The sequence below is a fragment of the Mobula birostris genome, chromosome 3 (assembly GCF_030028105.1).
Source record: "Mobula birostris isolate sMobBir1 chromosome 3, sMobBir1.hap1, whole genome shotgun sequence".
Taxonomy (NCBI): domain Eukaryota; kingdom Metazoa; phylum Chordata; class Chondrichthyes; order Myliobatiformes; family Myliobatidae; genus Mobula; species Mobula birostris.
Genome location: NC_092372.1, coordinates 200,703 through 272,791, shown reverse-complemented (window position 1 = coordinate 272,791; position 72,089 = coordinate 200,703). Strand labels below are relative to the sequence as shown.

The 72,089-nt window shown below is 45.8% G+C and overlaps 1 pseudogene; it reads right to left on the bottom strand.

Annotated features, from left to right (window-relative positions):
• Nucleotides 1-16,397: 16,397 nt before the first annotated feature.
• LOC140194831 (probable G-protein coupled receptor 139) lies at nucleotides 16,398-67,864 on the bottom strand (annotated as a pseudogene).
• Nucleotides 67,865-72,089: the final 4,225 nt, after the last annotated feature.

Here is a 72,089-nt window from a genome sequence, read left to right as displayed (position 1 = left end):
AGAGTAAATGTGAGTCGGCTCTTTCCACTTAGATTAGGAGAGATAAATATGAGAGGACATGGCTTTAGGGTGAAAGGGGAAAGGTTTAGTGGGAATATTAGGGGGAACTTCTTCACTCAGAGAGTGGAGGGTTATGGACTGGGTGCAGCTCAATGGGACTAGCGGAATAAAGTTTCGGCACAGGCTAGAAGGGCCGAATGGTCTGCTTTCTGTGCTGTAGTGTTCCATGGCTCTATGGTTCTAACATCCACCAATACCTTCCCTTCACACAAAACGGAAAAGGAACGGGTGATGAAAAACAAAGAAAATTAAAACCTTAAGTCTAAAGAGGTCGACAGTCCATAAATGCAACAGTCCAATCCATAACATGCTATGATACCATTGACATTCATCAAAACAGAGGGACACAACATAAGAGAGGCCTACCCAACTGCTACATGGCGATAGGCTGCTCGCAGATTCCTTCACTGTTGGGGAATAAAATGAAGGCAGTCGGTGCTCAACACTTTTGCTCATCCTCCACATCTGCCATTATCTCAATCTCCGTTGCTTTAATTGGTAAATACTGGATGTTTCAACGACCAAAATTGAGTACAACATCAACCCATCTCAAAGTTGTTTTTATTTTTTTTTACCTATTACGCATTCGCTTCCTGGAATCTTCTCAAGAGTCAGAAAATTACTGTATCGCTCAAAACAATTTCCAAGCTGTAAATCTAACAACGCCAGGAACATATTGGAGGTGAAAAACTGATGTAACGGAAGTAAAAAAAGAAACATTTTTGTGAGCTATCTAGAAGATGTCAACTGAGGAAGCATTGTACATTGGCCCCATCTTGATCAAACTGTTCCAAACTCCTCCAAGATCTTGAAATGTTGAACCTAATACTTAGTCTAAAGACAAACTTCAACCGATCCCACTGACTGCAATTTTGACCATTGATCTTCCTAAATTCCACACCCTGTTGATTTTGCTACCAGATGTGAAAATACCCCAGATCTGGTTTATTCTATCATAGCAGTTGCAGATTGAGTAGTTCCTTTGCCCACATTGGGCAGATCACTGACCTGTTATGCTAATTCCAGCATACAAACCACTGATCAGACTGGCCAAACCAGGTCTGAGGGAGCGATCTCAGCATTGCAGGACGGCTTTGTAAACATGACCTGGAGAATGTTTGAAAAGGCTGCTACCTTTGGCAGCCACGTTAACATCAAGGAATATTTGGATTCTGTGAGCAGCTGCACAAAGATATTTGCTAAGAATGTTACCATCACAAAGCACATCCACGTGAGGGCAAATCAGAAGCGATGGCTCACTGCAGAGGTCGGTGCACGGCCGAGTGATTGCGTTGCTGCGTTTAGACGGCGGCGGAGGGCGTCACAGCTTTCAGAGAAACAGGAACTGTGCTTTCCACCCCGTCAGGAAGTTAAAATGGGAGCATTCTCAGAGAGTATGGAACGACGTCTGTGATACCAAAGGAAAGCAGCTCATGTTGCAGGGAATCCGGAGGATTACAGACAAATCTACCCTGCGCGTCAGTGACCAGGACGACTCACTCCCCGACAGGCTGATTGTCTTTTATGTCCAGTTTGATGCACAGAACATAGTGCTGGTGAGAAAGACACAGCAGGGAGCAAATACTCTGTCTGGCTGAAGCTGAGGTGAGGAAGATCCCGGCCAGCGCCAACCCACGCAAAGCTGCAGGGCCCGATAATACTGCATAGCAGGATGGATTCTGAGATACTGTGCAGCCCAACTAACGGCGGTGCTGATGGATATATTCAGCATCTCTCTGGAGGTATTCCCTCGGTTTTCAAGATGCAACCATCATTCCAGTGTCACAGAAAGAGACATGAGCCTGTTTAAATTACTATCGTCAGGTGACAGCAACATCAACCATTATGAAATGCTTTAAGCGGCTGTTCATTAAAGCCTTTCTCCCGGCAACATTAAGTCCTTTGTAGTTTGCTTATCGCTCGAACCAATCCGTTGATTCACTGACCTCTATCTTCCACTCTGACCTGTCCCACAGGAAAATGAGGTCTCACATGCAGACTGCTGTTAAATTGTTAACAGAAAGGCCAGAGTTAGTCCGTGTGGGCAGCAACACCTCTAGTCCCATTACCGGGAGTACTGATGCTCCTCAGGGCGATGTGCGCAGGTCACCGCCGATACATTTGTGTGTCTCAGGATTCAGCTCCATCCACGTCACCCAGTTTGTGGATGACACAATAGTGGTTGTGTCCTCATCAGCAACAATGAAGTGTCTGAGTATCGAGAGGCAGTGGAGCGAGTGGTGGACTGGTGTGAAAACAACGAGCTAGGTCTGAACGTGAAGAAGACCAGAAAAATAAGTGGCCACTGATTCCTCTGAGGTGTGTGCTACTGGTGCAGAAAGGAATTGCACAAAGAATTTCCTTTATAGCGATGGACTTTTGCACCGGAGGGTGTCGGGGAGTTCAGTAACAGCCACCCGCGGCTGCTGCCGAATTCACAGTATTTCTGTTCCATTCACGGGTGCTGTTAATACCAAGTTGTTCTCTGCCTGATCTCTTTTGCCTTTCAATGAGATGTTGCCAGTGGCTGTTCTCAGACTTATCCAAAAAGACTGCTGGCTCTAATCGACGTAAGACGTGGGAAAAGTAAACAATGAGCAAAAGGGGATGAATACTTTCGCACTGCTGACATTTCAATTTTTGAATTTTAGTTTTTCATGCATTAAAATTTTCCTGTTTTGTTTTGAGTATTACTGTGAAAATAGGAGCTTGCCATTCACAAATAAAAATACTCATTTGAATTGATCTAAATCCATGTTGTAATATTTAGGTGAACCAGAGGCTGGAGCTGAATACTCCACAAGGCACTGTAGGTCGAGAAATAAATATAAAATCTGAGAACTTGAGCCGTAGGGTACTTGAAAGTGAGTCCATAGGTTGTGGAATGAGATTAGTATTGAGGTGAGTGAAGTTATCCGTGCTGCTTCAGCTACCTGGTGGTTTCAGGGTAATAACTATCCTTGATCTGATGCTATGAAACCCAAGCGCCCTTTAACTCCTTCTCAATGGCAGCAAGAGGAGAGCATGATCTGAATGCTGGCGTCCTTGATGACGGGTGCTGATTTATTCAATCAATGTTCCTTCGAGATGTTCTTAGTGCTGGGAAGGCTTTTCCTGTGATGGGCAGGGCTGGATCCACCACTCTTTCTGGGCTTGGGAATTGGTGTGGGATTGGGACAGGTGAACCACTGAGTAGCGGCCCAGGCTCGATGGGCCGGCGATGCTCAGTTCCCAGTGTGTTGTCTTCTTGCATAATGAGTAGAGGGGCCTCCGGCGATGAATCCAGACAGGATTCATTCTGGTTTCATTCTGTTTCTGTGTTGTATGACTCTGTGACACACACTCTTTCTCTCTCTCTTGTCTATCACGTCTTCCCCATTTCCCCCAACTCCCCGACACGTCACACTGTCCCGAAGCCTCATGTTTTGAATCGAGACACAGGTAACATTTAGTGAAAGGTCAATGTTGTGAAAACCACTCTGTTCTCAGTCTGTTCACATCCAGTGGCAAACAGAAGAACGAAACAGGGCAGAATTAACCAGGGGAATGTTCCTTTTAGATCTGCAATGGCCACAGAAGCAAGAGAGAATCACTTGGAAGGTTTTGCTGAGAAACAGAATATTCAGCCCCACAAATTGCATGGCATCCTTCTGACCTGCATCCTTCAAATTGCATCCCATCACCTCTCTTTCTGTGTAGCAATCTCTCTCTCTTCCTCTCAGCACCATACTCCAGGAAATCCAATCATTTACATCTGTAGTTGAATTTGAATCTGTGGCTTTCTACACGTGATACGTGCATGAATGAAATGAATCTACCTGTCTGTGTGTTTCCTGTTGTGAACAGGGTGGCAGAATGAGATGGGATGAAAACAAGCCTCAGCATGTTATCCCTGCTTTTGTATTCTAGTCCTCTGGGAATGAATGCTAACATTACATTTGACCTACTTACCACCAACTCAACTTGTAGGTTAACCTTAAGGAAATCCTGCATGAGGACTCCTCTGTCCCTTTGTACATCTCATTTCTGATCTTTCTGTCTGTTTAGAAAATAGTCTGTAACGTTAATCCTTCTACTTAAGTTTTTCGCATAAACTCCAGCCACTGCTGCTCTGCTGTCTTTCCCGCCAGTGTCCCTTACCATTTAAATTTGGCCAGTTACTCTTTCGTTGCACTGTAATTTCCTTTACTCCACTGAAATACTGACACATCAGATTTCGGGTTCTCTTTTTCTAATTTCACAGTGAACTCAAACATGTTATGATCACTGCCTCCTAAGGGTTCCTTCACCTCTAGTTCCTTCACCTCATCTAGTTCCTTCACCTCATCTCTCTAATCACCTCCGATTCATTACACAATACCCAATCCAGTACAGCCGATCCCCTAGTGGGCTCAACAACAAGCTGTTCTAAAAAGCCATCTCACGGACATTCTACAAATTCTCTCTCTTGAGATCCAGTGCTGACCTAATTTTCCCAATCTACTCGCACGTTAAAATCCCGCACAATTATCATAACACTGCCCTTCTGACAAGCCTTTTCTATTTTCTGTTGCAATTTGTACTCCACATCCCGGCAGCCTATAAATAACTGCCATCAGGGTCCTTTTACCCCTGCTATTTCTTAGCTCAACCTATTAAGATTCTGCACCTTCCGATCCTATATCACCTCTTTCTAATGGTTTAATATCATTCCCTACCAATAAAGCCACGCCTCCCCCTCTGCCTACCTTCCTATCCTTCCGATACACCGTGTATCCTTGGACGTTCATCTCCCAGAGACATGCATCCTTTAGCCAGGTCTCAGTGATGGCTACAATATCATACCAGCCAACCTGTAGCTGTACGACAAGATCATCCACCTCATTCCTTATGCTGCGTGCATTTAGGTACAACACCTTAAGACCAGTATTTCATACTTTTTGCTTTGATTTCACTGCTACTTTATTGCACTGCAACTCAACTCAATGGCTACAAATTTGCCCCATCACCTGCCTGTCTTTCCTGACATCTTTACTGCTCACTATCTTAGATTTATTTCTGTTTTCCCCTTCCTCCGCTCTATCATTCCGGTTTCCATCTCCCTGCCAAATTAGTTTAAACCCTCCCTAACAGCTGTATTAAACTTTCACGCCAGGATATTGGTCCCCTTCGCGTTCAGGTGTAACCTGTCCTTTTTGAACAGGTCAGAAATCCCCCCGAAAACATCCCAATTATCCAAGAATCTGAAGCCCTGCCCGCTGCAACAGTTTCTCAGCCACGCATTCATCTGCCTGATCCGACTAGTCTTGCCCTCGCTAGCACGTGGCACAGGTAGCAATCCCGAGATTACTACCCTGGAGGTCCTGCTTCTCAGCTTCCTTCCTAACTCCCGGAAATCTCTCTTCAGAACCTCCTCCTTTATCGTATCTATGTCATTGGTACCAACATGTACCAAGACAACTGGCTGCTCACCCTCTCCCTTTAGAATATTCAGGACCCGATCCGAGACATCCCGTACCCTGGCACCTGGGAGGCAACACACCATGCGGGTATCTCTATCAGGCTCACAGAATCTCCTATCTGTTCCCCTGATTATGGAATCCCCTACGACTACTGCATTTCTCTTCTCCCTCCTTCTCTCCTGCACAACAGTGCCAGGCTCAGTGCCAGAGACCCGGTCACATATAATCCCACACACTCACGTCGGCACACTTCCCACCACACATTTCCAGCCCGAATGTTCGAAACTAAAGTTAAATCAGTTTCAGATTTTTTCATGAATATTAAACTCAGAGTAACAACTAAGCTTCCTGAATGCATATATAGTGGCATTCAAACGTTTCGGCACCCCGGTAAAGAAATTATGTCACTCTAAATAGCTAAGCGAGTAGAAGATGACATGATTTCCAACCGGCATAAAGTTAAAGATGATAAACATACAGTTTCAAAATAACAAAAAAAAAAAGGAAAAGAACTCGAAGCAAACGTTTGGGCACCCTGCATAGTCAGTACTTAGTAGCTCCCACATTGGCACGTATCACAGCCTGTAAATGCTTTCTCTAGCAAGCTAAGAGTCTTTCAATTCTTGTTTGGGGGATTTTCGCCCATTCATCCTGGAAAAAGGTTTCAACCTCCATGAGATTCTTGGGCCGTCTTACATGCACTGCTCTTTTGAGGTCTATCCACAGATATTCGATGATATACATTCAAACTAATTCATGTTCCAGAAGGGCTGGGTCAAAGGCAGGCAGATGTGACTAATTTAAGTGGACAGCAGTACGGTATGGAACGGTTGGCCGAAGAGCCTGAGTCAACGCTGTAGGGGGTCAGGGGGAAGGGAAGGGGTTTCATCCGAACCGTGAACTTATTCCTCTCAATAGATCCTGGTTGACCTGCCAAGTTTCTTGAACAGTTGCAGTAAAACATAGAAAACATAGAAAATAGGTGCAGGAGTAGGCCATTCGGCCCTTCGAGCCTGCACCGCCATTTATTATGATCACGGCTGATCATCCAACTCAGAACCCTGCACCAGCCTTCCCTCCATATCCCCTGATCCCCCTAGCCACAAGGGCCATATCTAACTCCCTCTTAAATATAGACAATGAACAGGCCTCAACTGTTTCCTGTGGCAGAGAATTCCACAGATTCACCACTCTCTGTGTGAAGAACTTTTTCCTAATCTCAGTCTTAAAAGGCTTCGCCTTTATCCTCAAACCGTGACCCCGCGTTCTGGACTTCCCCAACATCGGGAATAATCTTCCTCCATCTAGCCTGTCAAATCTCTTTAGGATTTTATACGTTTCAATCAGATCCCCCCTCAATCTTCTAAATTCCAATGAGTACAAGCCTAGTTCATCCAGTCTTTCTTCATATGAAAGTCCTGCCATCCATCTCAGGAATCAATCTGGTGAACCTTCTTTGTACTCCCTCTATGGCAAGGATGTCTTTCCTCAGATTAGGGGACCAGAACTGCACACAATAGTCCAGGTGTGGTCTCACCAAGGCCTTGTACAAATGCAGTAGTACCTCCTTGCTCCTGTACTCGAATCCTCTTGCTATGAATGCCAGCTTACCATTCGTCTTTTTCACCGCCTGCTGTACCTGCATGCCCACTTTCAATGACTGGTGTACAATGACACCCAGGTCTCGTTCCACCTCCCCTTTTCCTAATCGGCCACCATTCAGATAATAAACTGTTTTCCTATTTTTGCCACCAAAGTGGATAACCTCACGTTTATCCACATAAAATTGTATCTGCCATGAATTTGCCCACTCACTTACCCTATCCAAGTCACCCTGCATCCTCTTAGCATCCTCCTCACAGCTAACACTGCCGCCTAGCTTCGTGTCATCCACAAACTTGGAGATGCTGCATTTAATTCCCTCATCCAAGTCATTAATATATATTGTAAACAGCTGGGGTCCCAGCACTGAGCCTTGTGGTACACCACTAGTCACCGCCTGCCATTCTGAAAAGGTCTCGTTTATTCCCACTCTTTGCTTCCTGTCTGCCAACCAGTTCTCTATCCAGATCAGTACCTTACCCCCAATACCGTGTGCTTTAAGTTTGCACACTAATCTCCTGTGTGGGACCTTGTAAAAAGCCTTCTGAAAATCCAAATATACCACATCCACTGGTTCTCCCCTATCCACTCTACAAGTTACATTCTCAAAAAATTCTATGAGATTCGTCAGACATGATTTTCCTTTCACAAGTCCATGCTGGCTTTGTCCGATGATTTCACCGCTTTCCAAATGTGTGTTATCACATCTCTGATAACTGACTCCAGCAGTTTCCCCACCACCGACGTTAGGCTAACCGGCCTATAATTCCCCAGTTTCTCTCTCCCTCCTTTTTTAAAAAGTGGGGTTACATTAGCCACCCTCCAATCCTCAGGAACTAGTCCTGAATCTAACGAGTTTTGAAAAATTATCACTAATGCATCCACTATTTCTTGGGCTACTTCCTTAAGCACTCTGGGATGCAGACCATCTGGCCCTGGGGATTTATCTGCCTTTAATCCCTTCAATTTACCTAACACCACTTCCCTACTAACATGTACTTCGTTCAGTTCCTCCATCTCAGTGGACCCTCTGTCCGCTACTATTTCTGGAAGATTATTTATGTCCTCCTTAGTGAAGACAGAACCAAAGTAATTATTCAATTGGTCTGTCATGTCTTTGCTGCCCAGTATCAATTCACCTGTTTCTGTCTGTAGGGGACCTACATTTGTCTTTACCAGTCTTTTCCTTTTTACATATCTATAAAAGATTTTACAGTCAGTTTTTATGTTCCCTACCAGTTTTCTCTCATAATCTTTTTTCCCCTTCCTAATTAAGCCCTTTGTCCTACTCTGCTGAACTCTGAATTTCTCCCAGTCCTCAGGTGATCCACTTTTTCTGGCTAATTTGTATGTTTCTTCCTTGGAATTGATACTATCTCTAATTTCTCTTGTCAGCCACGGGTGCACTACCTTCCTTGATTTATTCTTTTGCCAAACTGGGATGAACAATTGTTGTAGTTCATCCATGCAATCTTTAAATGCTTGCCATTGCATATCCACCGTCAATCCTTTAAGTATCATTTGCCAGTCTATCTTAGCTAATTCACGTCTCATACCTTCAAAGTTACCCCTCTTTAAGTTCAGAACCTTTGTTTCTGAATTAACTATCTCACTCTCCATCTTAATGAAGAATTCCACCACATTATGTTCACTCTTACCCAAGGGGCCTCTCACGACAAGATTCCTAATTAACCCTTCATCATTGCTCAAAACCCAGTCTAGAATAGCCTGCTGTCTAGTTGGTTCCTCGACATGTTGGTTCAAAAAACCATCCCGCATACATTCCAAGAAATCCTCTTCCTCAGCACCTTTACCAATTTGGTTCACCCAATCTACATGTAGGTTGAAGTCACCCATTATAACTGCTGTTCCTATATTGCTCACATTTCTAATTTCCTGTTTAATACCATCCCCGACCTCACTACTACTGTTAGGTGGCCTGTACACAACTCCCACCAGCGTTTTCTGCCCCTTAGTGTTATGCAGCTCTTCCTGGCTTATGTCCTTCCTTTCTATTGCGTTAATCTCCTCTTTAACCAGCAACGCCGCCCCACCTCCTTTTCTTTCATGTCTATCCCTCCAGAATATTGAATATCCCTGAACGTTGAGCTCCCATCCTTGCTCACCTTGGAGCCATGTCTCTGTGATCCCAACTATATCATAATCATTAATAACAATCTGCACTTTCAATTCATCCACCTTGTTACGAATGCTCCTTGCATTGACACACAAAGCCTTCAGGCGCTCTTTTACAACTCTCTTAGCCCTTATACAATTATGTTGAAAAGTGGCCCTTTTTGATGCTTGCCCTGGATTATGCTACATACTTAAGTGCTGCTTACTATTGTATACAAAGGATCTTTTGTGCTGGAAGGCTGCAGAGTAGATTCATCATGAATGTGGGGGCTTGTTCTATAATACGATAAGACAAGAAGACTTGGGAGCAAAATTATTCCATTAAGCCCATATACTATGCTCCGCTGATCCCAGATCCCACACTGAATCCCTTATACCTCGCCATATCTTTTGATGTCCTGACCGGTCATGTAATGATCAGCTTCTTGAAAATACACAGAAATATAGACAGAAACATTGCCTCCGACGAAGTCAATGGCAGAGCATTTCACAGGTACACTACCCTCCTACTAACAAAATTCCTCCTTCCCTCTCACAAACAAGAGACGATGGAAATCCAAGCAACCAATTCTGGTCGATCTCAGCATTGGAAAAAAGAACTGTCGACGTCTTGGGACGAGATCAGTCGGCAGGAATGGAGAGGAAGGATGAGGTGTAGATTTAAAAGGAGAAACACAAGGTGATAGGTGACACCGGGAGGGGAAGGGATGAAATAAGTAGCTGCTGAAGCTGATTGGTGAATGAGATACAGAACTGCAGAAGTGCGAGTCTGATAGGTGAGGATAGAAGACCAGGGAAGAAAGCAAAACAGGTAGAAGCCACAAAGGGAAGCGATTGGCGGGCAAGGAGATAAGGAAAGAGACGGAAAAGAGGATGGGGCTTGGTGAAGGAGGGCGGGACAGCCATTACCGGAACTTTGAGAAATCGACTCATGCAATCAGTTTGGAGGCTACTCCGACGGAATATAAGGTGTCGTTCGTCCAACCTGAGTGTGGTCTCGACGCGGCAGTCGAGGAAGCCATGGTTTGACATATTGGAATGAGAATGGGAAGAGTCGTTAAACTGGGTGACCACTGGCAGATATCTCTTCTTTTAGTTGCTGGGTGAAATGGTCTCCCAACCTACGTCGTGTCTCACCGATATACGGGAAGCCACCCCGGGAGCGCCGGTCACTGTTGATGACTGTGTTGGTCTGCAGAGGGATCTTGGAATCTGAATTTATAATGCGCAGGTACTGGTTCCAGTGTCAGGCAGTTATGCCAGTTGTATAAATCTCGGTTTTAAAGCAGGGGATTCGGATGGTGGGGAGAAAAGTCTTACCAGGATACTGCCTGGATAACGTGAGTCTGGACAATGCAGGGAAATTTTCCCCGGAGCGGCTAAGACTGGGGCATGTCTGACACAGTTTATAGGAACTTGAGGGGCACAAACAGAGTGGATAGTCGGCATTATTTTCTCTAAGGAGTAACTTTTTAAGGCTAGAGGGCACGTATTTCATCAGAAAGGATGAACACTCCCTCAATAGTTCCTTCTTGTACTCTTGCTATAGTTTGTAATTCAGTGGATGTTCTGTATCTTTTCCCGACACTGCTGCTGTAAAGACACACTTTAGTCAGATATTAATGTTAAACTCAGAATATTTAAAGAAAATGCGTGTGGCAAGTTTTGATTTTATTACTCATTGTGGTGGGCGGAGTGAGTGAATACCAGGGGCGGTGGAAGAGGTAGATGTGATAGAGGCTATTAGACACCAGATGAATGTGCGGAAAATGGGGGGATGCAGATCCAGCTAAGGTTGAAAGGATTGAGTTGGTAAGGCATAAAATGACCAGGTCAATTGGTTCAGAAAAACACAGTGAGCAGAAGGCCCGGATCCCCTGCTGTATTGCTCTACGTTGTTCAGACCACATCTGCAATACTGGGTGCATCCCTGGACGGACTTGATTAACCTGAAAAGGTGCAGTAACAGTTCACGTCTTTCGTTGCCGGGAGTGGAGTACTCGAGTCAGAGGCGATGCAGAACCAATTCTTCCCTCCGCCACCATAGACAGCGCTGTAGCAATGTAATCGTTGGATAATGAGAAGGGTGTCAAACATAGCACATATAACATAGAAATCTACACAACATTAAAGACCCTTCGGCCCACAATGCTGTGCCGTCCACGTAGCCTATTCTAGAATCCCCCTAAACTTCCCTACCGCATATCGGTCAGTTTTTCTAAACTCCACGTAAGTATCGAATAATACCTTAAAAGACCCTATTGTATCCGCCTCCACCGCCGCCGCCGGCAGTGTATTATACGCACGCACCACTCTCCGTCTCAAAAACTTACCTCTGACATCCCCCCTGTACCTACTGCCAAGCACCTTAAAATTATGCCCCCCGTGTTAGTCATTTCAGACCAGGGACAAAGCCTCTGGCCACGCAAACGATGAATATCTCTCATCATCGTATAGCCCTCTATCATCAACCGTCGGTCCAAGGAGAAAAGGTCGTATTCACTTAATATATTTCAGAAGGACTACGTTTCAATCCTTATAAATCTCCTTTACACTCTCTCTAGTTTATTCACATTCTTCCTGTAGTGAAATGACGAGAAAGGGGGTCTAACTAAAGTCCTATCTAGCCTTCACGGTACCTCAACGCTCTTGAACTCAATCTCACGGCTGATGGAAGCTATCCCACCATACTCCTTCTTTATCACAGTCTACCTCCACAGCATCTTTGAGTGTCTTATGGATGGACACGGACCCCAATTTTTCGCTGATCCTCCATACTGCCAAGTCCTATCATTAATATTATATTATGTATTCAAATTTGACGTACCGAAATGAACCACTTTATATATACCTGAGTTGAACTCCATCTGCCACTTCTCAGCCGGGTTCTGCATCCTATCGATGCCTCGCTGTAATTTCTAACAACCCTACAGACTATCCACAGCAATCCAAATTATTGTGTCAGAAGTAAACGTACTAACTCACTCCTCTACTTCCTCCTCCAGGGCATTTATTTTTAAAAAAAATCACACAGAGGAGGGGTCTCAGAACAGATACCTGTGGAACACCACTGGTCATTGTACTTCATGCAGAAGACAAGCCATCTATAACTACCTTTTACTTTCTGTGGGCAAGCTAATTCAGGATAAACATAGCACTGTGTAATTGGATCCCATGCTTCCTTATTTTCTGAATGAGCCTTGAATCGGGAACATTATCAAAAGCCATACTGAAAACCATATGTACTACATCCACTGTCCTAACTTCATCAATGAGTTGTGTTTCATTGTCAAATAATTCTGTCAGGTTCGTAATCAGGCCAAGACATTGGGTGTATTTAAGGCAGAGATTGATAGGTATCCGAGTAGCCAGGGCATCAAAGGTTATGGTCAGAAGGCGGGGGAGTGGGACTAAATGGGAGAATGGATCAACTCGTGACAAAATGGCGGAGCAGACTCGATGGGCCGAATGGCCGACCTCTGCTCCTTTGTCTTATGGTCTCATGGTAATGCCCGACTTGTCCTTGACAAAGCCATACTGACTACCGCTAACTGGATTATTTCTCACTAAATGCTCACGAATCCTGCCTCTCGGGATCTTCTCCAACAACTTGCCACGTCACTAGTCAATCATTTCAGGGGTTAGTCTACTCCCTTTCTTAAACAAGGAAACAACATTTGCATCTTTCCTTCCTGTTGGTACTTCTCTCCACCCTAGTGATGATGCAAAGATCATCACCAGAGTCTCAGCAATCACCTCCCTCGCTTCCAACAGTAGGCGAGGTTATATATCATCCGGTTTTGGTGATTTATCTCACTTAATACCTTTCAAAAGGCTCAACGCACCCTTTTTCTTCATTTATCTAAGTACCTCTGCTACCTCCTCCGACTCCATGCACACGTTTCCACCACTGCATCTGAGCGCCCCTATTCTGACACGGCTCATCCTCTTGCTCTTCACATCGGGGTTTCCTTAATTCTGCACACCAAAGCCTTCACATGCCCCTTCTAGCTTTCCTAATTTTATTCTTCAGCTCCTTCGCGGCATGCTTGTAATTACCTGGAACTCTGCAAGTATCTAGGCTTTTTATTTTTTCAACCTGTCGCAAGTTTTCTTATTTTGAATCTAGATTCTTCACGTCCTTTGCACACCATGGTTCCTTTACTTTTCCATTCATTCCCTGCCTCGGTGGAACATGTATATGCAGAAGGCCATGCAAATGTTCCCTGCCACATTTCTGCAGTGCATTTCCCTGAGAACGTCTGCTCCCAATCTGTGCTTCCAACTTCCTGCCTATTACAATTGTAAATGCCACAAATTGTTCGTAATAGTAACGCTACCCTGCTTTTTCCCATGAGTTTCGCTGATTTTAGGTTACACACTTTGATAAATTCTAAGGTTTCTTCTGGCCTGAGCGTCTGGTGGTTCATCAATATATTAAGCAAAATTAGTTCGATATATGATATATGATATGATATATGATGCAGCTCTATAAAACTCTGGTTAGGCCACACTTGGAGTACTGTGTCCAGTTCTGGTCACCTCACTATAGGAAGGATGTGGAAGCATTGGAAAGAGTACACAGGAGATTTACCAGGATGCTGCCTGGTTTAGAAAGTATGCATTATTATCAGAGGTTAATGGAGCTAGGGCTTTACTCTTTGGAGAGATAGAGTTCATAGCCAGCGCCTCTTCCCCATGGCACCACTGCTCAATACAAGAGGACGTGGCTTTAAGGTAAGGGGTGGGAAGTTCAAGTGGGATATTAGAGGAAGGTTTTTCACTCAGAGAGTGTTGGTGCGTGGGATGCACTGCCTGAGTCAGTAGTGGAGGCAGATACACTAGTCACGTTTAAGAAACTACTAGACAGGTATAAGGAGGAAAATTAAGGTGGGGGCTTCTATGGGAGGCAGGGTTTGAGGGTCGGCACAACATTGTGGGCCGAAGGGCCTGTACTGTGCTGTACTATTCTATGTTCTATGTTCTATATTAACCACGTTTTACAAAGGGGTCAAACGATAAAGTAACTGGTATTGTCGGTGCGAAATTGTGCCTGAATTACAGGTATGACACAGAAACATCTTCCAACCATTTATCAGTATGCACAGCAGAATTGGTCTCCGTCATATTAGGCTGACAGTAGATGGAGGAAATTTGTACGTGTGAAGCTGTAATTTGTTCAGATTAGTTTTCGGATTTATGAGTCTTAAAACAGCTCATTCTTGCTGTAGGTCAGATTTACTGCTATAAAATCATCAAATGTAATTTCATATACAACGTATTGATTTACATGTCATCTTCTTAAGGATCCTTGCTTACAGAGATGTTGCGGGGAAGGAGCGAGTTGACTGTTCAGCCGCAAAAGATGGTAAAGTTCAACTCTGGATATAGAACTTCCACTAAGAAATTAGAAGCTGAGGGATTGGTGGGCTTAACAATTATGGGCTTTTGCCATGACTTTTGGCATAATGGGTGCAAATGGTTAACATATCATACTAATTTTAGTTAATGTGTTACAGAATACGTTTATGGGAAAAGGTGGTAAAACAAGAAGGGAAGGAATTATATAGACACGCTTAGAATTGGCCATAATCTGCGTAACTATTCCTTATGTTGTGTTGGAAAACATCATTCTGGGTCGTGTAGATTTTGTCATTATGAAAAATTTGCACACATACTATTTCAGTGTGAAGCATATCAGATAGAAAGAAATCAAATTCACGATGCAATATAATTTTTAAGGTTAATAGTTTTAATTTTTAAAACTTCTTAGGTTATGGGAGTGATTTAAATATAATTCACAGCATTTTGTTCCATTGAGTATAATCAATAGAGTTTCTGTTTTTCTTATTTTTTTAATTTCAAAATGTACTTCAATTATTTACAATAAACCATAATTTACCATTCATCAGTGAAGAAAATAAGCACTGAAGGTTTCATTTACAAACTCCCAGTGCAGTATGACAGTCCAGTTGGTGGCGGGAATGCGCCTTCAGGTTGGAGTGTCTACCGCCGTTTATTCAAATCCTGCCCTGTTTTTGTTACGTTAACCGTCATTCAAACGGAAGGCCGAGCCTAGTAGGGTTGATATTCGATTTGCCAAGCAGGCCCGAAACGTCGACCGTACCTCTTCCTAGAGATGCCGCCTGGCCTGCTGCGTTCACCAGCAACTATTATGGGTGTTGCTTGAAATTCCAGCATCTGCAGATTTCTTCGTGTTTGCGCTTTTAAATTCACTACTGCGAAGCTTCTTCTGGTGATGCCTACACTGAAGAAGTGTAAGTCTTCTCTTCGACAGGAGCTCAGTGAAACCATCTCTCACTGCTCCCCATCTGTAATTTCTTCGGCCCTTCGACATTTCGACCACATTTTCACTCAGACTCGCTATCACAGCCATATATCCTTTCTTGAAACGTGTCTCCGCCGCCAACTTACTCCAGTTGGCTTTAGGATTCGTTTTCGAGCCTCTCAATTTGGACCTTCTGAGGCTCGCAGGAACTCCCTCTGTCCCTCTGACTATACCCCTTGCCCATCCTCTGGGTTTTCCCCCCTCCCCCTTTTCCTTCTCCCTGGAGCTCCTGTCCCATGATCCTCTCATATCCCTTTTGCCAATCACCTGTCCGCTCTTGGCTCCATCCCTCCCCTTCCTGTCTTCTCCTAACAGTTTGGATCTCCCCCTCCCCCTCCCACTTTCAAATCTCTTACTTGCTCTTCCTTCAGTTAGTCCTGACGAAGGGTCTCGGCCTGAAACGTCAACCGTACCTCTTCCTAGAGATGCTGCCTGGCCTGCTGCGTTCACCAGTGTATTGCCTGAACAGCTCGACGAGGTCAGACAGAAGTTGATGGGGGTGACTGGGAAAAGATTGGCATATTCACAGACCAGTGGGTGGTCGGCATTCCGGTGTAGTTCTTTGACTGACTTCTGGTTGGGCCACAGGGATACAGGGTCGTCAGGACGATGGTTTGTTGCCAAAACCTAACCAGCCCCCTAAACGCATTCACACACACACACACACACACACACACACACACACACACACACACACACTACCTTAAAGTCATCGGTCGATGAGACAACCCGCCCGGGAATTATAACTGAGGGTGAAGTTGATATGCTGGAACTCGGAATGGAGACATTTCGCCGCCTCTGGCTTGTTCTCAGGACGTGTATTTATTAATGAACTGAAACAACGAGGTGACCGGATATTTCACGGCATTGATCACGTGCTCCCTGAATTTCGACTGTGTAACCGCGTAAATAAAGGTGTTCGTGCAGCAGCTGAAACTCCTCAGCAAATACCCAACGTAGTAAAGGATCCATTCAGAATCATTGAAATCTAATCCTTTTCCCGAGACCTGATAATATACAAAATTTATAACGTAAGTCATCCACAGGAGGATGAAGCTGCCGGAGAGGCTGAAGAGTAAAACCATAGACCTCCTCCTGCTCTCCATCTCCGGGTCACTGCGGTTCTCCCCCTTGCTCTGACCCCTCAGCCCCTTACGGACCCGACTGGCCACTAAAATGTGCCTGACTGTCAGAGCGTTGAGCAGCAGGATCCCAGCGAAAGGGAGGAACGGAGTTAAAACCGTATCGAGCCAGTCATATCCCACCCACCCGGGGTCAGTGAAAACATTGTCCCTCAATTTACAGAACCACGGTACATTATCAATTATGAACAGAGATTCCCATATGAAGTATCGGGGCATGTTTTTCAGAAAGAACAGAACGCAGGTTGTTGTTAGAACCACGGCCGCAGTTTTCGCGGTGCAATATTTTGTGTTCAGCTTCTGGCAGCAAATGGCGACAAACCGATCGAAGGTGAACGTGACGGTGAACCAGACAGAACAGTCTGTGACTGTGCACATCAGTACAGCAGTAACACTGCACACTGGGGTGATCTCCAGAAAACTCCACGGGAAGTAAAGATTCTTGACATGAGTCAAAATGACCTCGGTGAGAATGGATAGTAGATCCCCCATTGCCATGGCAACCAGGTAGCGAGTGGTGCAGGTAGAGAGGCCGCACTTTCCCCGGGACAGGATCACAATCACCATTAAATTCACTGGAGAGAGAGTGAGTGTATGAGTGAGAGAAGGAAGAGAACATTACCCTGAGCATATTCTCCGGAAGTAACACGGGATCGAGATTCAGCTAAAGATCAGTGACTAGAGTCTTTAAAAGGTGGAAATCAGACACGGGTTACAATGTCTGAGAGCTGTCTGTCGGAGAGCTACCTGTACCCAGCATTGTGGCAAATTTGGACAGAGTCCCATCAAAAGGCGCCCAGTCTCACCCTCCCGGAGAGCAGCACTGGAACGGCTCTGGATATGGTGTCATTAAAAGCAAGAGCAACGTCCGAACCCCTTCCCTGTCACCATGAGTCAGAGAAGAGACAGAGTTTCAGTCTGGTCTGTCACTTACTCTGAAAAATCAGAAAGTTGAATTGACAGGATCGATATCACTGATGGATATTTGTGCAATGATCAGAAAGATGTCAGCGTGTAAAATGGTAATAAACAGATTCACAGCGGTTCAGACAGAAATAACAAGCGTGAACTGCTCTGCTCACTCACCAGGAACTCCAATGACGGCAATGGACACGTACAATATTTTCTCCACAGTCCTGTACCTATCCCACATTGCAGGCATTTTCTCTGTACAGTGATTTGTCCCCCTGTGCTACAGACGATCTCTCGGAATGAAATGTTGAGGCAGCACATGCCTGGGGATTTTAATATCCTTTATCGACTCCAGAGGGACAGCTTTCAACAGATTTAAAAATAGAGAGTTGTAAATTATTTACGCACTAATTACGTCAGTCAAGTGCAATCCCCACGGCAACAGATTGTAAGTAATTGCGTGAATTACTTTTAGAACATTTGTGAGACTTAAATTGTCCAAACAAAGGTGACTGAACCTTCAAGGCGACCCACCGATTAAATGTGCTTCCAATGTAAATATGCACTTCAAAGGAACCATTCGCCGACACAGAATATTGAAGTAAATTAGGTCATTTACGGAGAGCTGCCGAGGCGGATTAGAAAGTTTAGTTGTGTGTGTGTGTGTGTGTGTGTGTGTGTGTGTGTGTGTGTTTGCGTATGGGCGCGTGTGTTTTCTTTTATCTGTCTCTGTGATTATTTGTGTGTTACAGTGTCATGACCATCTAGCAGACAGCTGTCGTTTTATTTTTATCTGCAGGACGAGACTTACACAAACGCACAACTGTCTGCATTTGCCCTACCTGTATAACACTCATCACTCTGTATAACTCAATGAAATGCCCTATCACTTTTCGAACCTCAAGGCCCAGCAAACTTACTGTAAAATTTTCTCTGTACTCATTCAAATTTATTTCGCTACTATTGCCATTTTCCATTTTTTCACGAGGAAGGAGGATTGTCTAACATCGAAATATTAATAACAAATATTAATATTAGCTCAAGATTGTTGGCATTCTGATGTCTAGTCATATGTTTACATTTCCTGGAGACTTCCCACCTGAATTAATAAGTGCGTGTGGCCTCCGACGGTCGTGGTCGACCATGGGCACTGCGTCCCTGGCAGTCACTCAAGAGTGGCCTCCCCAGGGTGCAAGCCAGGATAGAGTTGATATGGAGATCCGTCTGTTACCCATGCAGTGGAACCCCCTCTCCAGGCTGATGGCAGGTCGAAAGAAACGACGAAAGTCGATACACATTTGGTGCCAGCAGCATCGCAGGAGTTGCCGTTCCGGTTGCTGGGTACAGCAGTCAGCCGGCTTCCGGACTCCGACTCTGGGTGTTTCCTCGGGGTTTACTCTCAAAGCCTTTCCCGTGAGCGGGTATAGCCGCAAGGCAGCGGACGTTTGAAATTGGAGTTTTCCCTCTGGTAGCTGAGCTACCATCCGTGGTCAACGAGCCCCATCTGCGCGGAGCAACTGGTTTTAAGGCGCCAGTGGCCCGCCTTCGGCCCTTCTCCTGTCAGTGAGAACAGCTCCACCGGGCATAAGAACTCTGCCACACGTGAAGGCCAGGAGTTGGACTTGGTTGTCAGAGGCTGATTGAGATGGACGCCATGAAAAGCTTTTGTTTGGCAGTGGGAGCTCGTCCCCACTACCAGCCTTCGGCTATGACTACCTTTGGAGCAATTAATAATAGCCCTCTTCAATTCACACATAGATAACTCAACATCCCTGATACTATCATTGCTACACCTGACTTCCAACACATCAGTGTTCTCACTGAGAACCTTATCCCTACATTTTAATATCTTCACTTAAATTATCTTCTTTATGAATCGCAACAAATGACCCAGGCTGTAACTCACCCTGCACTGTTTGAGTAGCAATCATTTTACCCTCATCAATCAACACTGAAATATCAGGATCATTACTAATCCCACCTCATATTTCCTTTAATCATTCCCCAAACATCTCTAAGTTTAATATCCCTTCCAAAATAATATCCAGTAAAGGCATTTCGCAATCTTCAACTCTTTCCTCACCACAACCTGCAGCCTTTTTATTTTTGATAAGGTCACTCGGAGGCAGATACTTCCTAACTTGCCTAAACTCTTCATTTCCCTCCCTAATTGATTCCGTGCACTCTTCAGTCGACCATGCTGCAGTCCTTCTCCCATGAATGCACTTTTAATTGCAATCACCTCCAATACAGTGGGATTTAAAATGCGACATTACATTTCTTGGCAAAAATCGACATCAGACTCATAATTCAGCCCGGACCGACGTTCATCACATAAAACTTTAAAATGCTCCCAATTTGCTTCAACAAAAAAAAATCACGTCCTCAAAGTGGCCTCTTGTCCCTAATATAAATCTAAACAACAGTTATGAAGACAGGAAAATGTCACTCCCCAATATCTCATCACTCATAACGTCCAACATACTCACGACAGCCAATATGTTCGAAACTAAGGCTAATTCTCTAGCTGTATCAGAATTATTATGAATATTGAATTTCTTGGTGAGAACCAGGATTCCTGAATACATATGACATCGGGAGGATGTCACAACTCAGATATAATTTTTTTAGGGTAAGGACCATTGGAAATCAGGCTTCACTCATATTAATCGCATAATGTCGACTGGGATACAGACAGAGCACGCATCAGAGCTTCATTTAAAGCTTCCCACATAGCATCAGTTATACCAAGATACTTTTCTGCAGGTTTCAAAATGCGAATGGACAAGGGAGTCGCGTAGGGAGAGATCCCTGCGGAAAGCAGAGAGCGGGTGGAAGGGAAAGATGTGCTTAGTGGTGGGATCCAGTTGGAGGATGCTTTCCGCAGCGATTGCTCCCGACGCGACTCCCTTGTCCATTCGTCGTCGTCCCCATCCCTCCCCACTGATCTCCCTCCAGGCTTGTTAGACACAATCTGCCCTTCACAAAGCCATGCTGACTGTCCCTGATCTGACCATGATTTTCTAAATGTCCATAGATACTATCTCTAAGAACCTTTTCCAACAGTTTTCCCACACAGACGTAAGGGTCACTGGTCTATAATTACACGGACTATCCCTACTACCTTTTTTGAACAAGGAGACAACATTCGCCTCCCTCCAATCCTCCGGTACCATTCCCGTGGACAACGAGGACATACAGATCCTAGCCAGAGGCTCAGCAATCTCTTCCCTCGCCTCGTGGAGCAGCCTGGGGTATATTCCGTCAGGCCCCGGGGACTTATCCGTCCTAATGTATTTTAACAACTCCAACACCTCCTCTCCCTTAATATCAACATGCTCCAGAACATCAACCTCACTCATATTGTCCTCACCATCATCAAGTTCCCTCTCATTGGTGAATACCGAAGAGAAGTATTCATTGAGGACCTCGCTCACTTCCACAGCCTCCAGGCACAGCTTCCCACCTTTATCTCTAATCGGTCCTACCTTCACTCCTGTCATCCTTTTTTTCTTCACATAATTGAAGAATGAAGTTAGGTTGAGCTAATTATGCCTTTTCTCTTCATACCAACTGAAAACAGGTTTAGAAATGGAATGAAGCAGGCTTGAGTGGTTAGCAATAGACGTCTACGCAGAGCTGAAATGGCTACTGTAAGATGTCTAATTTAAAGGTGTGGAGGAACGTTTAGGGGTATGACAGACACCTTCCTTTTTTATATGGAGTGGTGAGTGAGTTGTAGTCACTGACAAGGTGTTGGTAGTGGCAGATATATTAATGACATTTGAGAAATTCTTACATAGGCACTTGGGAGGCGGAAAATGGATAGCTATGTAAGGGAAATCGTAGTCTGATTCGAGTAAGTCAAAGTGTCAATAAAACATCTTCGGTGAAGGCTCTGTACTGTTGCAATTTTCTCTGTTCTCTGTTCTATGTAAGGAATACGTCAGCGAGGTTGTATTTGAAGTGATACTGATACTTATACTTTATACTTTACTTTATTGTCGCCAAACAATTGATACTAGAGCATACAATCATCACGGCGATATTTGATTCTGCGCCCCTCCCTGGAGTACAAATTATAGTAAATATTAAAAATTCAAATTATAAATCATAAATAGAAAATAGAAAAGGGAAAGTAAGGTAGTGCAAAGAAACCGAGAGGCAGGTCCCGAAATTTGGAGGGTACGGCCCAGATCCGGGTCAGGATCCGTTCAGCAGTCTTATCACAGTTGGAAAGTTGTTCCCAAATCTGGCCGCACGAGTCTTCAAGCTCCTGAACCTTCTCCCGGAGGGAAGAGGGACGAAAAGTATGTTGGCTGGGTGGATCGTGTCCTTGATTATCCGGGCAACACTGTTCCGACAGCGTGCGTTGTAAAGTGAGTCCAAGGACGGAAGATTGGTTTGTCTGATGTACTGGGCAGAACGTGGAGTTTCACAACACTTCGGGTGAAGTGCCATCTTTAGATGAGAGGATGGAGAGGGTCCACGTCTGAAGAACACTTACCGTGAGTATGATGTGTTTAATAATAAATAGTTTGTTGAGGGTGAATGCACTGGCAATCGAATACAAACTGTACCCAAGGGCGTCGGTTCAGTTGTGTGAGGAATATTTCGCAGGGAGAGCAATAGAAAGCAATCGACAAACCTCGCAATGACGGTGGGTCTCTTAAGCAGGAGTCGATGATGCCCACAACTTCATATCTGCCACCTCTGAGTTCGCTACAAGATCGTTAAAGTATTTTGCAATCTACGCGCATTCAAATATATCGCCTTTAGTTTCGTATTTGTCACCCTTTTCGGTTTTATCCTGCTGTTGCTCTGCAAATCATCGCACTGACGGCAATTTTGCCCTGTCATTTGCCCGTGCTTCCTCACAGTCTCACTACAGCCTGCCGCTGCCTGTGTCCCATCTGCCACATCCACTGCCTTAACACGGAGTTTCCGATTTCCCTGTCAAATCAGATTAATTCCTCCCTTCTAACAATGGAGGGAGGCAAGGTGCCTGACTTCAGTGGTTAGCCTGACTTCAGTGGTTGGGAAGATGCTGGATTCCATTGTTAATAGGGAACTTTCGGTCTACTTGGAATCACGTGATAAAACATGCCAAAGACAGCATGGTTTCCAAAAGGGGAAGTTTCACCTGAAAATCCTGCAAGATTTTTTGAGGAAATCAGATGTAGGATGGACGGTGGATAGTCCATAGTTGTTTTCCTGGATTTTCGGAAGGCCCTTCACCAGGTGCTTCACTGACGTTGCTTTAAGAGAAAAGACTCCCTGGCATTGCCGCAGCGCTCCCGACAGCACGCACACTCACGCAATACAGCAGGGCCTCTGATTCATTTATCATTTCGTTCGCAGACACAACGATCCACTTCCACTTACCCTTGCTTTCCAGCAACGAGCCCACTTCCTGCATTGCGTCTTTGCGGGAAACTATGGAGAAAATTACATTCCCGTCAGCACGAGCCCGGCTTGTCCGCCCCGAGGCCAAGTACGTTACAGGCACCATCAGCCCAGACAGAAAGCGCAAGATCGATCACCACATCGGGCAACGAATCAAGCAAGTTGTAAGAGAGAAGGAAATGAAATACGTGCTCAAAGAAAGCCATAATATCAATGAAGATTTCAAATGCTTTTCTGGATTCAAAATGGATAAGAGAGAGGCGAAAGCGGACCGCAGACTATTCCAAGTGATGCTGGAGAAATAGTAATGGGGAGAAGTAGTAGGTATAGTGTGTATGGATTTCAACAAGGCATTTGGCAAGGCACTTCATGCAAGGCTTATTGAGATAGTAAGGAGGCATGGGGTCCAATGGGACATTGCTTTGTGGATCCAGACTGGCTTGCCCACAGAAGGCAGAGAATGGCTGTACACGGGTTACATTCTGAATGGAGGTCGATCACCAGTGGTGTGTCTCAGGGATCTGTTCTGGGACCCCTACCCCTCGTGATTTTTGTAAATGGACTGGATGAAGAAGTGGAGGGGTGGGTTCGTAAATTTGCTAATGACACAAAGGTTGGGGTGTGGTGGAAAGTTTGGAGGGCTGTCAGATGTTAAAATGGAGCATTGATAGGATGCAAAACTGGGCTGAGAAGTGGCAGATGGAGATTAACCGAGATAAGTATGAGGTAGTTCATTCTGGTAGGTCAAATATAATGGCAGAGTATAGTATTAATGGTAAGACTCAATGCAGTGTGGAGGACCAGAGAGGTGTGTGGGTCTGAGTCAACAGGACACTCAAAGTTGCTGCGAAGGTTGACTGCCGTTCAGAAAACATACATAGAACATAGAACATAGAACATAGAACGTATAACAGTACAGCACAGCACAAGCCCTTCGTCGACAATGTTGTGCCGACCCTCAAACCCAGCCTCCTATTTAACCCCCCAACTTAAATTCCTCCATATACCTGTCTAGTAGTCTCATAGGTTTCAGTAGTATATCTGCCTCCACCACTGACTCAGGCAGTGCATTCCACGCACCAAACACTCTCTGAGTAAAAAACCTTCCTCTAATATCCCCCTTGAACTTCACACCCCTTACCTTAAAGCCATCTCCTCTTGTATTGAGCAGTGGTGCCCTGGGGAAGAGGTGATGGCGATCCACTCTATCTACTCTTCTTCTTATCTTGAACACCTCTATCATGTCTCATCTCATCCTCCTTCTCTCCAAAGAGTAAAGCCCAAGCTCCCTTAATCTCTGATCATAATGCATACTCTCTAAACCAGGCAGCATCCTGGTAAATCTCCTCTGTACCCTTTCCAATGCTTCCACATCCTTCCCATAGTGAGGCGACCAGAACTGGACACAGTACTCCAAGTGTGGCCTAACCAGAGTTTTATAGAGCTGCATCATTACATCGCGACACTTAAACACTATCCCTCGACTTATGAAAGCTAACACCCCATAAGCTTTATTAACTACTCTATCTACCTGTGAGGCAACTTCCAGGGATCTGTGCACATGGAACCCGAGATCCCTCTGCTCCTCCACACTACCAAGTATCCTGCCATTTACTTTGTACTCTGCCTTAGAGTTTGTCCCTCCAAAGTGTACCACCTCACACTTCTCCGGTTTGAACTCCATCTGCCACTTCTCAGCCCACTTCTGCATCTATTCAATATCTCTCTGCAATCTTCGACAATCCTCTACACTATCTACAACACCACCAAACCTTTGTGTCGTCTACAAACTTGCCAACTCACCCTTCTACCCCCACATCCAGGTAGTTAATAAAAATCACGAAAAGTAGAGGTCCCAGAACAGATCCTTGTGAGACACCACTAGTCACAATCCTCCAATCTGAACATACTCCCTCTACCAGGACCCTCTGCTTTCTACAGGCAAGCCAATTCTGAATCCACCCATATAACCATATAACCATGTAACAATTACAGCACGGAAACAGGCCATCTGGGCCCTTCTAGTCCGTGTCGAACTCTTACCCTATCCTATTCCCACCGACCTGCACGCAGCCCATAACCTTCCATTCCTTTCCTGTCCATATATCTATCCAATTTAACTTTAAACGACAACATAGAACCTGTCTCAACCACTTCTGCTGGAAGCTCATACGACGCAGCTACCACTCTCCGAGTAAAGAAGTTCCCCCTCATGTAACCCCTAAACTTTTGTCCTCTAATTCTCAACCCATGCCCTCTTGTATGAATCTTCCCCACTCTCAATGGAAAATGTCTAACCACGTCAACTCTATCAATCCCCCTCATAATTTTAAACACCTCTATCAAGTCTCCCCTCAACCTTCTACGCTCCACAGAATAAAGACCTAACTTGTTCAACCTTTCTCTGTAGTTTAGGAGATGAAACGCAGGCAACATTTTAGTAAACCTCCTCTGTACTCTCTCAATTTAATTGACATCCTTCCGATAATTTTGTGACCAGAACTGTACACAATACTCCAGATTTGGCCTTACCAATGCCTTATACAAATTCATTCATTACATACAACTCCTATACTCAATGCTCTGATTAATAAAGGCCAGCAAAGCAAAAGCTTTCTTCACCACCCAATCCACATGAGATTCCATCTTCAGGGAACTATGCACCACTATTCCTAGATCTCTCTGTTCTAAAGCATTCTATAATGCCCTACCATTTACCATGTATGTCCTATTTTGATTAGTTCTACCAAAATGTAACACCTCACATTTTTAGCATTAAACTCTATCTGCCATCTTTCAGCCCACACTTCTAACTGTCCTAAATCTCTCTGCAAGTTTTGAAAACCTACCTCATCATCCACAACACCACCTATCTTAGTATCATCTGCATACTTACTAATCCAATTTACCACCACATCATCCAGATCATTAATATATATGACAAACAACATTAGACCCAATACAGATCCCTGAGGCACACCACTGCACACCGTCCTCCAATCTGACACACAGTTATCCACTACTACTCTCTGGCATCTCCCATCCAGCCACTGCTGAATCCATTTTACTACTTCAATATTAATGACTAACAATTGAACCTTCCTAACTAACCTTCCGTGTGGAACCTTGTCAAAGGTCTTACTGAAGTCCATATAGACAACATCTACCGTTTTACCCTCGCCAACTTTCTTAGTACCATCATCAAAAAATTCAGTAAGATTTGTCAAACATGACCTTCCACGCACAAATCCATGTTGACTGTTCCTAATCAGACCCTGTCTATCCAGATAATTATATATACCATCTGTAAGAATACTTTCCATTAATTTACCCACCACTGACGTCAAACTCACAGGCCGATATTTGCCAGGTTTACTCTTAGAACCCTTTTTAAACAATGGAGCCACATGAGCAATACGTCAATCTCCGGCACCATCCCCGTTTCTAATGACATTTGAAATATTTCTGTGAGAGCCCCTGTTGTTTATACACTAACTTCCCTCAAAGTCATATGTAATATCTGGACAAACTTCCCTGTATCCCATGCCTTCTGACTTTCTGGATAAGCCTACGTGTGCAACCTTGTCAAAAGTCTTACTAAAATCCATATAGATCACATCCACTGCACTACGCTCATCTATATGCCTGGTCACCTCCTCAAAGAACTCTATCAGGCCTGTTAGACACGATCTTCCCTTCACAAAGCCATGCTGACTGTCCCTGATCAGCCCATGATTTTCTAAATGCCCATAGATCCTATCTCTAAGAATCTTTTCCAACAGCTTTCCCACCACAGACGTAAGGCTCACTGGTCTATAATTATCCGGACTATCCTTACTAACTTTTTTGAACAAGGGGACAGTATTCGCCTCCCTCCAATCCTCCGGTACAATTCCCGTGGACAACGAGGAGATAAAGATCCTAGCCAGAGGCTCGGCAATCTCTTCCCTCACCTTGTGGAGCAGCCTGGGGAATATTCCTTTGGACCCCGGGGACTTATCCGTCCTAATGTATTTTAACAACTCCAACACCTCCTCTCCCTTAACATCAACATGCTCCAGAGCATCAACCTCACTCATATCGTCCTCACCATCATCAAGTTCCCTATCGTTGGTGAATACCGAAGAGAAGTATTCATTGAGGATCTCGCTCACTTCCACAGCCTCCAGGCACATATTCCCACCTTTATCTTTAATCTGTCCTACCTTCACTCCTGTCATCCTTTTTTTCTTCAAATAATTGAAGAATACCTTGGGGTTTTCCTTTACCCTACTCGCCAAGGCCTTCTCATGCCCCTTTCTTGCTCTTCTCAGCCCCTTCTTAAGCTCCTTTCTTGCTTCCCTATATTCCTCAATAGACCCATCTGATCCTTGCTTCCTAAACCTCATGTATGCTGCCTTCTTCCACCTGACTAGGTTTTCCACACTTGTCACCCATGATTCCTTCACCCTGCCATTCTTTATCTTCCTCACCGGGACAAATTTATCCCTAACATCCTGCAGGAGATCTCTAAACATCTACCATATATCCATAGTACATTTCCCTGCAAAAACATCATCCTATTTCACACCTGCATATTCTAACCTTATAGCCTCATAATTTGCCCTTCCCCAATTTAAAATTTTCCTGTCCTCTCTGATTCTATCCTTTTCCATGATAATACTAAAGGTCAGGGAGCGGTGGTCACTGTTCCCCAGATACTCACCCACTGAGAGATCTGTGGCCTGACCCGGTTCATTACCTAGTACTAGATCTAGTATGGCATTCCCCCTAGTCGGCCTGTCCACATACTGTGACAGGAATCCGTCCTGGACATACTTAACAAACTCTGCCCCATCTAAACCCTTAGAACTAATCAGTGCCAATCAATGTTAGGGAAGTTAAAGTCACCCATGATAACAACTCAGTTATTTTTCCACCTTTCCAAAATCTGCCTCCCAATCTGCTCCTCTGTATCTCTGCTGCTCCCAGGGGGCCTATCGAATACCCCCAGTAGAGTAACTGCTCCCTTCCTGTTCCTGACATCCACCCTTACTGACTCAAAAGAGGATCCTGCTACATTATCTACCCTTTCTGTAGCTGTAATAGTATCCCTGACCAGTAATGCCACCCCTCCTCCCCCTTTCCCCCCTCTCTATCCTTTTAAAGCACTGAAATCCCGGAATATTGAGAATCCATTCCATACGGCGCATTGGCCTTCATCAACCGTGGGATTGAGTTTAGGAGCCGAGAGGTAATGTTGCAGCTATATAGGACCCTGGTCAGACCCCACTTGGAGTACTGTGCTCAGTTCTAGTCGCCTCACTACAGGAAGAATCTGGAAACCATAGAAAGGATGCAGAGGAGATTTGCAAGGATGTTGCCTGGATTGGGGAGCATGCCTTATGAGAATAGGTTGAGAGAATTCGGCCTTTTCTCCTTGGAGCGACGGAGGACGAGAGGTGAACTGATAGAGGTAACAACATAATGAGAGGCATTGATCATGTGGATAGTCAGAAGCTTTTTCCCAGGACTGGAATAGCTAGCACGAGAGCGCATAGTTTTAAGGTGCTCGGAAGTAGGTACAGAGGGGATGTCAGGGGTAAGATTTTTACGCAGGGAGTGTTGAGTGCGTGGAATGGGCTGCCGGCGACGGTGGTGATGCAGATACGATAGGGTCTTTTAAGAGACTCCTGGACAGGTACACGGAGCTCAGAGAAACTGAGAGCTATGGGTAACCCTAGGTAATTTCCAAGTTAGGACATGTTCGGCACAGCTTTGTGGGCCGGAGCGCCTATATTGTGTTATAGGATGTTATGTTTCTATGTATCTAAGCTACATGACGGAGGAAGTAAGTAAGATCGCCGTATCAGTCTTCAAACGTGAAGAATCCAGGACATTGCCCGACATTCAAGAAATTCAGTGGGCACAGATGAGGGCCTATGTCAGTAAATAAGAAGACGTTGTTGGGGATGCCGGATTTCCCCAACGGGAATAAATCACCTGGAGCTGCGGGGCTACTGTCCAGAGTTCTGAAGGAGGAGAATAATAGTATGAGCTTTTCAGAAACACTGCAGTCATGGAGACCCTGAAGGGATTGGAAATTGGGAAATGTTATCCCTTGCCTTAGAAGCGGGGGAACTAATGAGCATTTAACGTGACTGAGGTGATTGATAACATCATCGAGTCATTATTCAGGATAAAATTCTGGTGTCAGTAATGATGGGCGAGCACAGGTCGGAACCCAGTGCACCGTTAACATACGTTGTCCATTAGAACCTACGGCAGCCGTTCACAACAGTCCTTCCCGTTGTTGGAGCAGCCTGAAGAGAATGAATGTCTTCTCTCTGTCACCTCTTCGTCACTCAGAGGAACGACATTTACTGCAGCCCATTTGGTTCTTTTGTCGCCCGGCTCACAGTCACAGTGATGTACGACTGTTTACCCTGCCGCCGTCTCACCAAGGTGATCTGACACCCCGTTCGGGATAGCGGAGAGAATAATGAACTCGGACTCCGTATCCTCCAGTTACCTGTCACTGTTGCACCCCATCTCACTCAGACCTAATTCCTGAACCTTCCTAGAGGTGTTGAGAGTCACCAGCGGGACGCCAGCCCGCCCTCCGTCTGCGCACGCTGCAGCTTGTAGGACTTAACGTCAATTTCAACACTTCCAACAAACTCCTTTCTTCTATTTCTGTCAGCATCGGACAGAGTCTCGGTAGAGTTCCCAGAACACATCTTCTTTCTCCCTACACGACCTACTGGACGAGCTGGTTATTCACAACGCCGTCCATCTGCTGTCGGGACTTTGCCACATTCTGAACTGCATTTCTCATCTTTCCTGCGACTCCGGTATTTCTGCAACAGTCTCCCCGTATACCTGCCCTCGTTCAGCCATCAAGCGGATCCTTCTTCTGCAGGACTGCCCTTTTATCCCATCACCCCGTCCGGTCTCAGACACAGCGTCCCACTTCACTTACTGGCTGTAGGAACGATTAATCAGCTCAGTTAGGAATGGGATTAGACTGAAGAACGTGAATGAAATAAAGAATCAGAGGGCCTGTGTGGAAGGAGCGATGCTGAGCGGCAAGGGAAGTGTCACCAATAGAGGGCAGAGAGTTGGAAAACAGACATGGATCGGATCTCCGGTGAGTTATTAAACAGGGCGAAAGGCTGAGCACATGAACTGGGCTGAAGATTTGGTTTTGGATGATCAAGTGAGATCTCTGCAGAGCACTTTGTGCGATTCAGGCTGACAACAGAAGACCAGGACGAACAGGATTTAAATGTAAAAGGATAAGCGAGAGCTTAGAATGTATCAATTGGAAATGATGCTGGAGAGGTTGGAATGAGGACCAGCGAATTGGCGAATGAGTGCGTGCATCTAACCCTAACCCTAATGTGAAGGACAACTTGACAAAAATTCAAGCCAAGTGTGCCGGTCAGACTACCAAGTAGCCTCCATTCAGGAAAACGGCTGGCAGAGAAGGCCCTCCGTTCCATTTTCACTGACCGCACAAAAGAACCAAATTCACCCCTAGGCGTGTCACCTACCCCATGCAAAGAGTCCCGAAGAAGATGTAACACACATCAAAGTTGCTGGTGAATGCAGCAGGCCAGGCAGCATCTCTAGGAAGAGGTACAGTCGACGTTTCAGCCGAGACCCTTCGTCAGAACTAACTGAAGGAAGAGTTAGTAAGAGATTTGAAAGTCGGAGGGGGAGGGGGAGATCCAAATTGATAGGAGAAGACAGGAGGGGGAGGGATGCAGCCAAAAGCTGGACAGGTGATTGGCAAAAGGGATATGAGAGGATCATGGGACAGGAGGTCCGGGAAGAAAGACAAAGGGGAGGGGGGGAACCAGAGGATGGGCAAGGAGTATAGTCAGAGGGACAGAGGCAGAAAAAGGAGAGTGAGAGAAAGAATGTGTGTATAAAAATAAATAACGGATGGGGTACGAGGGGGAGGTGCGGCACTAGCGGAAGTTAGAGAAGTCGATGCCATCAGGTTGGAGGCTACACAGACGGAATATAAGGTGTTGTTCCTCAAACCTGCGTGTGGCTTCATCTTTACAGTAGAGGAGGCCGTGGATCGACATTTCAGAATGGGAATGGGATGTGGAATTAAAATGTGTGGCCACTGAGTGATCCTGCTTTCTCTGGCGGACAGAGCGTCGGGTTTCGCCAATATATAGAAGGCCACATAGAACCATAGAACCATAGAAACTACAGCACAGAAACAGGCTTTTGGCCCTTCTTGGCTATGCCGAACCATTTTCTGCCTAGTCCCACTGACCTGAACACGGACCATATCCCTCCATACACTTTTCATCCATGTATCTGTCCAATTTATTCTTAAATGTTAATAAAGAACCCACATTTCCCACCTCGTCTGGCAGCTCATTCCATACTCCCACCACTCTCTGTGTGAACAAGCCCCCACCTAATGTTCCCTTTAAACTTTTCCCCCCTCACCCTTAACCCATATCCTCTGTTTTATTTCTCCCCTTGCCTCAGTGGAAAAAGCCTGCTTGCATTCACTCTATCTATACCCATCATAATTTTATACACCTCTATCAAATCTCCTCTCATTCTTCTACGCTCCAGGGAATAAAGTCCTAACCTATTCAACCTTTCTCTGTAACTCAGTTTCTCAAGTCCCGGCAACATCCTTGTAAACCTTCTCTGCACTCTTTAAGCCTTATTTATATCCTTCCTGTAATTTGGTGACTAAAACGGAACACAATACTCCAGATTCGGCCTCACCAATCCCTTATACAACCTCATCATAACATTCCAGCTCTTATACTCAATACTTCGATTAATAAAGGCCAATGTACCAAAAGCTCTCTTTACGACATTATCTACCTGTGACAACACTTTTAGGGAATTTTGTATCTGTATTCCCAGATCCCTCTGTTCCACTGCACTCCTCAGTGTCTTACCATTAACCCTGTATGTTCTACGTTGGTTTGTCCTTCCAACGTGCAATACCTCACACTTGTCAGTATTAAAGTCCATCTGCCATTTTTCAGCCCATTTTTCCAGCTGGTCGAAGTTCCTCTGCAGGCTCTGAAAACCTTCCTCACTGTCTACTACACTTCCAACCTTTGTATCATCAGCAAGCTTGCTGATCCAATTTACCACCTCTCCATGTATACCTAGCGACTGAATTCTCCTAACTAACCTCCCATGCGGGACCTTGTCAAAGGCCTTGCTGAAGTCCATGTAGACAATATCCACTGCCTTCCCTTCAGCCACTTTCCTGGTAACCTCCTCGAAAAACTCCGACAGATTGGTCAAACATGACTTACCATGCACAAAGCCATGTTGACTCTCCCTAATAAGCCCCTGTCTATCCAAATGCTTGTAGATTCTGTCTCTTAGTACTCCCTCCAATAACTTACCTACTACTGACGTTAAACTCACTGGCCTATAATTTCCCGGATTACTTTTCGATCCTTTTTTCAACAATGGAACAACATGAGCCACTCTCCAATCATCCGGCACTTCACCCGTAGACAGCGACATTTTAAATATTTCTGCCAGGGCCCCCGCAATTTCAACACTAGTCTCCTTCAAAATCCGAGGGAAAACTCTGTCAGGTCCCGGAGATTTATCCACTTTAATTTTCCTCAAGACAGCAAGGATCTCCTCCTTTTCAATCTGTACAGTTTCCATGGTCTCACTACTTGATTCCCTCAATTCCATAGATTTCATGCCAGCTTCCTAATGTAAATACAGACGCAAAAAACCTATTTAAGATCTCCCACATTTCATTTGGTTCTGCACAAAGCCGACCACTCGGATCTTCAAGAGGACTAATTTTATCCCTTACAATCCTTTTGCTCTTAATATACTTGTAAAAGCTCTTTGGATTATTCTTCACTTAGACTGCCAAGGCCACCTCATGTCTTCTTTTAGCCCTCCTGATTTCTTTCTTAAGTATTTTTTTGCACTTCTTATACTTCTCAAGCACTTGATTTACCCCGTTTCCTATACAATTCATACAACTCCCTCTTCTTCTTTATCAGAGTTGCAATATCCCTTGAGAACCAAGGTACCTTATTCCTATTCAATTTGCCTTTAATCCTGACAGGAACATACAAACACTGCACTCTCAAAATTTCCCCTTTGTAGGCTTCCCACCAACTAATCACATCTTTGCCAGAGAACAACCTGTCCCAATCCATGCTTTTTTGATCCTTTCTCATTTCTTCAAATTTGGCCTTCTTCCAGTTCAGAACCTCAACCCTAGGACCAGATCTATCCTTGTCCATGATCAAATTGAAACTAATGGTGTTATGATCACTGGAACCAAAGTGCTCCCCTACACAGACTTCCGTCACTTGCCCTAATTCGTTTCCTAACAGGAGATCCAATATTGCATCCCCTCTAGTTGGTCTCTCTATATACTGATTTAGAAAACTTTCCTGAACACATTTTACAAACTCTAAACCATCTAGACCCCTAACAGTATGGGAGTCCCAATCAATGTATGGAAAATTAAAATCCCCTACCACCACAACTTTATGTTTCCTGCATTTGCCTGCTATCTCTCTGCAGATTTGCTCTTCTAAGTCTCGTTGACTATTGGGTGGTCTGTAATACAATCCCACTAATATGGCCATACCTTTCCTGTTTCTCAGCTCCACCCATAAGGACTCAGTAGACAAGCCCTCTAATCTGTCCTGCCTGAGCACTGCTGTAATATTTTTCCTAACAAACAATGCTATTCCCCCACCTTTCATTCCTCTGCCTCGATCACATCTGAAACATCGGAACCCTGGAATATTAAGCTGCCAGTCCTGCCCCTCCTGTAGCCAAGTTTCACTAATTGCTACAACATCATAATTCACGTGTCAATCCGCGCCCTCAACTCATCCGCCTTCCCCGCAATACTCCTAGCATTGAAATATATACACCTCAGAAGATTTTTTACCACCACTCACAACCTTTCTATCAGCGGATTTGCTTTAACGTTCAACATCATTTATTTTCACCCCAGCCACACTGTCAGCTCTGGCACTCTGGTTCCCATCCTCCTGCAAATCTAGTTTAAAGTCTCCCCAATAGCACTAAGAAACCTCCCTGAAAGGATAGTGGTCCCCCTTTGGTTCAAGTGTAACCCGTCTCTCTTGTACAGGTCCCACCTGCCCCAGAAGAGGTCCCAATGATCCTGAAATCTGAAACCCTGCCCTAAACATCGGGAGCACCGGACGCAGTATATCACCCCGGCCGACTCACAGGTGAAGTGTCGCCTCACCTGGTAGGACCGTTTGGGGCCCTGAATGGTGGTAAGGGAGGAAGTGTAAGGGTATGTATAGCACTGGCTCCGCTTACAAGGATAAGTGCCAGGAGGGAGATCAGTGGGGAGCGATGGGGGGGCGAATGGACAAGGGAGTCGCGTAGGGAGCGATCCCTGCGGAAAGCAGGGGGCGGGGGAAGGAAAAAGTGCTTAGTGGTGGGATCCCGTTGGAGGTGGCGGAAGTTAGGGAGAATAATATGTTGGACCCGGAGGCTGGTGGGGTGGTAGGTGAGGACCAGGGGAACCTTAATCCTAGTGGGATGGCGGGAGGATGGAGTGAGAGCAGCTGTACGTGAAATGGGGGAGATGCGTTTGAGAGCAGAGTTGATAGTGGAGGAAGGGAATCCCCTTTCTTTAAAAAAGGAAGACATTTCCCTTGTCCTGGAATGAAAAGCCTCATCCTGAGAGCAGATGCGGCGGAGACGGAGGAATTGCGAGAAGGGAATGGCATTTTTGCAAGAGACAGGGTGAGAAGAGGAATAGTCCAGATACCTGTGAGAGTCAATAGGCTTATAGTAGACATCAGTGGATAAGCTGTCTCCAGAGACAGAGACAGAAAGATCTGGAAAGGGGAGGGAGGTGGGAAATGGACCAGGTAAACTTGAGGGCAGGGTGAAAGTTGGAGGCAAAGTTAATAAAGTCAACGAGCTCACATGCGTGCAGGAAGCAGCGCCAATGCAGTCGTCGATGTAGCGAAGGAAAAGTGGGGGACAGATACCGGAATAGGCACGGAACATAGATTGTTCCACAAAACCAACAAAAAGGCAGGCACAGCTAGGACCCATACGGGTGCCCATAGCTACACCTTTAGTTTGGACGAAGAAGATGTATTTGTTGAAGGGAGAATTCTGCTTCATGAGCGTGCATTTGAAGTCATTTGCCTGGCTTATGATATCCCTACGAAGCTTCCTGGCGAACATGTCCACACTCGGGAAACGAGGTATAAATGCCTGAAAGATGAAAATACCGTCCAAATGGGAACAGGGAAGTTCTGATACACTATTCCCCCTCTCTTAACACTGCTCTGCCATTCCATCACGTATCAGCTTGTATCTGAGATCCCTTTCCGGTTCCCATCACTCGTACCCCACCCTCGAGATCAGCGACACATTCTCCCTTTTGTCAATCCTGCCTCATGTTTCCGCAAAGAATTCGAATCTACTTGTCAGGCATGATTTCCCCTGAAATCTGAGTTCATCCTATTTAGTGGTGTGTCATTCAGTACCCGCAAAACTGGTCCTTATTAGCTGATACCAAAAGCGTACTGATGTGCAGGATTCCCCAACCTCATGGAAAACATTACTCTGTGCTGAGAGATCTCCGGACCTTAACATCCCACGCCAGGGCCGCTGCCAGTTCTTCCTCCTGTCATGGTCCGGTCCATGAAGTACGTGTTCTGGTTCACAGTCTGTTCCATGGACTCCAGACTCCGGCTCTTCCGGCTGTCCCTTGTTTCGGTTGGGATTAATCATAGGCACCTGATGTTCGTCTTGGGGCTGGGAATAAAAGTGGCCCTGGGTTCGAGTGTGGTTGCTGGTTCGGCTTGTCAATATCCCGTCTTCGCCTCCGTGGGGTAATCAGGCCGCCTTTGCCATTACCCTGCGGTTGGATCTGTCCCTTCCTAACCTTGCATCTGTTGAGTAGGCCATGCCGTCTTTGCCGTTACCCTGAGGCTAGACTGTTCCCTTCCCTTCTCCTTCCTTCTGGAGCCTTGCCCTGCAACCTTGTCAAGTTCTACCACCGGAGCAAGACCGGAATCTCGCTGTGTCAAGATAACGAACTGTCTATCGTTGAGTTGGAACTGTCTCTGTGTCCACGCCTTCGCTGGTAGGTCCGGCCGTTTGCCGCTACCTAGTGTTAGGAACAGTCGCGTCGTGTTCACCATTCTGTGTAGAACCCCTGTCCCAAGTACTGTTCCCAAGGAGGGGTCCTGGCTCTGTGTTCCGTTTACGAGTCCCGACCCTAAGTCCTCTTCCCAAGGAGCCGTCCCGGCTCTATGTTCCATGTCCCTGTGTTCCTGTCTCTCAAGTCCAAGGCTCCGTGTTCCTGTGCTCTAGACCGTGGCTCTGTGTTCCTGACTTCCCCAAGGCCAAGGCTCTGTGTTCTGCGTTCCTGTCGTCCCAAGTCCAAGGTTCCGAGGTTCCTGTCGTTACAAGCCCAAGGCTCGACTGTTCCTGAGTACCAAGTTAAGGCTTCGTATTCTCGTCCTGTCAATGTGCTCGTCCTGTGCTGGAGTTCCCTCGTCCTGTACTGGAGTTCCCTCGTCTTGCCCAGGTGTCTCTCGTTCTGTCCTGTAGCCTCGCCTAGTCCTGTCTCCCAAGACCACGTCATGTCTTCGCCTACATCCGGGGTAGGATCCCAAGTCAAGATCCAGGTTTGGTGTCCTTGTCCGGTCTATGACTCGGAGTCCAAGCCCAGGCTCCTAGTTCCCAGTTCCTTGGCCTGGTCCTGCTTGCCTTGCCAATGTCTGTGTTCTTGTCCCCGCTCTCTAGTCAAGTCCTGTTCCTAATATTTTATTGTCTCTGTCTTGCATTTGGGTCCACTTTCAACGTCCCCCAGATGACACCTCCCGCACTAGAACTCGTAACTGGTTTCGATAGCTGAGACGCTGATGAAATAATCATCAACGCGTACAGCAGGCCTGGGCATTCTCACTTCTCACCCACCTGTCTGGTCGAAGATAACAAAAAAAAACAGAAAACATGCAGCCAGTCTGAAGGATGTTTCCATTGAGGTTTTACAGGCAACTGGAATGGTCCTCGGTATAAAACAGGATAGACTCTTGACCTCACAATGTAATTCGATGTGATGTTGTACAATATGACTACTTGCACCTGTTACGTACCCCGTAACTGGGTTGCCAAACCAGCAGAAATGGATCACTCAGTTGGAGTCTGGATTACTAGAACTAAGAAAGTTTTATTAAAGAAACAAGCAACACAGTAATCGAAAGGATAATAAATGCAACAGTTCAGCAATGATAAACACACATGTGCACAGAATTAAGATAACAGCATCAATCAAGCTCTATCGTTGTCTAGGGGTAAATGACCAATTTCAAAGTGACACAAAAGTCCAGTTCGATTTAATAGTTCAGTTCGCAGTAATCGTTGCCATGGCGATGGACAACGTGGGGGGAGAGAGAGAGAGAGAACGGGAACGACTAATCATTCAGAAACGGCTTCCACTCACAGACCGGCGATATTTGCTCACAAGCAGCTTTTGGGCAGGTCCTTGGTGATGTCACCTGAGGTCACCGACTGTGACCCCTCCTCCAGATGCGGTCGATCCTCTGCAGTGAACCCGGCACCCAAGCGAGGGTGGACACACACCGGGTTCCCGCTGATCGTACCTTTCCACCCTGTGCGTTGACCGGTACTTCCCACCGACTCGTGAGAGGCGCACCGCTTCCAGCGTCTCGTTACCTCGGGTGTCGTGTCGCCTTAGCGAACCTGTCCCTTTTTATCCCCCTGCTGGGGTATGGCCTGTCCATCACTTCAAACAGTTCAGGGTTCAAAGGGGGAGCCGCTCCAGACAGCTCTCTCTCCCGTCCCTTCATTGCACATCTCCAGATGCTGTTTCATTGTGTTCCTTATCTCTCTCTTGAAGACAGGTGGCAGACCAACTGCTGATCACACAGGACAGCTAACATCTTATCTATGTGTATTCTCGTCACACACCCCACTTATGTAAACATAATGCTTTGTTGCACTGTGTTAATGTTTTGCCTCAACGAATAAATACAAGCATTGCATTTAACTTCTTAACCCTCCTGTCAATCTGTGTAGCCATGTTCAGGGAGTGATGAAGTTGGACTCCAAGACGTCTCTGCCCATCAACACATCTGAGGGTCTTGCATTTAACAGTGTACTCTCTCTTTACATTTGACTAACCAAGATGCCAAGATGATCGTTACTACTCACATCTCACTGAGTTTTTTCAGGTCCTGTTGAATTCATTGTCAAGTGCTCAAGTACGGGACGGTTCAGGTACTGAGAAGCATTGAGTTGCAGCAGCATCACAGGCAAGTACATTCAGATAATACACAGAGCATAAATTATGCAGTTCCCTGGCATTACCAATATAGAATTATATATTTTGTGTCAATACTAGACTTCGAAATGTTGAATTTGCCCCCTCAGCCAAATTGTTGACACAATTTGGGAATAACTGGGCTCCAAGCCCCGGTTCCTACAACACCTACAGGGACATTCTGCCGGCCCGGGAAGGGACCGGTTATTCCTTCTCGTTAAACACATAGACAACAGGAACGGAAACAGGCCACTCGGCCCCTCCAGCCCGTTCTGTCATTAAGTAAGACCCTGGGCTGGTCCATCGAACCCATCACCACTGCTTTCCTCACTTTCCCCAGACCACTTGCAGGTCAAAATTATGCTGGTGTTTGCCCAACGATGTGGTGAATCCCTCTGCTCGCCACCCCTGTGAAATAAGACATTTCAGAAGATGAGCCCTTCCTGTCCACCCCGCCATCCTGCACGGGGATAAACCTCCTGTCCGCCCCCTTTCACACCAGTTTTATTCTGGCAATAAAAACCCCTCTCCTCCTTCTGTCGGGAGCCCTCCCCAGGGAGCCCCAGGGGTCTCGTTGCACCTCCCCTTTTCCAAACCGGCCACCATTCAAATAATAATCTGTTTTCCTTTTTTCCCACCAAAGTGGATAACTTCACATTTATCCACATTAAATTGCATCTGCCATGAATTTGCCCACTCACCTAACCTATCCAAGTCACCCTGCATCCTCTCAGCATCCTCCTCACAGCTAACACTGCCGCCCAGCTTCGTGTCATCCGCAAACTTGGAGATACTGCATTTAATTCCCTCATCCAAGTCATTAATATATATTGTAAACTACTGGCGTCCCAGCACTGAGCCTTGCGGTACCCCACTAATCACTGCCTGCCATTCTGAAAAGGTCCCGTTTATCCCCACTCTTTGCTTCCTGTGTGCCAAGCAATTCTCTATCCACATCAATAGCTTACCCCCAATACCGTGTGCTTTAAGTTTGCACACTAATCTCCTGTCTGGGACCTTGTCAAAAGCCTTTTGAAAATCCAAATATAGCACATCCACTGGTTCTCCCCTATCCACTCTACTAGTTACATCCTCAAAACATTCTATGAGATTCGTCAGACATGATTTTCCTTTCACAAATCCATGCTGACTTTGTCCGATGATTTCACTGCTTTCCAAATGTGCTGTTACTTCTTCTGGCAGCTTGGTCCTCATATTCACGAAATTCATGTTGCTTTCAAACCTTCCCCTCTCATTCTAAATCTATTTCCCGAGTTTGGCTCTCCCCTGCACAGGAAAGACTGTTATCATTGACCTTATCTCCACCTTTCATCATTTAAATCACTTCCTCCTCATGTGTAATCAGCAAATGCCAAGCTTGGACAAACTCTCAATGTAACCCGGTTCTTCTTGCCCTGACAACGTCGTTGTATAACACATTCCAGTTTGACGGCGTATTTTCTATAAATCCCAAACTGCACATGGCATTCCAAACGCAACCCCAATAAACACTCACACAACTGCATTATAATGTCCCAACTCATGCTGCTTCCCGTTTCCCTGAACCAGGAAAGCCGGCGTGAGAAACGGTTTTTCACTATTCTATCGACCTGTGATGCCGACATCAGCGAACTGTTCACTTATGCCCCTGGGTTCCCCGTGTCAATTGCAGTCTCCAATGCCCTGCCATTTATAGCACAAATATTTTGCAAAATTTGATTTCCAAAATGCACCACGTTATACTTATCTGCATTGGGATCCACTTGCCACACCTCCGCCCACATCTCTAACTGATCTACATACGCCTGTCATCTGCAATAATCATCAACAGCACCGCCTAATTTTGCGTCATGCAGAAACCTGATCAAGACGTAATTTAGCATCAAAATTACCGACATAAAGAACGAATAAGGAGCAGCAGCGACCACTGTGTCATACGACGAGTGTCCCATATCCAGCTGACTACCATACCTCCTGGCCTGACCTCTCCAGTTCCTTTCCAACTCTTGCCCCATTCCTAGCTCCCCATACTGGTCATCTACCCTCTACGTTCAGTTCAGCGGCAGTGTGTGGATCCGAAATGTGTACTATCACTTTCCATCCACAGATACTCCTTGTTCGATATTTGTTCTATATGACATTTGTTTGATAAGGAGAGCGTGAATTTGAAAAATATCCGAAGTGCAGAGTCAATAAACCCCCAAACAGCTATGTGCGGTCTTACAGACAGTAACTTGCAAGAAAACATGTTTGATCTTCTTCACTATTCACTGCATCTCAATCCCTCGCCTGTTAAGCACACTCAGAGATGTTGTCTCTCTGTACAGAGGGTGACCATACATTGCCCGCATTGGACTCTAGTCCTAATTACTCAGTTTGCCTGCATCACCAAGACTCATCTGCTCAAACCTCTGTGAGGATTGTCAGGTCCAGTCGGGTTTATTGTTGTGTGTCAAGGGATGGTGAGGTACAAGTACAATGAAACACTTGCAGCATCATTGCAGGCGGGTGGAGACAGACACTGCGCAGAACATAAAATTTTATACTATTTTCAGACTAGGAAATGATTCCTCGACCAGAATATTGACATAGATTGGGAACAACTCATCTCCAAGCATCTGTCCCTATTGTATCCACTGGGATAGCATGCCGGCCCAAGAAAGGCCTGTTTTTTCTTTAAACACCCAGACAACAGAAAGAAGGGCAGGCCTCTCGTCCTCTTCCGGCAGCCCTGGCATTCAATAAGATCAGCCTGGCCCAAACCTGCTCTCAATCCACACCCATTCCACACTTTCCGGTTAAAAGTCTTCCGGTATCCTCCACCAAGCCTTCTTCCTTCTCCTTAGGTGAAAGGAGATAAACTTCAGTCCTGCGCCTTTAATTCGATGCACTGACAACGCCCCCAACTTTGGACAGAAGCATATAGATATAAGTGTCAATAATAAATAGGACGTTGTTGAGTTTTGCTCAGGACTGACAGGACTTAAGGGAGGCAGAAGCAGTCAGCGTCTGCGGGAGAGAACAAGACCAGGGAGAAACCATTTCCGCCTTTGGTTAACACAATAGATTGACATCTGCACATACCAATTGGAGTAAGTAGGTTGCACATCATTTGAGGAGGATTGACTTGTGGGTTCTTGACTGATGACCGGCGCGTGCACAGCCGGTACACCGCATCAGGGACAACCTGCGAGGGTGATATTGACGGAAGATCAGCGAACCTGCTTGTGTACGACAATAGGCGGGGTCGCTCGCTGCCCAAGGAGGAAATGGAGTGTCTGCAGAGTAAGTGACATGAAACGGAGAAAGCTTTTCCCGTTCTTGCTTGCACCGGTCTGCGCAGTTCAGCGACAGAGTAATAATCTCAACATCTCCTATCCCCCTCAACCTTATTGAAATATGTGAATAGTTTATTAGTTCAAAATTCAAGTCTTTTCAGCTAATCGAAATCTCAAACGGTAGTCGTCTCCTAACGGAGCACTGAAGCAAAGTTCCGAGAAGAGATTTGATGGAAAACCGCGACTCCTTCATGTCCTGTCTACTGTTCTCCCCGACATTTCATCACCAGTTCATATCCTCTCCCCTACACTCAACCCCAGCTGTCTTGTAAAGGAATACCTATAAATTCCCACTCCAATCACGCAGTACTTTCACTGAACACCGACATTGCCTGCTAAACGTTTGCCTCAGCTTGTGCGGAAAGTGTGGCAGTGAGGAGGAAGGGAGAATGTGGAGAGAGAAAGAACGAGAGAGAGAGAGAGAGAGAGAGAGAGAGAGAAAGAAATATGCGCGCACGCGCGCGTGTGTGTGTGTGTTAGAGAGAGCGAGACATGGAAGTAAGGCAGGAGAGAGAGGCACATCGTAGACATGGTAGAATTGGTAAATGGAGTAGTGTGAAAGGCAGTGGCTGGGAGAGGGAAAGGTACACGGCAATTTACCAATTTCATGTTCACTTTGGGCCACCGTTTTCTGCACTGTTTTCTTGACCATCAGACAGCAATATTTCATCCTAACAACAAAACGAAGTGGATCTTTCAGTCCCTTTATTCAAAGTCGGAAGCTGGTGGGCTCGTAAGCATTATCACCCTTCGGACTGAGGAGGGGAAATGGTTCATGCCTCTGCACATGGCCCTCCAACAGAGGGAGCAAGCTAGGGCGCAACGTTATAGTTATTGATACCACATCTCCCAGCTTCTTCAATTATAAAAGCAATTAACATTAAATTGGTGTCATTTATTCTTAAAATTCCACAGTTAGCACTGATTTGGATGCAAGAATTCTGCTCAGTGCGTAAATGGTCCACAGCCTAACTGAAGGAAGTACGTTGGTGAACGAAGAGAGACGCTCTGCATCCATAGATCTCTAGAACACAACCGACGTCATCGTCCTGTTTCGACTCAAATTCAATTGTTAGACACTCGGTTACAATGTGAAAATATAGCAGCTAAGCAAACTGTTTTGGCATATCCATGTGGCTCGTTTCCAACTGTCCCCAGCCATCAGCATGTAGATGTTTCATTGCACTTGTGCGCACACGTAGATATATAAATTAATGTAAATTCGAGTTCACTTTGAGGTAATCATATAATACATCTTTACCTCGAGTAGATCCGTTACCAGATTCGGGTGAATTAAATCACTGTCGATAAATTTTGTGCAGTAGGGTCGACCAGCATCTGCGGGTGTGGTGTGGAGGGGTGGATGGAGGCTGTAAGAAATGTTCAACATTTTGCGTTGAAACACTGAATCAGGACCTCGGTAATCTCGTGTTCATTCACATGATTGAACTGACAGAAATACGGGATGCTTATCAACTGCACAACGTCTCGAATCTCCCCAGCTGAGGGAACAGAATTTATTGAAGAACATGTTACCGGCTCCAGTGCTGTGTTGGAACTCAGTACATCGACATTCCATAAGACCATAAGACAAAGGAGCAGAAGTAGGCCATTCGGACCATCGAGTCTGCTCTGCCATTTTATCATGAGCTGATACATTTTTTCCTATTTAGTCCCACTCCCCCGCCTTCTCATCATAACCTTTGATGCCCTGGCTACTCAGATCCCTATCAATCTCTGCCTTAAATACACCAAATGACTTGGCCTCCACTGCTGCCCGTGGCAACAAATTCCATAGATTCACCACCCTCTGACTAAAAAAAAATCTTCGCATTTCTGTTCTGAATGGATGCCCTTCAATCCTTAAGTCATGCCCTCTCGTACTAGCCTCCCTCATCATGGGAAAGAACTTTGCCACATCCACTTTGTCCATGCCTTCTAACATTCGAAATGTTTCTATGAGGTCTCCCGTCATTCTTCTAAACTCCAAGGAATACAGTCCAAGAGCGGACAAACGTCCCTCATATGTTAACTCTCTCATTCCCGGAATCATTCTACTGAATCTTCTCTGTACATTCTCCAACGTCAGCACATCCTTTCTTAAATAAGGAGACCAAAACAGGTAAAGAAGCTCGAATCCAGGAAGTACGGCGTCGGACAGAGCCTATTGTACTAGCCTCAACTGCTTCCTGTGGCAGAGAATTCCACAGATTCACCACTCTCTGAGTGAAGAAGTTTTTCCTAATCTCGGTCCTAAAAGGCTTCCCCTTTATCCTCAAACTGTGACCCCTCGTTCTGGACTTCCCCAACATCGGGAACACTCTTTCTACATCTAGCCTGTCCAATCCCTTTAGGATTTTATACGTTTCAGTCAGATCCCCCCTCAATCTTCTAAATTCCAACGAGTATAAGCCTAGTTCATCCAGTCTTTCATCATATGAAAGTCCTGCCATCCCAGGAGTCAATCTGGTGAACCTTCTTTGTACTCCCTCTATGGCAAGGATGTCTTTCCTCAGATTAGGGGACCAAAACTGCAAACAATACTCCAGGTGTGGTCTCACCAAGGCCTTGTACAACTGCGGTAGTACCTCCCTGCTCCTGTACTCGAATCCTCTTGCTATAAATGCCAGCATACCATTCGCCTTTTTCACCGCCTGCTGTACCTGCATGCCCACTTTCAATGACTGGTGTGTAATGACACCCAGGTTTCGTCGCACTTCCCCTTTTCCAAAACGGCCACCATTCAGATAATAATCTGTTTTCCTGTTTTTGCCACCAAAGTGGATAACTTCACATTTATCCACATTAAATTGCATCTGCCATGAATTTGCCCACTCACCTAACCTATCCAAGTCACCCTGCATCCTCTTAGCATCCTCCTCACAGCTAACACTGCCGCCCAGCTTCGTGTCATCCGCAAACTTGGAGATGCTGCATTTAATTCCCTCATCCAAGTCATTAATATACATTGTAAACTACTGGCGTCCCACCACTTCCCTACTAACATGTGTTTCCCTCAGTTCCTCCATCTCACCTGACCCTCTGTCCCCTACTATTTCCGGAAGATTATTTATGTCCTCCTTAGTGAAGACAGAACCTAAGTAATTATTCAATTGGTCAACCATGCCCTTGCTCCCGATAATCAATTCACCTGTTTCTGTCTGTAGGGGACTTACATTTATCTTAAACAATGTTTTCCTTTTTACATATCTATAAAAGCTTTTACAGTCAGTTTTTATGTTCCTTGCCAGTTTTCTCTCATAATATTTTCCCCCCTTCCTAATTAAGCCCTTTGTCCTCCTCTGCTGAACTCTGAATTTCTCCCAGTCCTCAGGTGAGCCACTTTTTCTGGCTAATTTGTATGCTTCTTCTTTGGAATTAATAATTTCCCTAATTTCCCCTGTCAGCCACGGGTGCACTACCTTCCTTGATTTATTCTTTTGCCAAACTGGGATGAACAATTGTTGTAGTTCATCCATGCGATCTTTAAATGGTTGCCATTGCATATTCACCGTCAACCCTTTAAGTGTCATTTGCCAGTGTCATCTTTTTAAGTGTCATCTTAGCTAATTCACGTCTCATACCTTCAAAGTTACCCTTCTTTAAGCTCAGAACCTTTGTTTCTGAATTAACTATCTCACTCTCCATCTTAATGAAGAATTCCACCATATTATGGTCACTCTTTCCAAAGGGGCCTCTCACGACAAGCTTGCTAATTAACCCTTCCTCCTTGCTCAATACGCAGTCTAGAATAGCCTGCTCTCTAGTTGGTTCCTCGACATGTTGGTTCAAAAAAACCATCCCGCATGCATTCCAGGAAATCCTCTTCCTCAGCACCTTTACCAATTTGGTTCACCCAATCTACATGTAGATTGAAGTCACCCATTATAACTGTTGTTCCTTTATTGCACACATTTCTAATTTCCAGTTTAATACCATCCCCACCCTCACTACTACTGTTAGGTGGCCGGTACACAACTCCCACCAGCGTTTTCTGCCCCTTAGTGTAATGCAGCTCTACCCATATCGATTCCACATCCTCCCGGCTTATGTCCTCCCTTTCTATTGCGTTAATTCCTCTCTAACCTGCAACGCCACCCCACCTCCTTTTCTTTCATGTCTATCTCTTCTGAATATTGAATATCCCTGAATACTGAGTGGAGGTAGGACTGATTAGAGATAAAGGTGGGAAAATATGCCTGGAGGGTGTGGAAGTGAACGAGGTACTCAAAGAGTACATCTCTTCGGTACTCACCAATGAGAGGGAACTTGATGATGGTCAGGACAATATGAGTGAGGTTGATGTTCTTGAGCATGTTGATATTAAGGGATAGGAGGTGTTTGAGTTGTTAAAATACATTAGGACAGATAAGACCCCGGGGCTTGACGGAATATTCCTCAGGCTGCTCCAGGAGGCGAGAAAAGAGATTGCTGAGCCTCTAGCTAGGATCTTTATGTCCTCGTTGTCCACGGGAATGGTACCGGAGGATTGGAGGGAGGCGAATGTTGTCTCCTTGTCAAAAAAGGTAGTAGGGATAGTCCGGGTATTTACAGACCAGTGAGCCTTACGTCTTTGATGGGCAAGCTGCTGGAAAAGATTCTTAGAGATAGGGTCCATAGGCATTTAGAGAATCATGGTCTGATCAGGAACAGTCAGCATTGCTTTGTGAAAGGCAGATTGTGTTTAACAAGCCTGATAGAGTTCTTTGAGGAGGTGACCAGGCATTTAGATGAGGGCAGTGCAGTGGATGTGACCTATATGGATTTTAATAAGGCATTTGACAAGGTTCAACACGGTAGGTTTATTCAGAAAGTTAGAAGGCATGGGATCCAGGGAAGTTTGGCCAGGTGGATTCAGAATTGGCTTGCCTGCAGAAGGCAGGGGGTGGTGGTGGAGGGAGTACATTCAGATTGGAGGATTGTGACTAGTGGTGTCCCACAAGGTTCTGTTCTGGGACCTCTACTTTTCGTGATTTTTATTAACGGCCTGGATATAGGGGTAGAAGGGTGGGTTGGCAAGTTTGCAGACGACACAAAGGTTGGTGGTGTTGTAGAGAGTGTAGACGATTGTCAACGATTACAGAGAGACATTGGTAGGATGCAGAAGAGGGCAGATGGAGTTCAACCCGGAGAAGTGTGAAGTGGTACACTTTGGAAGGACAAACTCCAAGGCAGAGTACAGCGTAAATGGCAGGATACTCGGCAGTGTGGAGGAGCAGAGGGATCTCAGGGTACATGTCCACAGATCCCTGAAAGTTGCCTCACAAGTGGATAGGGTAGTTAAGAAAGCTTATGGGGTGTTATCTTTAATAAGTCGAGGGATAGAGTTTAAGAGTCGCGATGTAATGATGCAGCTCTATAAAACTCTGGTTAGGCCACACTTGGAGTATTGTGTCCTGTTCTGGTCACCTCACTATAGGAAGGATGTGGAAGCATTCGAAAGGGGACAGAGGAGATTTACCAGGATGCTGCCTGGTTTAGAAAGTATGCATTATGATCAGAGATTAGGGGTGCTAGGGCTTTACTCTTTGGAGAGAAGGAGGATGAGAGAAGAAATGATAGAGGTGTACAAGATAATAAGAGGAATAGATAGAGTGGATAGCCAGCGCCTCTTCCCCAGGACACCACTGCTCAAGACAAGAGGACATGGCTTTATGGTAAGGGGTGCGAAGTTCAAGGGGGATATTAGAGGAAGGTTTTTTACTCAGAGAGTGGTTGGTGCGTGGAATGCACTGCCTGAGTCAATGGTGAAGGCAGATACACTAGTGAAGTTTAAGAGACTACTAGACAGGTATATGGAGGAATTTAAGGTGGGGGCTTATATGGGAGGCAGTGTTTGGGGGTCGGCACAACATTGTGGGCCGAAGGGCCTGTACTGTGCTGTACTGTTCTATGTAATGATACATGAAGGAGTACTGTAAGCGCCTGCAGCATCTCTTCAGTTACCACTTTCATAACCCTGGGGTGTAGACCAACTGGTCCCAATGACCTATAACCACAGACCTTTTCGCTTCACAGGCATCTTCTCCAGAGTCATCACATCTACTCTCACTTATGCCCTCTGATACACGTTTATTGGTGCCATTATGCTGGTACCTTCCACAGCGCAGCCCTGAGCAAAATATTCATTCAGTTCACCCGTCTTTTCTTTTTCCCCCAGGTCTACTTCTTCCTCGTCGTTTTGCAGCTTTCTGATATCCACTCTCGCATCCCCTTTATTCTTTATATGTCTGAAAAAATGTTTTTTTACTCTATTATTAGCCATATAATCTTTTCTCTCATCAATTTTTATTTCCCTTCTTTTGTTTTTTGAAAGCGTCCCAAACCTCCAGCTTCCCACTAATGCTTGTTATATCACAAGCACTCACTTTTGTCTTTATGCTGCCTTTACTTTCAACTATCAACCGTTGTTGCCTCATCCTCCCTACCGAATATTTATTTTTATTTGTGACGCTTTTCAATTCGCCTACCGGAGCAACAAGTCAACGGCAGATGCCATCTCTCTGGCCCTACATTCCTCCTTAAAACACCTGGAGAATAAAGACACAAATGTAGGGCACTTTTTCATTGACTACAGCTCTGCCTTTAATACCGTCATTTCAAATAAACTATTTCCTAAGCTCCAGAACCTCGGCCTTAGCACTCAGATCTGCAGCTGGATCTTCAACTTCCCCACAGACAGGACCCAGGCTGTAAAAATAGGGGACAAGCTCTCCTCTACAATCACTCTGCGCACCGCTGCCCCACAAGGCTGTGTACTCAGCCCCCTGCTGTACTAACTGTACACCCATGATTGTGCAGCCAAGTTTCCATCGAACTCAATACATACGTTTGCTGATGACACAACAATTGTAGGCCGTAACTCGGGTAATGATGCGTTTGAGTACAGGGAGGAAATTAAGAACCTGGTGGCATGGCGCGAAGGCAATAACTTATCCCTCAATGTCAGCAAGACGAAGGAATTGGTTGTTGGTTTCAGAAGGAGTAGCGGACCGCACGACCCCATTTACATCGGTGGTGCGCAAGTAGAACGGGTTAAAAGCTTTAAGTTCCTCGGGGTCAATATCACAAAAGACCTGACTTGGTCCAACCAAGCACAGTCCACTGCCGAGAAGTCCCACCAATGCCTTAACTTCCTGAGGAAGCTAATGAAATTTGGCCTGTCCCCTGAAACGCTCACTAATTTTTATAGATGCATCGTAGAAAGCATTCTTCTGGGGTGCATCACAACCTGGTATGTAAGTTGTCCTGTCCAAAACGGGAAGAAGCTGCAGAACATCGTGAATACAACCCAGCACATCACGCAAACCAATCTTCCGTGTTTGGACTCACTTTACACTGCACGCTGTCGGAGCAGTGCTGCCAGGATAATCAAGGACACGACCCACCCAGCCAACACACTTTTCGTCCCTCTTCCCTCCGGGAGAAGGCTCAGGAGCTTGAAGACACTGGCAAATCAGTATGCACCCTCCAGATGATCCATCACATCGAAATCAGTGTGCTGTCGCCGGAGCATCCCAAAAGCTGTGCACTTCCCACATGCTCATTATGTTGTGCCAGAGCAAGATTCGTTTTAAACAGTTCACAAAACAGCTGTCTACAGCTTACAAAGCAAGAACAAAGTTGACAGTTTAAAGTGCATTTATTATTAATATGTTGTTGCTGTTCGTCCTTCGTAGTCGTAATTGACCATGGCTTCAAAGTCTAATGGGAGATTGGTGGCTGTGGGTCCGGAGGTGCCTGATGAGGCCAATCCGGGCCCTGAATGCTCGCCCACATGTGGGACACAAGTGAGTGGGTGCTGTCGTGGCAGTGGATGCTGCTCGGGCCTTGCGCACAGCACGTTTTCGTTGCGCCCCGATGATGCGCCTGACTTCAGCTGCATAGGCTCCTGTGGTGATCTTGCTGCGCCAAGCTGGACGGCCGAGGGCAAGCGTCTCCCGCGTGTTGAGGTCGACACCCAGGCCTTTGAGGGACGCTTTAAGGCAGTCTTTGTAACGTTTCTTTTGCCCCACGACTGAACGCTTGCCCTGACACAGTTCTCCGTACAGCAGCTGCTTAGGCAATCGGCTGTCTGGCATTCTGACCACATGTCCAGCCCACCTGGCTTGGGCTTTCAGCAGGAGGGTGTAGACGCTGCGGAGACTAGCTCGTTCCAGGATTTCCGTGTCGGGAACTTTGTCCTGCCACCTGATGTGGAGGAGTCTGCGGAGACAGCTCAGGTGAAAGTAGTTGAGCTGTTTGGCGTGTCTGCTGTAGACAGTCCAGGTCTCGCTGGCGTAAAGGAGGGTGGTAAGGACCACTGCACAGTAGACCTCCAGCTTGGTGGTAAGGCTGAGTCATTATTAATATATCTCTAAATGAAACATCCGTGTGACGTTACAACCCCAAAACCATCGACGCGCCCTAAATCCGTGCGCACCACCAGCATCGGCATCAGCACACCTTGGACATGATGATAAATTCTTTGCCCCCTCAAATTGATCCAGTATGTTTTCATCAACTTTAACCACCGCAAGTTTAAGAGTATTCGTCCCATTACAATCAATAAGGCCGAAACAGCCGACGACTTTACTGCTCCAGAGCACGAACTTAAAGCCTGTGTTGGTATATATCCAAACACATTAAAGGGGAAGATGAAGCTCATCTATAAGCCACACCGTCTTAATGAGGAACAGATATAAATGGTGAACAAAGATTTTCGTAAAGCACCCCAAGAATACCGACTTAGACGCCTAAAGAGATTTAATGCTCCTTCACATTTATCAATTATTTTAAGAATATGGTTGTTCCGTGTCAGCATATTTTTCAGTCACATGGCTAGAAATCTTGCCATAGTCACTTCTTCAAGAGTTTGATCATATAATTCCAAATGACGTGCAGGTCTATTAATCCTATTTGTAATACACGCAACTGGTGCTTTTGCGTTTGGATTCTTAAATCCCCAACTATTTGCCGACTGTTCGACCTCATGAATAATAAAGCTCATCCTATATACAGTCAGGTTGAAATTTCTGCCTCTGATCATATGGTGAAGTGCCCACCCCAGTACCCATCGCAGAGAAAATATCATTAATCATAATATTAAATAATAAAGGGCTACAAATGCTGCCTTGTGGGGTCCCATTCTTTTCCTTACAGAAAAAGCAAAAATAACTCGCTTACCCTTACCTGCACAGATCGTTTGACTAAAAAAAACTCAAAAAATCATAAAATCACTCCTAATATCCAACTTTAATCAGAAGTCCTTCCTTCCATTATATACCACGTGCTTTTTAAATATCAGAAATACTGCCATCACTGTATCTTTAGCTAGCTGCATTCCCAATGCCACCTTCCAAACATAAAAAAAGAATCGAATGTCATTCTACCATTCTGACATCCACTCGGATAAAACGACATGTCGCCTCTATTTTCCGAAACATAATCGAAACGATCGAGTACCATATGTTCCATAAGTTTACAGAAACGAGACATTCACAGTACAGACATATAACTGGAAGTATCAGACGGCGAGCTCCCAGCTCTTAGAATAGACACTACCACTGCCAGTTTCCATAAGGAATGCAGGCGGCTTAACCTCCAAACACAATTCAGAAATTTTAATATTCCCTCAAGAGATTTGCCAGTCGTATGTCTAACCATTCTATCCTTGGGGCGACTGGCCTGCATTAATAGTAGCATTCTTAAATTCACACAAAGGAGACTCGCCATCAGTAAGGCTATCGTCGCTACAGTTGCCTTCCAACACATCAGGGTACTCAGTGAGAAACTTATCCCCATATTGTTTAACCGCTTCACATAAATTACCATGATTATGTATCGCAGCAAATGACCCGCCCATTAACTTTTCCGTCCCTATTGCATTAACAATCATTTTGCCCTCATCAAACAAACCCCTCTTTTTAATAAATCCACAGACATTACCAAGTTGTTATCCCTTCGAAATGTTATCTCCTATTAATGGCATTTTTAAAAGGAAACCCTTTAATGAACCCTTACAAAAATCCTCATCATCCGCAACATACAGCGACGGCAAACGTTCATCACTTAAACTCTGCTCCCAATTTGCTTGACCAAAATATCCACCACCTCAAAGTGGCCTCCTGACCGCTATATAAATCCAATAACAAAGCTTATAAACATGGGGAAGTGATTTCTCGCCGATGTTTCATCAGCCATATAATCCCACACACTCACGTCGGCACACTTCCCACCACACATTTCCAGCCCGAATGTTCGAAACTAAAGTTCAATCAGTTTCAGATTTTTTTATGAATATTAAACTCAGAGTAACAACTAAGATTCCTGAATGCATACACAGTGGAACGCAAAAGTTTTGGCACCCCTTGTAAAAATATTCTGTCACTGTGAATAGCTAAGCGAGTAAAAGATGACATGATTTTCAAAAGGCATAAAGTTAAAGGTGATAAAGATACAGTTTAAAAATAATTTTAAAAAAAGGAAAAGGGCTCGAAGCAAACGTTTGGTCACCCTGCATGGTCAGTACTTAGTAACATCCACTTTGGCAAGTATCACAGCTTGTAAAAGCTTTCTGTAGCTAGCTAAGAGTCTTTCAATTCTTGTTTGGGGGATTTTCGCACATTCTTCCTTGAAAAAGGCTTCTAGCTCCGTGAGATTCTTGGACCATCTTACATGCACTGCTCTCTTGAGGTCTATCCACAGATTCTCGATGATGTACATTCAAACTAATTCATGTCCCAGAAGGGCTGGGTCAAAGGCAGGCAGATGTGACTAATTTAAGTGGACAGCAGTACGGTATGGAACGGTTGGGCCGAAGGGCTTGTGTCAACGCTGTAGTAGGGAGGGGCTTTCATCCGAACCGTGACTCGAATCCTCTCAATAGATCCTGGTTGACCTGCCAAGTTTCTTGAACAGTTGCATTAATTTCTACCTAGTATTCTCTACAGAGGATCTTTTGTGCTGGAAGGCTGCAGAGACGATTCATCATGAATGTGGGGGCTTGTTCCATAATACGATAAGACAATAAGTCTTGGGAGCAAAATTATTCCATTCAGCCCATTTAGTCTGCTCCACTGATCCCAGATCCCACACTGAATCCCTTATACCTCGCCATGTCTTTCGATGTCCTGACCGGTCATGTAATGATCAACTTCTTGAATATACACAGAAATATACACATAAACATTGCTTCCGACGAAGTCAATGGCAGAGCATTTCATAGATTCATTACCCTCCCACTAATAAAATTCCTCCTTCCCTCTCACAAACAAGAGACGATGGAAATCCAAGCAACCAATGCTGGTCGATCTCAGCATTGGTAAAAAGAACTGTTGACGTCTTGGGACGAGACCAGTCGGCAGGAATGGAGAAGAAGGATGAGGTGTAGATTTAAAAGGAGAAACACAAGGTGATAGGTGACACCGGGAGGGGAAGGGTTGAAATCAGTAGCTGCTGAAGCTGATTGGTGAATGAGATACAGAACTGGAGAAGTGCGAGTCTGATAGGTGAGGGTAGAAGACCAGGGTAGACAGCAAAACAGGTAGAAGCCACGAAGGGAAGCGATTGGCGGGCAAGGAGATAAGGAGAGAGACGGAAAAGAGGGTGGGGCTTGGTGAAGGAGGGCGGGACAGCCATTACCGGAACTTTGAGAAATCGACTTCATGCAATCAGTTTGGAGGCTACTCCGACGGAATATAAGGTGTCGTTCCTCCAACCTGAGTATGGCCTCGACGCGACAGTCGAGGAAGCCATGGTTTGACGTATTGGAATGAGAATGGGAAGTGTCGTTAAACTGGGTGACCACTGGCAGATATCTCTTCTTTTAGTTGCTGGGGGAAATGGTATCCCAACCTACGTCGTGTCTCACCGATATACGGGAAGCCTCCCCGGGAGCGCCAGTCACTGTAGATGACTGTGTTGGTCTGCAGAGGGATCTTCGAATCTGAGTTTATAATGCGCAGGTACTGGTTCCAGTGTCAGGCAGCTATGCCAGTTGTATAAATCTCGAGGTTAAAGCAGAGGATTTGGATGGTGGGGAGAAAAGGCTTACCAGGATACTGCCTGGATAACGTGAGCCTGGACAATAGACAATAGACAATAGACAATAGGTGCAGAAGTATACCATTCGGCCCTTCGAGCCTGAACCGCCATTCTGAGAATATGGCTGATCATCTACTATCAATACCCGGTTCCTGCCTTGTCCCCATAAACCTTGATTCCCCTATCCATAAGATACCCATCTAGCTCCTTCTCGAAAGCATCCAGAGAATTGGCCTCCACTGCCTTCTGAGGCAGCGCTTCCACACCTTCACAACTCCCTGGGAGAAGAAGCTCCTCCTCAACTCTGTCCTAAGTGACCTACCTCTTATTCTTATACTCTGCCCTCTGGTACTGGACTCTCCCAGCATCTGGAGCATATTTCCTGCCTCTATCTTGTCCAATCCCTTAAGAATCTTATATGTCTCAATCAGATCCCCCCTCAATCTCCTTAATTCCAGGGTGTACAAGACCAGTCTCTCTAACCTCTCTGAGTAAGACAGTCCGGACATCCCAGGAATTAATCTAGTGAACCTACGCTGCACCTCCTCCACAGCCAGGATGTCCTTCCTTAACCCTGGAGACCAAAACTGCACAAAATACTCCAGGTGTGGTCTCACCAGTGACCTGTAAAAATGCAAAAGGATTTCCTTGCTCTTGTACTCAATTCCCTTTGTAATAAAGACCAACATTCCATTAGCCTTCTTCACTGTCTGCTGCACATGTTCATTCACCTTCAGAGACTGATGAACAAGTACTGCTAGATCTCTTTGTGTTTCTCCCTTACCTAAATAAACTCCGTTCAGATAATAATTTGCCTTCCTGTTCTTGCTCCCAAAGTGAATAACCTCACACTTATTCTCATTAAACGCCATCTGCTAAGTTTCTGCCCACCCACCCAGCCTATCCAAGTCACCTTGAATTCTCCTAACATCCTTATCCCATGTCACACTGCCACCCAGCTTAGTATCATCAGCAAACTTGCTGATGTTATTCACAATGCCTTCCTGTAAATCATTGACGTAAATCGTAAACAACTGTGGACCCAATACCGAGCCCCGTGGCACCCCAGTAGTCACCCCAAGAATACCTGCCATTGCTGTTCCACTGTCTTTTCTGCTCGGATGTCCGACCAGTCAACTTTGGACAGCTCCTCCCTCATGGCTCCATAGTCTCCTTTGTTCAAATGCAATAATGACACTTCTGATCTGCCCTTATCCCTCTCAACTTGCAGATAAAAACTTCTCATATTATGGTCACTACCTCTTAATGGCTCCTTTACTTCAAGATCACATCAAATCCTGTTCATTGCATCCCACTCAATCCAGAATATCCTGCCTTATCCCCGGTCGGCTCTCGTACAAGCTGCTCCAAAAATGCATCCCGTAGGCAAATTTAGTTTAAACCCCGCCAAGCAGCACTAGCAAACTTTCCTGCAAGAATGTTAGTACCCCTCCAGTTCAGGTGCAAACGGTCTCGTCGGAACAGATGCCACCTTCCCTGGTACAAAGCTCAATTATCTAAAAACCTGAAGCCCTCCCTCCTGCACCATCCTCTCAGCCACGTATTGATCTGTATAATCCTTCTGTTCCTCGCCTCACTCGCACGTGGCACAGGTACCAATCCTGAGATTGTTACCCCGGAGGTCCTGCCCTTCAGCTTCGCATCTAACTCCCTGAGCTCACTACGCAGGAGCCCCTCACTCTTCCTACCCACCTGGTAGGTCATCCCCACCAACAGTATCCAAAACGGTATACTTATTGTTGATGGGAATGGCCACAGGGGTGCTCTGCTCTCTCTGCCTGCTCCCCATCCATCTCCTAGCAGTCACTCAGTTGCCTACGTCCCGTCTTTTCGGTGTGCCTACCTCCCGATAACTCTTATCTATCTCAGAATCTGCCTCCCGAATGATCCGTAGTTCATCCAGCTCCAGCTCCAATTCCCTAACTCGCTCTGATAGGAGCTGCAGCTGGATGCACCTTCTGCAGGTGTTGTCGTCAGGGACAACTGCGTTGACCCTGACCTCCCATATACTGCATACGGAGCACACCACTGCTCTAACTATCTCTCCCATTACCTGATCCCAATTTAATCAGAATAAATGAAAAAGTACCTTCCGACCTTACCTTTTTTTTTTCTCAGCAAGCACGTACTCAGGCTCACTGATTACCTCTCACCGAAGACCCCCGTACGCCGAAGCCCACTGAGCCAAAGCCCAGCACTCTGCTCCCGCGCACTCCACTGCCTGCACTGACGCTGCGCGCACCTGAAAGTGGGCCTCTTTTAAAACTCCGCGCTCGCCGCTGACATCGCCCGCGCATGGCAGTTTTACCTTCCCCCTGTAGGGAAATTTTCACCGGAACGGCTGAGACTGGGGCATGTCTGACACAGTTTATAGGAACTTCAGAGGCACAAGCAGAATGGATAGTTGGCATTCTTTTCTCTAAGGAGTAACTTTATAAGGCTAGAGGACACGCATTTCATGAGAAAGGATGAACACTCCATCAATAGTTGCTTCTTGTACTCTTGCTATAGTTTGTAATTCAGTGGCTATTCTGTGTTTTTCCCGACACTGCTGCTGTAAAGACACACTTTAGTCAGATATTATTGTTAAACTCAGAATATTTAAAGAAAATGCGTGTGGACAGTTTTGATTTTATTACTCATCGTGGTGGGCGCAGTGAATGAATACCAGTGGCGGTGGAGGAGGCAGACGTGATAGAGGCTATTAGACACCAGATGAATGTGTGGAGAATGGGGGGATGCAGATCCAGCTGAGGTTGATAGTATGGAGTTGGTAAGGCATAAAATGACCAGGTCAATTGGTTCAGGAAAACACAGTGAGCAGAAGGCCCGGATCCCCTGCTGTACTGCTCTACGTTGTTGAGACCACATCTGGAATATTGGGTGCATCTCTGGACGGATTTGATTAACCTGGAAAGGTGCAGTAACAGTTCACGTCTTTCGTTGCCGGGAGTGGAGTACTCGAGTCAGAGGCGCTGTAGCAATGTAATCGTAGGGTAATGAAAAGGGTGTCAAACATGGAACATCTAACATAGAAATCTACATAAAATTTAAGACCCTTCGGCCCACAATGCTCTGCCGTCCACGTAGCCTATTCTAGAATCTGCCTAAAATTCCCTACCGCATACCGGTCATTTTTTCCTAACTCCACGTAAGTATCGAAAAGTACCTAAAAATACCCTATTGTATCCGCCTCCACCGCCGCCGCCGGCAGTGTATTGCACGCACGCACCAGTCTCCGTCTCAAAAACTTACCTCTGACATCCCCCCTGTACCTACTGCCGAGCACCTTAAAAGCATGCCCCCTGTGTTAGCCATTTCAGACCAGGGACAAAGCCTCTGGCCATCCAAACGATGAATATCTCTCAACATCGCATAGCCCTCAATCATTAACAGTCGGTCCAAGGAGAAAAGGTCGTATTCACTGAATATACGTCATAAGGAATACGTTTGAATCCTTATAAATCTCCTTTACACTCTCCCTAGTTTATTCACATTCTTCTTGTAGTGAAATGACGAGAAATGGGGTCTAACTAAAGTCCTATCTAGCCGTCACGGTACCTCAACGCTCTTGAACTCAATCTCACGGCTGATGGAAGCTATCCCACCATACTCCTTCTTTATCACAGTCTATCTCCGCAGCATCTTTGAGTGTCTTATGGATGGACAAGGACCCCGAGTTTTCGCTGATCCTCCACACTGCCAAGACCTATCATTAATATTATATTATGTATTAATATTTGACGTACCGAAATGAACCACTTTATATATACCTGAGTTGAGCTCCATCTGCCACTTCTCAGCCGGGTTCTGCATCCTATCGATGCCCCGCTGTAATTTCAAACAACCCTACAGACCAGCCGGAACAGTTCAAATTATTGTGTCATAAGTAAACGTACTAACCTACTCCACTTCATCCTCCTCCAGGTCATTTATTAAAAAGGTCACAAAGAGGAGGGGTCCAGAAAAGATCCCTGCGGTAAACCACTGGTCACTGTTCTCCATGCAGAAGACAAACCATCTATAACTAAAGATTCTTTTAGGCCTGAGAGTCTGGTGGTTCATCAATATGTTAAGCAAAATTAGTATGATATATTAACCACGTTTTACAAATCGGCCAAACGATAATTTAACTAGCATTGTCGGTGTGAATTTGTGCCTGAATGACAAGTATGATACAGAAACATCTTACAACCATTTATCAGTATACACTGCAGAATGGGTTTCCGTTATATTAGGCTGACAGTAGGTGGAGGAAATTTGTATGTGTGAAGTTGTAATTTGTTCAGATAACTTTTCCGATTCGATGAGTCTTAAAACAGCTCATTCTTGCTGTAGGTCCGATTTACTGCTATAAAATCATCAAATGTAATTTCATATACAACGTATTGATTTGCATATCATCTTCTTGATTTACATGTCATCAGAGGTGTTGCGGGGAAGGAGCGAGTTGACTGTTCAGCTGCAAAAGATGTTAAACTTTAACTCTGGATATAGACCTTCCACTAAGAAATTAGAAACTAAGGGATTGGTGGGCTTAACAATTATGGGCTTTTGCCATGACTTTTGTCGTAATGGGTGCAAATGGTTAACATATCATACTAATTTTAGTTAATGTATTACAGTATACGTTTATGGGAAAAGGTGGTAAAACAAGAAGGGAAGGAATTATATAGACACGACTTAGAAATGGCCATACTCTACTTAATTATTCCTTACGTCTTGTTGGAAAACATCATTCTGGGTCGTGTAGATTTTGTCATTATGAAAAAATTGCACACATACTATTTCAGCGTGAAGCATGTCCGCTGGAAAGAAATCAAATTCACGATCCAATAGAATTTTAAATGTTAATAGTTATAATTTTTAAAAATTCTTAGGTTATGGGAGTGATTTAAATTTAATTCACAGCATTTCGTTCCACTGAGTATAATCTATAGGGCTTCTGAGTTTTTAATTTTTTTAAAATTTCAAAATATACTTCATTCAAAAATAGAATTATATACAATAAACCATAATTTACCATTCATCGGTAAAGAAGATAAGCAGTGAAGGTTTTATTTACAAACTCCCAGTGCAGTATGACAGTGCAGTTGGTGGCGGGAATGCGCCTTCAGGTTGGAGTGTCTACCGCCATTTATTCAAATCCTGCCCTGTTTTTGTTACGTTAACCGTCATTCAAGGGGAAGGCCGAGCCCAGTAAGATTGATGCAACACACATCAAAGTTGCTAATGAACGCAGCAGGTCAGGCAGCATCTCTAGGAAGAGGTACAGTCGACATTTCAGGCCGAGACCCTTCGTCAGGACTAACTGAAGGAATAACCCTATTCCGAGTGGAGTGGCGGGAGGATGGACTGAGAGCAGATGTACGTGAATAGGGTTCCCTTGGTCCTCAACTACCACCCCACCAGCCTCCGGGTCCAAAATATTATTCTCCGTAACTTCCGCCACATCCAACGGGATCCCACCACTAAGCACATCTTTCCCTCCCCCCTTCTCTCTGCTTTCCGCAGGAACGCTCCCTACGCGACTCCCTTGTCCATTCTTCCCCCCCATCCCTCCCCACTGATCTCGCTCCTGGCACTTATCCTTGTAAGCGGAACAAGTGCTACACATGCCCTTACACTTCCTCTCTTACCACCATTCAGGGCCCCAGACAGTCCTTCCAAGTGAGGCGACACTTCACCTGTGAGTCGGCTGGGGTGATCTACTGCGTCCGGTGCTCCCGATGTGGCCTTCTATATATTGGCGAGACCCGACGCAGACTGGGAGTCCGCTTTGCTGAACACCTACGCTCTGCCCGCCAGAGAAAGCAGGATCTCCCAGTGGCCACACATTTTAATTCCACCTCCCATTCCCATTCTGACATGTCTATCCACGGCCTCCTCTACTGTAAAGATGAAGCCACGGTCAGGTTGGAGGAACAACACCTTATATTCAGTCTGGGTAGCCTCCCACCTGATGGCATGAACATCGTCTTCTCTAACTTCCGCTAATGCCCCACCTCCCACTCGTACCCCATCCGTTATTTTTTTTTATACATACATTCTTTCTCTCATTCTCCTTTTTCTCCCTCTATCCCTCTGACTATAACCCTTGCTCATCCTCTGGGGTCCCCCCCATTTGTCTTTCTCCTTGAGCTTCCTGTCCCATGATCCTCTCATATCCATTTTGCCAATCACCTCCAACTCTTGGCTCTATCCCTCCCCTTCCTGTCTTCTCCTATCATTTTGGATCTCCCCTCCCCCTCCCACTTTCAAATCTCTTACTAACTCTTCCTTCAGTTGGTCCTGACGAAGGGTATCGGCCTGAAACGTCGACTGTACCTCTATCTGGAGATGCTGTCTGGCCTGATGCGTTCACCATTCTATTCCCTGAAAAGCGCGACGAGGTCAGACTGAGGTTGATGGGCGTGAATGGAAAAAGATTGGCATATTCACAGAGCAATGGGTGGTCGGCATTGCGGTGTAGTTCTGTGACTGACATCTGGTTGGGCCATAGGAATACAGGGTCGTCAGGACGATGGTTTGTTGCCAAAACCTCACCAGCCCCCTAAACACATTCACACACACACACACACACACACACACACACACACACACACACACACACACACGCACAAACACTCACACACACGCTACATGCAGACACACACACACACACACACACACACACACACACACACACACACACACACACACACGCACACATACACAACATTAATGTCATCGGTCGATGAGACAGCCCGCCCGGGAACTATAACTGAGGGTGAAGTTGATATGCTGGAGCCCGGAATGGAGACATTTGGCCGCCTCTGGCTTGTGCTCAGGACGTGTATTTATTAATGAACTGAAACACCGAGGTAACCGGATATTTCACGGCACCGATCACGTGCTCCCTGAATTTCGACTGTGTAATCGCGTAAATAAAGGTGTTCGTGCAGCAGCTGAAATCCCTCAGCAAATACCCGAGGTAGTGAAAGATCCATTCGGAATCATTGAAATTGAATCCTTTTCCTGACACCTGATAATAAATCACATTTACAAACTGCGTTATCCACAGGAGAATGATGCTGTCGGAGGGAGAGGCTGAAGAGTAAAACCACAGACCTCCTCCTGCTCTCCATCTCCGTGTCACTGCGGTTCTCCCCCTCAGCCCTTACGGACCCGACTGGCCACTAAAATGTGCCTGACTGTCAGAGCGTTGGGCAGCAGGATCCCAGCGAAAGGGAGGAACGGAGTTAAAACCATATCGAGCCAGTTATATCCCACCCACCCGGGGTCAGTGAAATATATGTCCATGAGTTCACAGAACCACGGTACATTGTCGATGATCATCGGGGATTCCCATATGAAGTATCGGGGAACGTTTTTCAGACAGAACAGAACGCCGGTTGTTGTTAGAACCACGGCCGCAGTTTTCCCAGTGCAATTGTTTGTTTTCAGCTTCTGGCAGCAAATGGCGACAAACCGATCGAAGGTGAAAGTGACGGTGAACCAGACTGAACAATCTGTGACTGTGAACATCAGTACAGCGATAACACTGCACACTTTCGTGATGCCCAGAAAACTCCACGGGAAGTAAAGCATATTGATTTGAGTCAAAATGTCCTCGGTGACAATGGTCAGTAGATCCGCCGCTGCCATGGCTACCAGGTAGCGAGTGGTGCAGGTAGAGAGGCCGCACTTTCCCCGGGACAGGATCACAATCGCCACTAAATTCACTTGAGACAGAGGGAGTGTAAGAGTGAGAGAAGGAAGAGAACATTACCCTGAGCATTTTCTCCGGGACGTAACACAGGAGCTAAAGATCAGTGACTAGAGTCTTTAGAATGTGGAAATCAGACACGGGTTACAATGTCTCTGACCTGCCTTCTTCAATATGGAGAGAAGACGAGCTGAGGAATCGTCGGCGAGAAAAGCGAGCAGCATGAATAGCAATGATCTGTGGTCATTCCGATTCCAGTCGCTGATGGGGCCGGTTTCACTGATTTAAACGTGACTGAACAGGCCTCTGGAAACTGTGTATCTGATGGGGCCGAGGATACAGAGGGGAGAAACACACACAAATTACTAGAGGACCTGGCGGGTAAGGCAGCATCCATGGAATTGAACAAGCTCTCGTTTCTAGCCGAGACCGTCTTCAGAATGAAGTGGTGCTCCAGTTTACGACGTGTCTCAGAGCGAAAGTAGCGACAAGTTAGTAACCAGGGACTGAGTGGCTCCGTCAATGGATTAATTCTGGACACGGGTTCGGGTAATCAGAGCCGGTTAATGACCAACAAGCAGTGGAATCAGACTCTAAAGACCACACAGGGAGACGTGAAGCACGGGACCAGTGCTCACCCCGATCAATAACTCAGTAACAGTGTGTTATCTATGTAAAACTCTCCCAGTCACCCTTGCCGGAGAGCTCCCTGTCCCCATCATTGTGGCAAATTTGGACAGAGACCCATCAAAAGGCGCCCAGTCTCACCTTCCCGGAGAGCAGCATTGCGAAGGCTCTGGTTATGGTGTCATTAAAAGCAAGAACAACGTCCGAATCCCTTCCTTGTCACCATAAGTCAGAGAAGAGACAGAGTTTCAGTCTGGTCTGCCACTTACTGTGAAAAATCAGAAAGTTGAATTGACAGGATCGATATCACTGATGGATATTTGTGCAATGATGAGAAAGATGGCAGCGTGTAAAATGGTAATAAACAGATTCACAGCGGTTAGGACAGAAATACCAAATATGAATTCCTCTGCTCACTCACCAGGAACTCCAATGACGGCAATGGACACGTAGAATATTTTCTCCACACTCTCGTACCTATCCCACATTGCAGGCATTTTCTCTGTACAGTGATTTGTCCCCCTGTGCTACAGACGATCTCTCGGAATGAAATGTTGAGGCAGCACATGCCTGGGCTTTTTAATATCCTTTATCGACTCCAGAGGGACAGCTTTCAACAGATTTAAAAATAGAGAGTTGTAAATTACTTACGCACTAATTACGTCAGTCAAGTACAATCCCCAAGGTAACAGATTGTAAGTAATTGCGTGAATTACTTTTAGAACATTTGTGAGACTTAATTTGCCCAAACAAAGGTGACTGAAAATTCGAGGTGACCCACCGATTAAATGTGCTTCCAATGTAAGTATGCACTTCAAAGGAACCATTTGCCGACACAGAATATTGGAGTAAATTAGGTCATTTACGGAGAGCTGCCGAGGCGGATTAGAAAGTTTAGTTGTGTATGTGTGTGTGTTTGTGTATGGGCGCGTGTGTTTTCTTTTATCTGTCTCTGTAGCTATCTGTGTGTTACTGTGTCATGACCATCTAGCAGACAGCTGTCGTTTTATTTTTATCTGCAGGACGAGACTTACACAAACGCATTGGACATGGACTGTCTGCATTTGCCCTACCTGTATAACACTCATCACTCTGTATAACTCAATGAAATGCACCATCACTTTTCGAACCTCAAGGCCCAGCAAACGTACTATAAAATTTTCTCTGTACTCATTCAAATTTATTTCGCTACTATTGCCATTTTCCATTTTTTCACGAGGAAGGAAGATTGCCTAACATCGAAATATTAATAGTAAATATTAATATTGGCTCAAGATTGTTGGCACTCTTATGTCTAATCATATGTTAACATTTCCTGGAGACTTCCGACCTGAATTAATAAGTGCGTGTGGCCTTCGACGTTCGTGGTCGATCATGGGTACTGCGCCTCTGGCAGTCACTCGAGAGTGGCCTCTCCAGGGTGCAAGCCAGGATAGAGTTGATATGGAGATCCGTCTGTTGCCCATGCAGGAGAACCCCCTCTCCAGGCTGATGGCAGGTCGAAAGAAACGACGAAAGTCGATACACATTTGGTGCCAGCGGCATCGCAGGAGTTGCCGTTCCGGTTGCTGGGTACAGCAGTCAGCCGGCTTCCGGTCTCCGACTCTGGGTGTTTCCTCGAAGTTTACTCTCAAAGCCTTTCCCGTGAGCGGGTATAGCCGCAAGGCAGCGGAGGTTTGAAATTGGAGTTTTCCCTCTGGTAGCTGAGCTACCATCCGTGGTCAACGAGCCCCATCTGCGCGGAGCAACTAGTTTTAAGGCGCCAGTGGCCCGCCTTTGCCCCTTCTTCTGCTGGTGAGAACAGCTCCGCCGGACATAAGAACTCTGCCACACGTGAAGGCCCGGAGTTGGACTTGGTTGTCAGAGGCTGTTTGAGATGCACGCCATGAAGAGCACCTGTTTAGGAGTGGGAGCTCGTCCCCACTACCACCCTTCGGCTATGAGTACCTCTGGAGCAATTAATAGTAGCCCTCTTCAATTCACACATAGATAACTCAACATCCCTGATACTATCATTGCTACACCTGACTTCCAACACATCAGAGTTCTCACTGAGAATCTTATTCCTACATTTTAACATCTTCACTTAAATTATCTTCTTTATGAATCGCAGCAAATGAACCAGGCAGGAACTCACCCTTCACTGTTTGAGTAACAATCATTTTACCCTCATCAATCAACACTGAAATATCAGGCTCATTACGAATCCTACCCCATATTTCCTTTAATCATTCCCCAAACATCTCTAAGTTTAATATCCCTTCCAAAATAATATCCAGTCAACGCTTTTCGCAATCTTCAACTCTTTCCTCACCACAGCCTGTAGCCTTTTTATTTTTGATAAGGTCACTCGGAGGCAGATACTTCCTAACTTGCCTAAACTCTTCATTTCTCTACCTAATTGATTCCGTGAACTCTTCAGTCGACCATGGTGCAGTCTTTCTCCCATGAATGCACTTTTAATTGCAATCACCTCCAATACAGTGGGATTTATAATGCGAAATTACATTTCATTGCAAAAATCGACATCAGACTCAACATTCAGCCCTGACCGACGTTCATCACATAAAACGTTAAACTCCCCCCAATTTGCTTTAGCAAAAAAATCAAGTCCTCAAAGTGGCCTCTTGTCCCTAATATAAATCTAAACGACAGCTTATAAAGACAGGAAAATACACTCCCCAATGTCTCATCACTCATAACGTCCAACATACTCACGGTAGTGAGTAATTGAACGTACTCATGTTCAAAACTAAAGCTAATTCTGCAGCTGTATCAGAATTATTATGAATATTGAATTTCGTGATGAGAACCAGGATTCCTGAATACATATGACATCGAGGATTTCACAACTCAGATATAATCTTTTTAGGGTAAGGACCATTGGAAATCAGGCTTCACTCATATTAATCCCATAATGTCGACTGGGATACAGACAGAGCACGCATCAGAGCTTCATTTAGAGCTTCCCACATAGCATCAGTTCTACCAGGATACTTTTCTGCAGGTTTCAAAATACGAATGGACAAGGGAGTCGCGTAGGGAGCGATCACTGCGGAAAGCAGAGAGCCGGGGGAAGGGAAAGTGCGTAGTGGTGGGATACCGTTGGAGGGTGCTTTGCGCAGGGATCGCTCCCTACGCGACTCCCTTGTCCATTCGACCCCCCCCCCCCATCCCACCCCACTGATCTCCCTCCTGGGACTTATCCTTGTAAACGGAACAAGTGCTACACGTGCCCTTACACTTCCTCCCTTACCACCATTCAGGGCCCCACACAGTCCTTCCAGGTGAGGCGACACTTCATCTGTGAGTCAGCTGAGGGGATATACTGCGTCCGGTGCTCCCGATGTGGCCTTCTATATATTGGCGAGACCCGACGCAGACTGGTAGATCGTTTTCCTGAACACCTACGCTCTGTCCGACAGAGAAGGCAGGATCTCCCAATGGCCACACATTTCAATTCCACATCCCATTCCCATTCTGACATGTCTATTCACGGCCTCCTCTACTGTAAAGATGAAGCCACAGTCAGGTTGTAGTAACAACACCTTATATTCTGTATGGGTAGCCTCCAACCTGATGGCATGAACACGGACTTCTCTAACTTCTGCTAATGCCCCACCTCCCCCTCGTACCCCATCCGTTATTGATTCATAGTCATAGTCATAGTCACAAACATAGTCATTGTCATGCTTTGTTTTCGTTACAGTTGCACCACAAAGAATAAATAGTAATAGAACCATAAATAGTTAAATAGTAATATGTAAATTAAGCCAGTAAATTATGAAATAAATCCAGGACCAGCCTATCGACTCAGGGTGCCTGACCCTCTAACGGGGGAGTTGTAAAGTTTGATAGCCACAGAAAGGAATGACTTCCTATGATACTCTGTGCTGCATCTCGGAAGAATGAGTCTCTGGCTGAATGTACTCCTGTGCCCACCCAGTACATTATGTAGTGGATGGGAGACATTGACCAAGATGGCATGCAACTTGGACAGAATCCTCTTTTCAGACACCACCGTGAGAGAGTCCAGTTCCATCCCTACAACATCACTGGCCTTACGAATGAGTTTGTTAATTCTGTTGGTGTTTGCTACCCTCGGCCTGCTGCCCCAGCACAAAACAGCAAAACGATAGCACTGGCCACCACAGACTCGTAGAACATCCTCAGCATCGTCCCGCAGATGTTGAAGGACCCCAGTCTCCTCAGGAAATAGAGACGGCTATGAGCGTTCTTGTCGACAGCCTCAGTGCTCTTAGACCAGTCCAGTTTATTGTCAAATCGTATCCCCAGGTATTTGTAATCCTCCAATAATGTCCACACTGTCCCGCTGGATGGAAATAGGGGTCACCGCGAACCTTAGCTCTCCTCAGCTATACCAGCAGCTCCTTAGCCTTTTTCACATTAAGCTGCAGATAATTCTGTTCACACCATGTGTCAAAGTTTCCTACCGTAGCCCTGTACTCACCCTCATCTCCCTTGCTGATGTATCCAACTATGGCAGAGTCATCCAAAAACTTCTGAAGAGGACAAGACTCTGTGCAGTAGCTGAAGTCCGAGGTGAAAATGGTGAAGAGAAAGGGAGACAAGACAGTCCCCTATGGAGCTCCAATGCTGCTGATCACTCTGTCGGACACATAGTGTTGCAAGCACACGTACTGTGGTCTGCTAGTCAGGTAATCAAGAATCCATGATACCAGTTGCTCTAACCCTAACCCTAACCCTCCCACCGCCGCAAAGTCACGTGAATATGCACACATTCTTTCTCTCACTCTCCGTTTTCTCCGTCTGTCCCTCTCACTATACACCTTGCCCATCCTCGTGGTTTCCCAACAACCCCCACCCCACTTTCCTTCTCCCTGGGCCTCCTGTCCCATGATCCTCTCATATCCCTTTTGCCAATCACCTGTCCTGCTCTTGGCTCCAACTCTCCCCCTCCTGTCTTCTCCTATCATTTTGGATCTCCCCCTCTCCCTCCCACTTTCAAATATCTTACTAGTTCTTCCTTCAGTTAGTCCTGACGAAGGGTCTCGGCCTGAAACGTCGGCTGTATCTCTTCCTAGAGATGCTGCCTGCCCTGCTGCGTTCACCAGCAACTTTGATGTGTGTTGCTTCTACGGCACAATGAAAATAGGGCTATTCCACTCACTTTCAGACGGTTCGATGACTCCCAACTCCAACATCAAGCGGACCTCCCCCTTCAACGCCTCACCAGACGTTCTGGTACTCGGTAGCATGCCTGCCGTACTGGACTCTGACCTAGTTTGACTCGGATGGCATGCTGCAACACAATTGAATGGCCTGGTTTCTGTGTGATCAACTGAGGGAAGATGTCGAATATGACTTCCAATTCAACTGGCTTCTTCCCATCCAGGTGGGAGAGATCCACCTTGGCAGGCTGTTTTCAGGCCTCCACTACACCTTCAGAGTCATCTTCCTCAATCTCCCGGCGTGCTAGTAGTGGGGTGATAGAAGGAGAGCTGCTTCTTCCCTCCCAGGCTTGCAAGAGGTTTACGTGGTAAGTTTGCTTTTGTTTCCCCTTCTCCGAAAGCAGGATCCCATATGTTGTAGGCCCCATCATCCTTATAAACTCAAAAGGTCCCTGCCACTTGGACAGTAGCTTGCTGGATAAGGAGGGCAGGAGCAACAAGTCCTTTTGACCTGGTTAGAACGCACGTTGGCGTGTCTGCTGGTCATACCACCGCTTCCGAGTCTTCTGGGCATCCAGGAGGCTGAGTCTGGCCTCGTCTCGGTACCGCTCCAACCGGTCCCTCATCTGGAGGACATTGTACAACACCTTGCCCCTCTACCGGATTAGCTGCCACTTTCTGCTCCCAGTTCTGTTGCAGCAGATTCAGGGGCCCCTGGACTGGCCAACCACAGAGCAGCTCGAAAGGGGAGAATCCAGTAGACGCCTGAGGCACCTCCCTGTTGGCAAAGAGCAGAATCCCAATCCTTCCCTGTATCAGGTACAGACTTTTTGAGCATCCTCTTGAGAGTTTGGTTAAACCTCTCCAGTAGGCCATCTGTCTCTGGGTGATAAGGAGATGTCCTGATAACGGTTATGCCCAACTCTTTATGCAGCTGGCTCATCATGTCAGATGTAAAGTTGGTTCCCTGGTAGGTCAAGATTTCCTCCGGGATGCCTACGTGAGAAAAGAGCTGGACAAGGGCACTGATCAATTCTGGCATGGTTACCAACCGGAGAGGAAAAGCTTGAGGGAATCGTGTGGCATAATCACATACAACAAGAATGTACTGATATCCTGCTGAGCTATTTTTTCCAGCCGTGGGATGGCCAGTCGCAAAACTGAGCGTGCTTTTTAAAAACGAACTGTGCTATGGTCTCAAAACCAGCAACTTCAGATGAAGAATGAGGATGAGTGGGAGACAGCGGCGACGTCAGAGGAAGAGGCACAAGGGGCAAGATCCAAAACACGAAAGCTGCAGCCTGGGCCATCGCAGGAAAGTGGGTCCCTCAAACATAGAGGTGGTAAATCTCTTCAAGGACATTTTAGGGACATTTTACCGCCCAGCAGAGGAGAGATGATATTCTCCAGGAAGAGCTCCGGGGCCTGCGGATCTCACCGGAGGCCTCCCGACAGCCTGTCCTATAGCCATTCCCAGCAGGGCTGCCAGCATATGCCATAAAAACTGTGGGTCAACTGTCGAAGAAAAATAACAAGATGGCTTGAGTCTCAAAAATAGATTGAGGTGCTTTTATTTACATAAATACTGGGAAAACAAAAACTTGGACGTCCACATCAAAATAAGAAAAAGAAAACTGAAAAAAATACAATGTATACAGTATATACAACTTACAATTGTCACCTGTCTCGTTAACAGACTCCTTCAGATTAAACACAAAAAAACCCAAAGCCTTGGTAAACTGATGCTTATAACTGTTAAGCACCTCCCGCTAGACCAGCCAAAAGCTGATTAATTCAATTATCTTCCATTTCACACAATCTGAAACTCTACTGCCAGTTCTCAGAATAAACACATATACCGCACCTCTTTATAGGTTTCACCATTTCCCGATTAAGTAACTCAAATAAACCCCAAAACTTTACCACAAGATGAGTAATTAGGTAACATAACCCTTGACCCAGTTAAAGACGGTATCCTCCACCATCAGCACACCTGTGCAGGTTGCTGCTGCCTCTTTATGAGACAGCTCCATGCAGCAGCTCTGTTTCAGAATAAGGTGGAAGAAATCATGGCCCAACTAGAGACTGGTTGATATCAGCATGTGGGCAAGTGCCAGGGACCTTTTGAGGTTATAAGGATGATGGGGCCTACAACATATCAGATCCTGCATCCGGAGAAGGGGAAACAAAAGCAAACTTACCTAGTAAACCTCTTGAAAGCCTGGGAGGGAAGAAGCAGCTCTCCTTCCATCATCCCACTACTAGCACGCCGGGTGATTGAGGAAGATGACTCTGAAGGTGTAGTGGAGGCCTGAAAACAGCCTGCCAAGGTGGATCTCTCCCACCTGGATGGGAAGAAGCCAGTTGAATTGGAAGTCATATTCGACATCTTCCCTCAGTTGATCACACAGAAACCAGGCCATTCAATTGTGTTGCAGCATGCCATCCGAGTCAAACTAGGTCAGAGTCCAGTACGGCAGGCATGCTACCGAGTACCAGAACGTCTGGTGAAGGCGTTGAAGGGGGAGGTCCGCTTGATGTTGGAGTTGGGAGTCATCGAACCGTCTGAAAGTGAGTGGAATAGCCCTATTTTCATTGTGCCGTAGAAGCAACACACATCAAAGTTGCTGGTGAACGCAGCAGGGCAGGCAGCATCTCTAGAAAGAGATACAGCCGACGTTTCAGGCCGAGACCCTTCGTCAGGACTAACTGAAGGAAGAACTAGTAAGATATTTGAAAGTGGGAGGGAGAGGGGGAGATCCAAAATGATAGGAGAAGACAGGAGGGGGAGAGTTGGAGCCAAGAGCAGGACAGGTGATTGGTAAAAGGGATATGAGAGGATCATGGGACAGGAGGCCCAGGGAGAAGGGAAGTGGGGTGGGGGTTGTTGGGAAACCACGAGGATGGGCAAGGTGTATAGTGAGAGGGACAGACGGAGAAAACGGAGAGTGAGAGAAAGAATGTGTGTATATTCACGTGACTTTGCGGCGGTGGGAGGGTTAGGGTTAGGGTTAGAGCAACTGGTATCATGGATTCTTGATTACCTGACTGGCAGACCACAGTACGTGTGCTTGCAACACTATGTGTCCGACAGAGTGATCAGCAGCATTGGAGCTCCATAGGGGACTGTCTTGTCTCCCTTCACCATTTTCACCTCGGACTTCAGCTACTGCACAGAGTCTTGTCCTCTTCAGAAGTTTTTGGATGACTCTGCCATAGTTGGATACATCAGCAAGGGAGATGAGGGTGAGTACAGGGCTACGGTAGGAAACTTTGACACATGGTGTGAACAGAATTATCTGCAGCTTAATGTGAAAAAGGCTAAGGAGCTGGTAGTAGAGCTGAGGAGAGCTAAGGTTCGCGGTGACCCCTATTTCCATCCAGCGGGACAGTGTGGACATGGTGGAGGATTACAAATACCTGGGGATACGATTTGACAATAAACTGGACTGGTCTAAGAGCACTGAGGCTGTCTACAAGAACGGTTATAGCCGTCTCTATTTCCTGAGGAGACTGAGGTCCTTTAACATCTGCGGGACGATGCTGAGGATGTTCTATGAGTCTGTGGTGGCCAGTGCTATCATTTTGCTGTTTTGTGCTGGGGCAGCAGGCTGAGGGTAGCAAACACCAACAGAATCAACAAACTCATTCGTAAGGCCAGTGATGTTGTAGGGATGGAACTGGACTCTCTCACGGTGGTGTCTGAAAAGAGGATTCTGTCCAAGTTGCATGCCATCTTGGTCAATGTCTCCCATCCACTACATAATGTACTGGGTGGGCACAGGAGTACATTCAGCCAGAGACTCATTCCTCCGAGATGCAGCACAGAGCGTCATAGGAAGTCATTCCTGTCTGTGGCTATCAAACTTTACAACTCCTCCGTTAGAGGGTCAGGCACCCTGAGTCGATAGGCTGGTCCTGGATTTATTTCATAATTTACTGGCTTAATTTACATATTACTATTTAACTATTTATGGTTCTATTACTATTTATTCTTTGTGGTGCAGCTGTAACGAAAACAAAGCATGACTATGACTATGTTTATGACTATGACTATGACTATGACTATGAATCAATAACGGATGGGGTACGAGGGGGAGGTGGGGCATTAGCAGAAGTTAGAGAAGTCCTATGTTCATGCCATCAGGTTGGAGGCTACCCATACGGAATATAAGGTGTTGTTACTACAACCTGACTGTGGCTTCATCGTTACAGTAGAGGAGGCCGTGGATAGACATGTCAGAATGGGAATGGGATGTGGAATTAAAATGTGTGGCCACTGGGAGATCCTGCTTTCTCTGTCGGACAGAGCGTAGGTGTTCAGGAAAACGATCTACCTGCCTGCGTCGGGTCTCGCCAATATATAGAAGGCCACATCGGGAGCACCGGACGCAGTATATCCCCTCAGCTGACTCACAGATGAAGTGTCGCCTCACCTGGAAGGACTGTGTGGGGCCCTGAATGGTGGTAAGGGAGGAAGTGTAAGGGCACGTGTAGCACTTGTTCCGCTTACAAGGATAAGTGCCAGGAGGGAGATCAGTGGGGAGAGATGGGGGGGGGGGGGGGACGAATGGACAAGGGAGTCGCGTAGGGAGCGATCCCTGCGGAAAGCACCCTCCAACGGTATCCCACCACTACGCACTTTCCCTTCCCCCGGCTCTCTGCTTTCCGCAGTGATCGCTCCCTACGCGACTCCCTTGTCCATTCGTATTTTTAAACCTGCAGAAAAGTATCCTGGTAGAACTGATGCTATGTGGGAAGCTCTAAATGAAGCTCTGATGCGTGCTCTGTCTGTATCCCAGTCGACATTATGGGATTAACATGAGTGAATCCTGATTTCCAATGGTCCTT